This window comes from Phoenix dactylifera, chromosome 8, assembly GCF_051530095.1.
Source record: "Phoenix dactylifera cultivar Ajwa chromosome 8, Ajwa_hap1_PhDact_Kaust_v1.1, whole genome shotgun sequence".
NCBI classification, from domain to species: Eukaryota; Viridiplantae; Streptophyta; class Magnoliopsida; order Arecales; family Arecaceae; genus Phoenix; species Phoenix dactylifera.
The window spans coordinates 6,939,925-7,012,013 of NC_143197.1; the positions used below are offsets into that span (position 1 = coordinate 6,939,925).

A 72,089-nucleotide genomic window follows, 5' to 3' on the forward strand; every position below is an offset into this window, starting at 1 on the left:
AACTTGGTAGAAATATTAGATCTTGAAATTCTTTGTGTGCTTGTTCTCTGCGATGGTTTCAGGGTTTAAAGGTAAGAGATAGATTGACAGCTGTTAATTGGTTTTCTGAATTTTGAGAGACATATCAAATAATTGAACTCATCCCATGTCTAGTTGGTAGCATCTGCATGAGGGTAACATGATCGAACTGTGCTGCGTGTATAGCATGTAATCCATGCTGAATGATACAGATGGAAAGATAAAACAAATGCAATGAATACTGAATGGAAGAATTGACATATCCAGTTACCGAGAGTTGCTAGAAAAATATTGAAAACTGTAACCTAAAAAAAAAAAAAAATGTAAAATAAGAATATAAATGAGTGGCCTTTTAATCAGCAGCATCCTATCCAACATGCAATAAAGCATACCTTCCCAAGAGTTATACAATGACCCTTTAAAATAAATTAAGATTTTTACTAACAAATTCCATGTTCTCCACTCTTAAGGGCTGTTATAATGAGGAAGAAGAATGACGAAATCATTGCTTATTTAAATTACTAATCCAACATTACAGCTGCAGTCATGGCAATACAATTAAGTCATGTTTAGAGTTGCTCTTATAATTTCATCTGATTTTTCTTATCCAAACAAATAGGCCTGCGGGTTCCAAACATAAAGTAAAAACTTCATAAGCTTGTGCCATATTAAGCTGCTAGCTCTCAACTTCAAAAATTAAAGGTGCAGCAGTTTTCGTTTGTAAGCTATGAATTCTATATTGTTCTTTATCCCCCTATTTTTCCCAGCTGTAATGCAAAAGAGACCAGCAAATGTAGTTTCAATGGAGGATCCATGCAAGCTATGGTCCATTTGCCGTACTATCTTTATCAATCCCATCCGATGGTTTTCACAAATATGAACAGATCTCGAAAGCTAAGGAGTGATTGTTCACTTCAAATATAACCCTTTTGTGCCGTCTCTCCCTGATTGTTCCCTTCTTTTTATTTAAAACATGATCTCCATCATTAGCCTCCACTTTGACACACCTCATGCGCTATCGACCCTTTGGGGACATGGACCAAGCGTCACCTTTCTTTTGCTCGGCTTTCTACCTGCCTTAGTCAAATTTGGAAGGCTTTTTCTCCTATTGAATGTCGACACGCTTAATGGAAGGAAACAGATTAAAAAGTGACTTCAGTTCAAACATTACCTGTGTTCACCAAGTGTCAGACGTGTGTCGATCCATGTATGGTATAAGAAGAAAATCTTTCCTAGATCACCTGTAGCTGATCTTCTTTGGCAATGGTGCTAGACTGCTCGTGGAAGCAGTCCGAAGTTGAAGTGCTCCATTTTCCTTGCCATGGCTAAGCCACAGTAGGCGTCACAAATTCTTACTCTTCATCACATTCAGGGTCCATAAACAATAACTCGAAAGTACTTCAGAGTGACATTCAAACTGTGTTAAAGTCACCATGGCTCAATCTGTGAGAATGGACATGTAAGGTGTGGGAAAAAAATGTTGTTTAATCAATTATTTGATGCATGACTTTGATTTGATATTGACACTAGCAACTAACACAAGGAATTGACCTTGCAAATCGATAAACTGACTAGAAATTGAAACGCGAACCTGCGAAGAGTTGATCATGAGCCGGGCTTGGAACAGAAAGTGTCAAATTTTGAATTGGCTCAGCCTAAAGCCCAACTAGCTATGAATATAGTTGAGGCCCAGTCCATGATTAGCGCTAGTGGTATGTACTATGGCATGAGATGTCATGGACTTCCATCAGAGGCAGAAGCCACGCAACGCCAATTTTGCATTAAAATTATGGTTATCTAGATTTAAACCCTAGTCACTCCCGAGGACAAATATGCATAAAATTAGAAGATTCCAAGGGGAGGTCCTACTAGAAAAGTAAACCTAGATCATGACAGATGCCACTGCGTCTAGACAACCTAACAATTCAAATCTTTTAAGCTTCCCATCGTCATTTTTGCTCAGCATCTTTTTGAATTCTATCCAATACATCGCCATCTTTAGCTTTTCACCTCCACTAAGGTTACATTTTCTACTTGGATCATCATCTCAGTCATCCTCATCGTCGATGAATCATGCGAATATGAGCCATACGTTTTTGTTCACAAAAAAAATTGGAATACATATATAGAGTCGACCGACCGACCGACGGCCAAGAATGGTGATGATGGTGGCTGCGGAGAAGATATTCCAAAGAGATCATCCATGCATCTCTTGGACTTTGGCAATCTCAAAGACTGAAAATTAGCTAAAAGAACCAAAGCGGTATGAAAGATATTTGTTAGGTCATGACAAATCATCACACGGCAATGAACTACTTAGTTGGGAGTCACTCTCACAAAACGCCTTTCATGCACTTGGCCATTCGACCTTCCCTTCGTGACACATGGCGACTCCTCGACCGAACAATCGATACTACGTGAGGGGCCGGAAGAGAACCCTCACATCACTGTTGCAGCTCTTACTAGGACATATAATTGAGAGAAAGATCGACTGTTAGTGTGGATAAAAAGGACTGTAGTGGATAGTGATGAGGAGGAGGATTGCTCCTGCTTTCCGTCTCCATTGACGCAAGCTGAAGAGAGATGAAGGGAAGGAGAGGAACAATGGGGCCACCTTTTGTTTATGGTACAATTATAAACTAGTAAGCTTATGATAACCCTTGTCTAGTGGTGCAACAGCATGCTTCATTAAAGAACCCCTCCTTTTGTTAAAGCAGTGTGAAAGGAAAATAGAGAATTATAGACCAGAAGATTCATGTTTAGCTTTTGCATGGTAGCAAGCAAAGACAAGCAGCGCCAACACAAGAACACCTATGGGCGTCATCCACACGTTTTTAGTGTGGCAGCTTTGAAAGCTGAGGCTATGTACGGTTTCCTTTATTTCCTTCTCTTTTTTCTATTGTTCTCTCTTTCCATTTATAGTCATGATATACTTTGGACATATGAATGAGTTTATTATTTTCGAACGTATTTACATAGAGCCCTAATAATTGTGCGAAACCCGCTATTCTAAACATTTAGTGCGACCAATGACCATCTAGTTCCATTTAATGATCTCAACAAAATTTTCTTTCATATTTAGTTGTTACTTAATGGAACATCTCCAAAACTTAAGTTGCAGCAAACTAGTTGGAGTTCAGTATGGCAGGACTCTATCGACTGGATTTATTGAAATACAAATACCCAACTATCTTAGACGTAATTAGGCTTAGTCCAATTCCAATTACTTATGCACTAACTGAAGAAGCCCATCTAACTTGGAAACCTAACCCTTGCTGGTGCTATTGCTTCTTTCATGAAGATTAAACTGAATACCAGAAACAATCAAGATATATTCGGCATGCTGGTTTTCTTAAGATTTCACTTGAGCATATCTGCATTAATGTTTAGAGATTATTGATGAATACAAAGTTTATGGAAGGGCTACATGAAAAATAAAGAACTAAAAACCCTAACTTTGTTTCTTCTGAAAGTCAAATACATATATACATACACATACACACATATATGTATGTATGTACGTACGTATGTATGTATGCATATATGCATGCATATATATATATATATATATATATGTATGTATGTATGTATGTATGTATGTATGTATTCATTCCAGAGCTAGAAATCCCCTACGGCGTGTGATATTGGACCTCATTATGGAGGCTGCTTTGGCGGTTTTACAGGGAATACTTGTACCATCAATTATTGCTTCCTGTGTGCAACTTGCACACGGAAATTGCATTCACTTACTCTACGAGTTTGGCCATTTCAGCAGTGTAGCTTTTGGTGGTCGGCGTGGCAGAGAGATTTTGCACCGGTTCTTTATGGTCCATTAATTTGCAAGTTCCAGCCAGTCATAGAGATGTCTAAGCTAAATTGAGGTAACGAAATTGGCACCACGTAGTAGTCCTTTTCTGTAGCTGACATTTCAATTGGAACCACTATAGTTTGAGGCTATAAGGTTATTTAAAATGTGTATGACTTGATAGCTAAAACCTAGAGAAATGTCAATGGTACATCTTGTACCTGACATAACCAGTAACAAAAATAAGTAGTGGACATCATTTTCTAGTTGCCCATGACTTCTGCAAGTTTAAATTTTGTTTGGTTCGTAGCTGAATATTTATCAACCCTTGCTTGTAAAGGTTGGCCGCATGAATCAACCACGGGGAGAAGAATAGCGAAGGAAACCCACTTGCAGAGCATGTCTTCTTGTTCATTCCCTCCAATGGTGATCCATATCCACTTGTATGGATGATGCTAGGTGAGTAATTGAACATGAAAGTTGAGCAGTTATTTCAAGAACTAGAGGGAATTCAAGCCGTACTTTTGTTATATAATTGACAAACCTTGAAGGTGACGGATGGTATGAATCTATTTCCGTTGTTACAATTTCGATGGTACGACATCTACAAGTTTCCAACTTCTAAATACTATCCCATTAGAAATCCTAACTCTTCCATGATGGCCTAATAGAACCATATAAAATTACCCAAAACATAGGACATCTCGTGTGGAAACGTCGTACTAGAACAAGACTCTCTGTAGCATAAGTCAGCCTCAAACTAGAATTAGTTTAAAGTAAATTTTGGTTAAAATTATGGCATAACTTCTTAAAAGTCATATATTATGTCAAAGAGTATTAGCTAAATCCATTCTATTTGTTGATGTCATACCTTCATTAACTTCTCATAAAACTACCGTCACTAAAGGTTGTTGGTAAGAGGGTAAAATGAAAGGGATATCAGTATGGAAAGAATGGAGAGAATTTGTAGCTCCATAACTGCAATATTAGATCATTGCTTTTGGAACATCCCATGATCCCATCTAAAAAGATTAGCCTGAAGGTATTATTTAGATTTCTTAATCTGTATAAGTACCCAAGATCTATCCAACGAAGAACCGATGTGGGACTAAACACACGCCTGCACGAATCCTCACATATTCTCCTCGTTTAAGCCCTGACGTCCTCGTCGAGCTAAGGGTTCAAATTCATTTAAATCTAATCACAAATTCTACAATCGGTCTGTAGTCAGTCTTAATAGATCTATATTGCAATGTCCCCTAGTCCGCATAGATTGTAGGCTAGGTCTGCTTTGATACCATTATTTGTCACATCCCAAATTCGGAGCATGATATGACCGTGCTACGTATTGAGGGATATAGCCCATGATAGCATGAAGCCAACATTACATTTAGCTTTCAAGTCCATATTAAATATAATAGAATAAATGGAAATCCAATTTCATTATCCATTAAATGCAACCAATACACGGTTCAGAGCGTCTAAATTCAAACAAAAATATCAAACCCATAATTCTCATTATTCAGAAAATTATTGACTACAAATTCATAGTCAATTTAAAATACTAAAATTCTTCTTCAAAGTCGTCAAGTTTGCTAACGCGAACTCCAAGTTTGGACCATTCTTTGTTTTTATTGACCTTATTCATCTAGAGAGAGAAAAATAAAAATAGAGATATATGAGCGACACAGATCAATAAGTAAATTTTACTTTACCTTACCGGATTAAGCATAAGTTTTTTCATGTCAATGCATCATTTAAGAAAAATAACGGATATTTTAAAATAAGCATTTTATAGTACAATATATCAAGTTATAAAGCAAATTATGCATGAACAAATCATCTATCTTTCATAAATATAGTTTTGTTTATATTGCAAATAAATTTGTAATTCATTCTTCGCGTCATTTAATCTTATCATGGATCAAAACATTGCTCACAGATATTCATGCCATTGTCACTATAACTCGTGATCGGGCCATTTTCATAATTAACAAGATATCATAGTTCGTATTCGGTACCAACTTTAACCCATTGGCATAGGGCTATTTTCATTGGATGTTATCTCCACAGTGTCGATTGACCCTCATTTCTAGGGACGGTCATAGCTATCTAAAAGCCTTTAGAAAACTTATATTTTTTTCTTAAAATACACATAAATAGATGAAAAATACTAAATAGCATGATTAGATTTATATTTCGTAATAAAGCTATTTTCATCAAAATATTTATGAAACTATTTTTTATAATAAAATGTGATTTTTATAGCATGTATGTCTATCCATAATTTTTTTAAAAAATTATGATATTTTCATAAGCAAATGTTATGCACAAAAAATATGATCATTTAAAAAATAATGAGTGTAAGATCTACTTACCTCTTTTGTCTTGAATTGTCAGACTTTCCTAGGCGACTTCGCTAGACTTATTTAAAATATTAATAGCAAAATTAATTTCTAATTGATGACTTTAATAAAATAATATGAGAAAACTTGACCGGACGTACCGCGGTACCGTGGTTTCGGGTAGATCAGGTTTAGACGATTCGCTCAATAAATCAGACTCAATTAGGCCAAGATCAATCGATAAGTTTCATCAATGAAGGTTTTACGCACATTTAATAGGGTCAGAGTGATTGGTCTGGTAGGCGGCCCGGGCGCTAGGACAGTTTAGGGCCTCTTTTTAAGGATCAGCTGATTCAACTCGGGTTCATTGATCAGGTCAATAGGAATTTGTACTGAGATCCATAGGTCTCCTAGAGAGAGAATAAGAAAGAGAAAGAGAGGGATGGGCTCTTTCTCTCTCCTCTTCTTTCTTTCTCTTCTTTCTTGGTGAATAGGGGAGAAAGAGAGTGACCAGTGGTTGTTGTCATGTTGGGGGTCAATGTTGGAGTGTTGGCAATGCAATCAAAGGTTTGACTGTAGGTGGTGGCAGTTGGCGATGGCGACCAATGGCCGAAAAAGAGAGAGGATGATTAAAAATAGGGGCAGAATAGAGGTGGTCTTGGATCGGTAGATTTGTGTCCCTGCTTGTTCATCGATAGCTGGAGCTTCGGCATTGGTTAGAGGCTCACACAAGAGAGAGGCTGAGAGCTTTGGCAACAAGTATCGATGGTGGTGGTGGTCGAAAAAGGAAAAAGAAGGACCAATAAAATTAGAGAAAAAAAAGGGTCCCCTTTGTCGGTCGATTTTCGGCCATTTCTCAGTTGGTGGCTGTGATTCCGGGTCATGGAAAGAAGAAAGAGGAAAGGAGAGGAAGGACAGGGCATTACCTTAGCTCCGACGGCCCTAATTTTCGGTGAGTACAATAATGAGCAGCTGCGAACTCAACGAAAAAAAGGAGAAAGAAGGTAAGGAAAAGATTAGGATTGCTCAGGATGGAGAGCTATGGAGAGATAGAGCTCTCCCTTTATAGAGGAGCCTTGGGGTCCTGGCAACCCTAGGACTTCGATTTCTAGTTGGAGTTGTTGAAGGAAAAGAAGACTCCCTCTGGAAGTCTTCTGCGCTTGGCCACTCCATGGGGCAGGCCTCAGGTCGGACGGATCGAGTGGATCGGGCCCAGACCAGGGCTTCACACCTTTTGTAATAATTAACTAAGTTATCATTTACACACTCAATAATTTTGGATGTCATAAATTCTAAAGAGTATTAATAACCACTTCTAAGATGGAATATGCTGACTCGAGTCGAAGTTGCTGAAGGAGAAGAAGACTGCCTTCTGCACTTGGCCACTCCATGGGTCAGGCCTCAGGTCGGGCTGATCGAGTGGATTGGGCCCAGACCGAGCTTTCACAGCTTCTGTAATAATTAACTAAGTTATCATTTGCACATTCAACAATTTTGGATGTCACAATTAAGTTATATAGAGTGTTAATAACCACTTCTAAGATGGAATATGCTGACTCCAACATCTTCTGACTTTTTTTGGTGGGAACGTCCTTTGACTTAAAACGTCTTTTGATCCCAATGCCCTAGAGTCTTCCAAATTGGTTACTAAAACATATAGGGTTGAAATCCAACCCCTAATAAAACAAAAAAAAATCATATAGGTTTGAATTAGAGCGCATTATGGTCAAACTACTACCTCAAACTCGATTATTCTTGTTGATGTGGATCCTATAGTCCCCATCCATGCCAAGGTCCAAAGTGGGAAGCAATGCTAGTCTAACTAGTAGAATTTGCAAGAGATGTACAGGTAGCAATCCAATAAATCCATGTTACATTTCTATCAGCATTTGGAGGTCAAATGACAAAAGGAAGGGGAAGAAATAAACAACAATATCATGCAAATAGACATTGGGTCAAAGACGCTTCAGCAAAAGAATAGACACTCCATTTCACCCACCATCTACAAGAAAAAGCAGACCAATAGGCGGCCATCGCCCCCTGATAACATGGGTACCGTTTCTTTTGACAAAAATACCCACCCACACGTGCGGTTTGCTTTCACACTTCTACCTACTTTGCTCACGGTAATTTTTCCGAATAAAATTTAGAGCTTGCAACAGGTTGAGTATGAATTAAGTAGAAGAACATTATCTGTATCCATTCCATACTTATCTTGAAGCTGGTAAAGTTTTATGATGGAGCAAATCTAAGTTTTATGATGAAGTAGGGTAGGTGGAGTTAGATGAGATGAGTTAAAAACATGTTTTTTTTATCTTGAAGAAAAAATTTATGAAAAGTTATATCGAATCCAAAATGATTTTACTATTATTTTTATCCACTTCTGGTCCGTTATAAATTTGATAAATTTGTTTTATTAAGATTGGGTTCGAGCAGAATAAATTATATTCTGATGAATTTCAGACTGGCAGCAGACAAGAGTGCCTTATTTAAAGTTTTTTAAAAAAAAAGAAGAGTTAAAGCGCATCTCTTTACTTTTGGGACACACTGCAAATTCTAGGTTCTTTAGTACGGCCTTGTTTGTCTTTTAAACCGCTGGTTCCCTCTTGAAAGTACAAACAGTAGGGAGGGAGGGAGGGAGAGAGGTAGGGGATGCCCCTTCTAGAATGTTTAGGCTAAGGTGGGGGATGCCCTTTCTAGAATGTTTAACTTGGTATCGCATTCCACTCACTTTAGCACCCATTTCCACCATAGCCAACTAAACCTTTGTCCCATTAGAGAAGAATCAAAAGCAGGAAGAATCAAAGGAGGGATATTATCCCATTGATTTGTTGCGTTTCTATTAATTGTTGAGGTAAAAGTAGATTAAACCAAGGTTATCCTGATAGTTCATGGTGTGGCAAACCTTGAGGTCACTTGTTTATTTTGCAATGTGCACCACGATGGAGATGGATTCATCATCTATTATTGATACCTTTCGATGTATATAAATCGTAATAAAGAATCATTCAAAGAATTTTGTCTATCCTATAACATGATGTACTTTCTTTGTTTGCATCAAAAACCTCATTTGGTTGGTCTAGCATGTCCTGCTCTATGGAGTATAAGGAGTAAACTAGACAAACTATAATCTAATAGTTAAAAAACAATTATTTTAATAAAATAATAGAAAAAGATGTTAAGATATCTTGGTACATTGGGAAGCTAATTAGTTTTCCTAAAAATGTATTAAAAGTTAAGCTTCACGCAATTGTAAGCATATTTCACCCTAACATACAGGAATAAGATATTCTTGTTTTGGGCATTAAAATCAAAAAAAGAACAAAATATTCTAAGAGTAAAAATAATAAAATTTTAAATCACATGCACGAGAAAAGTGTTTCGATGTATTGCTACGGTTGGAATCTAGGGTAATTTCTACAAGATATATCAAAAGTTAGCTTGAGACAATAGCAAGGATATCTTTATCCTGCCCCACCAGAAAGTATATATATAGTTTTACCTGTACCTTCTTATAAAGAAAAAATATAACTAGCAAAAAATAAAAAGGAGACAATATCCATGTATATTATGTCATTCAGTATAAGAATATGAATGTAAAAGGACAATTTAATAGGCAAGCTTTGAGAAAGTCAAGGAGCAGTGCTATGGTATTGCTAATTCAAGTATACCATTGAAAAATAATTAATCAGAGAGATACGGCAGTTTCCTATTGCTCTTTCACTCATCATCACTACACAAGCTATCACGAGCAAAGAATGTGAAATTATCACAGTTAGGTGAAGTTCTTGAATAACACCCTCTCGGCCCCTCCCATCCTTTGCCTCTCTTTTTTCCATCAAATCTGATATTATAATTTGAATCTCTTCTCGTGCTGTGTGGCCACTCATGGCCCTGGACATCCTCTATTGAGATCTAGCAAATTTTAAGGAGCTAGCTCGAAGAAGAAACCTCTTCTCCATGACCCACCATCCTGGCATTGGACGGAAGAACACTTCTCATTTCACATCAGCCATCAGCACGGAGTTGTGCCTCACGAGACATAAACAATGGAGTGACATTAACTTAAACACTTCGTGCCTCCTCAAAAGTTGTCCCCAGAACAGCCGCTACGTATTCGCATGCCTCGATATTTGCTTCTTCTAGAGTAAAGGTGTTCTTCACTTTTGGTGAGGGAAGGTGTTCCTTGCTACACCATCCAAAGTAAGAATATTGTAATGAAGTGATAGATATATAACAGCAAGAGAATCAGCTAAAGCAATGCCATGACATGCTGCGAAGTGTGCTTGCTTTGGTGTTTAAGAAGCAAGTACGAGTACACACTGCAAAAAGAAAAAGGAAGCTTTGCTTTGAGATTTATCCCTTCTGGTACATCATGGAATGACATAACATGGATACCCACCCTTTTGGTGCATGGAAAATTAAAGGGAAAGGGATGGAATGTGCTTTTGTTGATGCCATATTCCCCAGTGACAAAATATTCGGTTTTTAATCCATGGCCACAACATGGGAGGCTTCAAACACTTTCAACAGTTAAGTGTGGAACAAATTAAACACATTATAGCTACTAATCTGCCCATACTTGGAGTGAGCATCATGTAGCTTATGGTCCAGCTAGTTAGCCTTATTCCAGTGTGGGATAACCAAGGGAAAAAAGAAAGAGAAGGCCTTCCACATTACATATCGATAATCATAATGCGAATATTCTCTCTCTAATAATTATGTAGTTCTTAGAAGTCTATTGAATATTTGCCAATTGCCTATAAGTGAGAGGCAAGTTATTGCGTCATCATTCTTTACTATATTACGTCATTTCTTTTAATATGAAGATCCAGAGATCATGCCTTGCTAGAAGTTTAGTAATTATACATGTTGATTTTTTTTTTTTGTTTCATTAGCTGCAGCTAGATAAATTTTTTATGCATTTTTATTTATACAATGCTAGGTAATATGTTCAAAGTGTAAGGAATTCCTTTCTTTTTGTTTGTAGTGTGATATGAACCTTTTCCCTTTGTCTACAGGTAAGTGAAGCCACTTTGAGAATTGGATTTTAGATGATGTGAACCAAGTTAATTAGAAGGTCCCAGTTTTCACATGAATCGATAAACATGCTTTAGTTGCCTGAAGACTTCCTCAAGTCAACTCGAGCAGGCCACCAAACTTTTTTTATTTTTTTGATGATATGTCCTCAACAATTGGCTACATCTATACATAAGAATTAATTTAATAGGATGAAGCTTCTTTTTTCAAGAATAATAATGAGAGTGCCATCAATCATGTCGATAGAATGATACGGAAATTACCCACGTCAATCTGAGCATCTACCTGATTTTATATCTACTAAATTATTTTTTGACAATTTACTCAAAAGGTTCTTGTGGATGCCACTATCCAGACCACCTTTGAATCTCCCAAAAAAAAAAAGGCCCCTACAAAGCTTATTTCTACATGCTTCAACCCTTGCATCCTCCTTTTATTTCCTTTAATCTCATGTTCCCCATTTTCCCTTAAACTAATGGCGAAGGATTGGATGCCATCAAGCTCCAAGCAAAAGCCAAGAGAACACTCTCGCACTCATGGGCACATCAATCCCTTATTTTACTCATGGCCGACTTGGTGTTAACCCTGTTCTTATTGACTTCCCTTTAAGCTCCTTTTGGAAGTACATGGGTTTTGAAGCGTGGGGTTGGGCCCTCTTTGTTTGACCCGAAGGCACGGGTCCTTCAGCTTGCTTGTTTGGAGAATTCTCCTTTCCGCAACTCTAACTTCATCTTTTCCATCCTCATGATTCAAAACGAGTTTCAAGAGACACGCAGGGAAGACTTCAGGACAAGCTTCATCATATTCCTCAACTATTAAAAAATTTGAAAAAAAAAATATATGGGCCGTACAAAAATGTCACAACATCAATTGTGAAAAATCATTTCATAAAACTAGATACGAGACATTTGTACATGCGAACATAATAATATTATAATATGACGAGTATGTGTTAAGTTTACAAATTTTAAATGGTCAAATGCACATCAATTTTAGAACATTGATTTCGGATACCGATCATATATTGGCTTAATTTGATTATTGTAGGAATACTAGTTTGAGCCTAAATTGATTTACTCTATTATATATATCCCTGGTAACCCTAAAGAGAGAGTGTAATTCAGTATCCTAGAGATCGGATGTATTGAAAGTTAGAATTTGTGAGATATTTTTTTACTTTATTATTATTTTTTAATAGTGAAGCTTTGCATTGTCTCTACCCTTAGATGGAACTTAATAAACCATATTTCATCAATATTATGTGCTTTTATTCTTCTCTTTTTTTCTTCTTGCTTCATTATTCTCACCGCCGCCGCAACATAATACTATCCATTTTGGTGAATGCATCTTAGAGAATATTGCCTCTAATTTAATCAGTGCATCTCAAAGAGCAGTGCCATGCCTTTGCTGATCATGTTCCTTGGCAATGATCTAGATTCTATGTCACCATAAATGAAATTAACATGGCCAGTGCAGAAGGTGCCCTAATAAACGCCTTTTAAAAGATGCGATCGAATAAATTCATTAGCAAGATTAATATAGTCATCCAGTTTTGATACTTGATAGGAATGAGAAATGATTTAGTGGAAACATTGATACAACGTATTGTTTTACTTCTTTTCTCGTAGTTCAGCTAAATGGCCAATACAAACATTTTACAGCTTATCTCATAGGTGCAACTTGCATCAATGCAGTATATATATAAAAAAAAAGTCTGACTCCATGTATTAGTATACCTAGAATGATTTAATTAATTAACAAAGAAACAAGTAGACTAAGGTTGTCTCGTATGGAAGAGCATCCCCTCCTTAAAATGCCAGAAGAATCCAAGCCAATCACAAAACATCCTAATGCACTGTACCCAATTTTTTCAACTCAAAACTGTGGAAGCCGACCATCCCAAACTCTAGCGCCTCCGGCGGGTGCTACGGCCACCAAATGGATGCAATGAAAAATAAATAAAAAAAAGAAGTCCAAATCGGGTCTACTCTTCTCACTCATAAACAATCCTCCCTGATAGCAAGAGGAGTCCTAGTAAGAGAAGAAAGCCTCCGCCCAGAGGAGAGCAGAGAGAGGACAGGGGAAAGACACAGAATTTGAGGTGGAAGAGTCAAACTTCAAAGCCCTTGTTACGCTGTTTGAAATAATTTATATTTAAAATCCCACCACTTTTGGCTTTAGAAATCTTAATATAAACCATATTCCCATTGCGGCGTGCTCCATCACATGTCTATTTTCCTCGAGCCCTCTATAAAAGCTGACCCCCTCTCTCCCCTACCCTTTTCATCAAGTCCAATCCCATCCCAATCCATCTCCCCAAGTCCCACCCAACTCTGTTTCTCTCTACCATTCTCCTCATCCAACTTTCTCTATAGTTGTCTCTCCTGATTCAACTAGAAGACAGAGAAGAAACTATGGAGATGGGAAGAGAAGTAGGATGGGAGGTCCATGGAAGGACTTACAGCTCTGCCACCCCACCAAGTGAAGAGGACATGGATTTGAGAAGAGGGCCTTGGACTGCAGAGGAAGACCTCATACTGATGAATTATATCGCTGCCCATGGTGAGGGCCGATGGAATTCTCTTGCTCGTTGCGCAGGTATTGGATCTAACTCATTCCCTATGGATTGCTTCAAGTTTCTCCACAGGATTCTTTTATAACATGTAAAGGAGAGAGAAAATATATTGAATGATCCTCTACTTCCTTATCTCTTAAAAGCTTAAACTAGGAGGAGAGCGAGCCATGATTAATATGTCATACAAGATTATGGAATTTCTAATGTTTCTTTTTCCTAATACCTGCTAATCTTATTACCCTTCTTATCCTGCTACACAGGACTAAAGAGAACAGGCAAGAGCTGCCGGCTCCGATGGCTCAACTATCTCCGCCCGGATGTCCGGCGCGGTAACATCACCCCGGAAGAGCAGCTCCTCATCCTCGAGCTCCACTCTCGATGGGGAAACCGGTAACTAATCCTACTGGAAACCCCTTGACATTGAATCATCCTTACATTCTAGTCCTTACCAAATTGATTTGGATGATGAAACAAATAGGTGGTCGAAGATTGCGCAGCACTTGCCAGGGAGGACCGACAATGAAATAAAGAACTACTGGAGGACCAGAGTGCAAAAACATGCAAAGCAGCTCCGATGCGACGTCAATAGCAAGCAGTTCAAAGACGTCATGCGATACCTATGGATGCCTCGCCTGATCGAGAGAATCTGGGCAGCCTCGGGCCGCTCCCCGGCAACCGTGTATCAGAACGTTAGCGTGCCGATGGCCGGTGACCAGCCCGCGGAGCAGGGCAGCGAGTCTGGGCAGGTGAAGCCAAGCCCAGAGACCTCCAGTGCTGCAGGGTCGTCGTCGGACTCGGTCGGCATGCAGTTCTCGTCACCTCCTCCGGTCCCTGACTGCTTCGCTGACTGCTCCGCCGGCATGCAGGAAGGTGAGAACAAGGACGGCGACGGGATCCATGACGTGCAGATGGGCGGGTGGTGGCCGGAGTCGCTGCCCAGCCCCGGCGGTTACGGCAACCTGGGGTTCCCGGACTTCGACCAGAACGCATGGGATGAGAACTTGTGGAGCGTGGAGGACATTTGGCTACAGCAGCAGTTCTAAAACTGGGAAAACGAAGGAAAGAAAGATGGCTTGTAAAGACTGAATCAAGACACATAACCATAGATTGGATTGGTGAAAACAAAACAGAAAGGATCGAGGAAGAAAAAGAAAGAAGAGGGGGAATAGTTGGGAATTTTGAAGTTCTCCGATCTCTCTTTTGTGAAGAATAGTTGGAAATTTTTAAGTTTTCCAATCTCTTTCTCTTCTTGATTTCTTTTTTTTCCCCTTAATAGCATGATTTTAAGTTCTACTCTCATTCTTTTCATGATCAAGATGTCACTGTAAACTCTTGTTTCTAGATTTGTAATAAAGCCACTGTGCATTAATTGTACCATTACAAGTCTACAACTGTAACTTGATTTGATTAACAAGAACAAAGATTAATAATATAGGAGTGGGGCCTTCGTCTATGATCTTTCCACCCCTCCCTGATGAATGGAATCGTCATCATGCGTCCTTTTTTTTTTTTATCTTAGATCATAGTTTTATTAACCTGCTAATAATAAAAATGCAGCAACAAATATATATAACGTATATGTGCATGATTGGAGATAAGGAATTCCACAAACATAGTGGCAAGCTTTTATTGCCCGTGTTGTTTAAAACCGGTGCACGGATTTTGAAGCAAAATTATACTAGTTTTGTCACTCAGATTAACAGCAACATGAGATTATATTATAATAGCAAATTACTAAATTTAAGAAATGGAAGCTAATTGTGGGAGGTGTTGGTTTTCACACGTGGAGACCTTCCATTAGTCAGTGGAGGTCTCCATCGAGTTCAGTTATATATTACCACAGTTGGGCGCGTGGGTGCTTTCCAATATATTTATATTGCCACTTGAATGGAAGGATGTGAGACTCCATTTCTTAAAGCAACCATCAAGTTTTTCTAATATCTTCTTTAATTGGATAACTATTGTTAAACAACAGATTTATTTAAGTGAGAAAAACAATTTTTGAAAACTATATTTTTTCAAATTTTCTAACTGTACAGGATGCATCGAAAGAATGTTTTCTATTTCTTTTTTAGTACATGATGGTTGCTTAACATGACGTACATTTGGACTTGAGATCTCTTAATTCAAAAGGAAGGTGCCCATCAGTTGAATAATGTTGCCTAGTTACACTGATTTTGTCGTTAAGGTTTCAATATAGCCGATTCTTATATTGGTCAAAATGATCTTAGTCAATAAATCATATCGATTGTGAAACTTTGATGTTCGCATAAATGTTAATTATTAAAAATAATCTTAAAATTTGACAAATCAGGTTTGCCTCATGATAAGACTACTCTGTGTAAATGGGACAAAGCTAACATAACATTCCTTAATTTCGTTTCATACATCAAAACCAACTACTTAATCATTATTTTTCCCTTTTTATGCGTGTTTTCCGCGCCATGGTTGAAATGTCAATTGTCTCATTACAAAAACATGCAATCAGAATTCAGTGGTGTTAGGCGCTATTTTTTTTTTGGTGAAAATTAGGCGCTATTCATTGGCCCATACATCTCGACCTACGCAAGCAATGACCCACTCCCCCAATAACGCTGTACAACCTAATGATTTGATTGGCCCTGCTTCAAAGCCATCAAAACATGGGTAAATGTAAATAATGTAAAGAACAATATAAAAGTTAAAAGGCTAGTGTTATCTACATGTAGCTGGATCGACTATGATGACCAAAGAGATTAAAAGAGACGAGCGGTAAGCTTACCAACACGGTGTTTATATCCGACAATGGAAACAGCCTGTCTGGACTCTGGAGAGAAGTTATTGATTGAATCAGATTATGAGTCCAACCATCAAAGGACACCTATAGGACGGAAAATGAAGCGACACACCTATCGTGTTGTGCGTGTCATGTGCATATCTATTTATAGTTCGATTAGTTAATCTAGAATCTCACTCAAAATGACTAGTTAGAAAGTATTATTTAGGTTTCTTAATTCTGGATCCTCACATGCTTTTTCCGTTTAAGCTCCGACGTTCTTGTTAGGCTAACAGTTTAAATTTATTCATATCTAATCACAAATATCGCGATTGACTCGTAGTCAGCTCCAATGAATCTATAGTGCAATGTTCCCTAGTCCATATAGATTATGGAGCAGATCCGCTTTGAAATCATTTGTAATAATTCAGAATTTTATTCAAAATAACTAGTCGAAAGATATTATTTGATTTTTTTGGTTATATATAACTAAGATCTACAAATAGTTGATATTTAGCTAAATATATATCCGCACTGTTCTCACGTTGGATCCGATCCATCGAATAATATCATCTATGGCGGATGAAGGCCTACGGTAACGCCAAGTGTAGGTTCCCAGCCGCCGGTGCGACGTCAGCGATTACCGTAGAATGAGCTCGCGAGCACGATCTGACCGGTCCAGAGATCTCGGCTTTGGAGACAAGGGGAGCGGGCCCCAGGACCGGAAGCCCCGTGACCGGACGAAGTAAACCTGGTCTTGGTCTTCTGGTCAACGCGGACCGGATAGCCCCTCGTGCGAGTTTGGTAGCAGCCACCACCTTCACGTCGACTTTAAGATTCCACAAGCATTCCACGATCCGAGTCGTCCAATCAGTAGAACTTTCTTTTGACTCTCCTCTTGCTTCTTGTTTTTATGAAACAATGGGTGGAGGCAAACAAAACCAGGGGTGGATTTGATGTTATGTCATGCGATCACTGCAGCCATCTCAATATTAGATCTCGTTTGTGTGCGTTCGGTTGATGGATGTAGGCGAATGTAGCATTTTGATTATATTACAACATGCTCCATGTCTTTGACCTTCCTAGTTTCTGGCAACGTACACCTTCGTTTGTGTTACTTATATCTAAGGATTTGATCGATGCCTTTCAATGCCATCCTTGTCTAAAGTGATGAGCAATATTTCAATCACTTTCCAGCCTGGGCATCTACAACCATTGTAGAGAGTTGCTGTCGGAGGTTTTGGACTCTTACGTACTTTTATTTAGTAGGGCGCCGAGCACTTCAATATGCGATGCGGAGCATTGTTAGGCTAAATTTTGACTTTGACCATAGTAGTTTTCTCCATGTATGTTCATGTATGGCCAGCTGCATGTCTATAACTATTACAGATAACGCAAAAGCCACAAATGTAGTTCTGAGCGGCACGAGATGCTGCCTATATATGGTAAAAAAAAAATGTTACAGAAAAAAAACTATATATATTTAGACTTTAGTTAGAATAAAAATTTTAAGTTAACCTATTGGAAAACAAGATAATGATTGAAAATTATTAATGGACTATCCAAATTTGAGATCCAAACCAGTTAAATATAATCTGCATTATGAAAAATATCTAGAAATTAAAAATCATGTGTTTTAATATCCTCTAACATAAATATCAAGTAGGCGCCAAAAAAGAATAGTTTCAATATCATGATACCCTATTTTATAATGTTCTAATCATTAAAGCCTAATGAATTTACATTTATTTTTATTTTAAGATCTCACAGTTTGAACCCAACATCTGGGTCAGCTACGTGACACGGCCACATACTCCTTAAAGTAAAACCCTAAAGAATATAACGGGTCTAAAAATATATTGCAACCTCAATATCATTGAATAGTAATGATCTCAATTCATAACAATTAACAAAACTGGTACAATTATAAAATTTAATATTCAACCAGTATCAATGATGGTCTATCTACTCATTGTTTCACCTATGATCTCAACTATAGCCAAGTACCAAGCAATCTGTAACCCTGAAAAAAAATAGAAAGAGGTGGTGTGAGCTTTACAGCCTAATAAGAATTTTCACACATTCCCACCAACACAATAATATAAGTTTGAAAACAATATATCATAAAATCACATACCGACTATCAAATATTCTCAAATAAACAATATACATATGTACGTCAAATATCAATAGAAAACCAACCACTTAAAAATGATATATCATACGATATCTCGTAAATTTTTAATAATGCTTTCAATGCTTTTCATTGCATTACTTTTTAACTTGATCCAGATTCAAGATCAATTATCTTTTTGACTTTGGGCCAAATCTCAGTCACGTTTTCTGTCCGTGATGGGGCAATCGATAGTATCACATTTTCAGTCTGTGACGGAGCATTTCATAGTATCACATTTCCAGCTTGTGATGGGGCATTTGACAGTTTCACATTTCCGGCCTATGACGGGGCATTCGTTAGTATCATATTTTCGGCATTTGATGATAACAAAATTAGCCCAAAGTCTTTATTCATTCAATCAAGTTCATATCCACATATCCATTATTTTTTATTTTTAGCTTTAGACTGACCACGGTCACATTTTCCATCCTTGACAGCGTAATCAATAAGTATTACATTTCCAGCTGTGACTGAGCAATCAATATAATGGTTAGTCTAGAGCACCACATCCATTAGTCCGATTATGCAAGTATAAATTATACTTACATATGCATCCATCATACTATCAATCACAAGCATACATGATCAAAAGATGATTTAATACAGAAAGCATTATAAAAGAATTCTTGCATCTTATTTATCTTGATCATTAGCATATCATACATATGTGTACAAAATATCTATAATCATGAAGACGAGTGTATAATGATTCTTACCTCTTTGTTGACAATTCAGACAGACTAATCACCTGCCTACACCGCGATCTATGAACCGGGGTGCGCAGAACCCTACTCGATGTTCTCTTTTTCTGAACATTGTTCTCCTACAGAATCAAATCAACATTAAAAATCATACAAGGTATTTGACAACCAAGAATTCTCTACTAGTCCACTAAAGAGTCTACCATCATATAGTAATCCTTGACTACCCATCAGTCCTTCTAACCAAGAATTTCTCTAGATCAACTAGAGAAAGAAAGCACCACGATAGAGAGAAGTCAATCAGAAAACTCGAGACCCCTCGTACGGTCGCATAACGCTGACCTGGAACCGTTCCTACGAATGCATAATGCCGACCCGAGACCAATACCGGCTTGAAGCTCCAAGTCACACAACACTTGCCAGGACCCCTCTAAGGGTCAGCCCAACTTCATAAAGTACCTAGACCCGCCATTGGTCCACTAAAATATGCAGAGAGAGAACGCGTAGAGAGAGAAGGAGTGATAAAGAAGACGAAGGAAAGAGAGAGAGAAAAAAATAAGGGAAGAAGAAGAGAGTTGTGAGATCCTCTCTCTCCTTCCCTCTCTCTCCTTCCCGAAATAGAGAAAAACCCTTGACGACGCTCGTGGTCGACGACCCCCAGCAACCGTCGATTCATGGGGGTGTCAGCTGTGTGCCCCGCCCGACGATGACCGTCCAAATGGAAGACAAGAAATATCAAAACAGGGAGACTTTGTCCATGATCAATCCACCGATTCGCCGACCGAATTCAAGCAAGATAACGGTGGCTGCAGTGGTGCCTGGGGTCAAGGGACCCACGATCAGCTAATAGCCTCCGGTGGCCGATGGCGATTGGCAGCCAACGACATTAGTTTCACTTAAAACAAAGATTTCTGACCCTTTTAAAATTGAGGAACAATGCATCCCGACGGCCGGAACCTTGGCCATGGCCTATTGCAACTGTGAGGAATGGGAGGAAGGCCCCTGTGATGAATGTTGGCAACAGATAAAGATCGGAGAAAGAGAAGAAGGCTCGGGCTTCCGAAAATAGAGAAAAATAGGGTTTTCCTTCTTGGCCAAAATCCGACGACCACCGGCCGGTCCTCAGGCTCCAAAGAATCCGGAGAAAAGGAGAGAGGGTAGCTCGAGGGAGGCTGGGTCCTTATGTGGTTTTCCGACAAGAATTGGCCGCAACAATGATGAGAAGATGATCGGCATTCGGAGAGAAAAATGAAAAAAATCCCTAGCAGTAAGCTCCGATCATGGTTGCAACTCCGCTGGGGGTTAGAGAGAGGACTTAGGAAGCCTCTAAATAGACTCGATCGCGACCGGAATCCGAACTAGAGTTGAATTCCATCCGGTGAGATCGAGAGAAAGAAGACTCCCGTTGGAAGTCCCTTTCCTCTCCAGGCATGTGCGCAGCACGTGCCAGTTTCTTTTGTGTGTGTGTGTGTGTGGCTAAATTCAATTCGGCTGATCAAATAGACTAGGCCCAATTCGCTCGAAGGGTTAGATTTTACATAAGATGCGTATATCATGATTTATAAAGTAGATTTTCTACTTATATGCTCTTTTATATATTTTACTATATTAGTGCAATTGATATTGCGCCAGCTTAATATACGGATTAGAGATCATCAAAATATATAAATTTTGGTTTCTAAATATTTTTTTAATGTAAATCACGTTCAAACATTTAGATCTTTAGCCCGGATGGTCTATTATTGATTCTGAATCATTAACTATTTTTATAAGAAATTAACGTGAAGTGTATAATCCCGACTCTTTGCACGTTCTTTTACTTTTTTTTTCCCGTCTATATATCCATTTCCTTCTTGTTATAAATATATTCAGTTTAATTAAATTCTTAATATGAGATAAAGAAGAAAAAAGGAGCACCTTTGGAAAAACAAAAGTATATTAATCCTATATGAATAATAAATAAATCGTAACAAGGTCGGCACTCGGCAGCTATTTTTACTTCTTCAGACAGGCGTTCAATATGCACCACGCTAGGTTCCGTGTAACCAGAATTCCACTACCATTGATCCCGTGTGTTGTTATATGATATGAAGCACATTTAGTGGCACTGGAATCAACAAAAAAAAAAAGCAAGAAAACGTGACAAGGTATGCAGTTATTTTTACTCCTTGCAATGCGCGTTAAACATGTCCCCCCACTAGTTTCTGTATAACTAGAATGCCTCTTTTTTTTGGTAAACAAAAAGAGAGAAGGGGTTGAGGTGAACTTCACCCGCGTAGTAACCTCCACTGGGCCCCCCATCCCCCACTGGAGAATGTTCGATGCAGATAGACTCAGTTTTACTCATACTTTTCCCACCCGTGGGTTGCCCTACGTGTGAGTAGAGCTGATCAAAACTCGGGCCGGGCTGGGCTCGGGCCGAGCTCTACAGCAGAAATTAGGCCCGATGGCTATGCCCGGGCCCGGCCCAGCCTAACTGTCGGGCTTAAATTTTTGTCCAGGCCCGACCCGACTTTATAAATATGGTTCTAGGCCCGTCTAGCCCGGCCCGACCCGATAGGCCCGACCCGACAAGCTCGATTTTTTCTTTGTTTGGAATCTGGAAATGGGCCAGAATGGCCCGACCAGGCCCGGCCCTATTTTTTTGGTCGGGCCGCTTTTCTTACCCAGGCCCGACCCATGGGCCTTTTTTTAATGCCCAAGCCCGAAAAAATTCGGGCCGGGCTGGACGGGCCAGAAGGCCCGTGATCAGCTCTACGTGTGAGTATGTCACATCAGCACAATCTAAGTAACAGCAAACCAGATAGCGATTCTACCGGACAAAACAAAAAGGGAGCATCCAGTCTCCACATTTAATCGACGTCTGCGCATTTCGAACATGGGCCATTTCGATGAAATCAAAGTTCCGTTCCCATCGTGCCACCACCTCAGTGGTACTAGAATAGCTCTAGCATTGTTCCAGTGCCTTCTCATACGATGTGAAGCACATGCATCTAAAAAATACAAATATATAAAAAGAATAACAAAAGTTTCCCTTCCCAAATTATCTTTCCCATATTCTCAAAAATCTGAACTACATTTGATCTTTATATGCCACAATTAAAGCTTGCAAAAAAGAAATTTCTATATGGGTGTCAGATTTCTCATCCATATCATCTATCACATGTGTCATGTTAATTTGCACTGGAACTTTGGCTCATGCATGACCACCTAGCTACATGAGCCGGTGGAACGCATGTCTAGATATTTACATGAACTTCTCTTACTGGTGCCATATGCCTACTTAAGAATGTAGGTGATTTGCATGGCCTAAATATTGATGCCAAAACTACCTCCCATTCGCTGGAACTTTAACATCCACACCAAGTTTCAAAGTTTCTTAAATTCCTAGTTTCTGGTGGTTGTACACACTTATTTTCTAATATGTACACAATTACAAGTAATTGTGTCAACATAGAAACAAGCATATGTGCAAGAACAATATAACTAGTTTCTAGCTTCCCGCTGCTAAGATTTTTCGAATACAAACTGCATAAAGAATGCTCATTGTATAAGCTACTTGGGTGCCCAAATAGGCCCTCCGTGATCCATAAAGCAGCAAGAGTTGCCTAATGCACATCCAATGGAAAAGTAATACCATATCAAGCCAACCAATAAGATTAACTATAGCTAAGCAGACGAGATCTGAGATTAATTGTAACAACTCAGGACTTCATCCAAGATGGCTAGTTAGAAGGTATTATTTGGGTTTCTTGAACCTGTATAAGTACCTAAGATCTATCCAGTAAATAATCGATGTTGAACTAAACACACGCCCGCAATTTACACTAATCCTAATAATCCATACACTAACCCTAACCATGCAACCAATTTAATCCAAATAATTAATGATCTTTCACCTTTCATTTCAGAGCTGTAACCTCTATACCAACACAACAATTTTTTTCAGGTAGTGACTGCGAATTCAGCATTGACTGCACCATTAATTTGTGACCGGCCACTGCAAGCAAGTTCCATACCCCAATGGATCAAATGTGAGTCATGCTTGACACTAGCTATAACTTTTTTTTAATTTTATTCTCGACTTTTGTTTCCTTAACGTGAAAGGTTGGTATGTCCAAGAGAGATACACAAGTCACTTTGGCCACAGCTTCAGGGATGCCTCAAATGGTTAGTACATTGATGGTGTCCCCTATCCTCCAAAGTATTGCTATATGTGTTAAGAAAGCATTGCCAACGGGCAACAATTTTAGGAAATGCGATGGCCAGGATACTTCTATTAGCATGGACATTTGGCGCCTCCATTTTTTTCTCCACCAATGATTAGGATTCCAAAGAATCCACCAATAGATCACTCTTTTTCCCCAACCGCTGGGAGCCACAAGTTAGTTTGCGGCCCAGGATGGCTTATCCCATTGAGGGAGAGTAGCTCAAGAAACGATATCAAGGGGGGGATTTATGTGAGTTCATGATATCAAGGAAGGTATTGATTAGACTGTTTGAGGTCAGCTCAAGAAACGAATGCTTCCGTATGGTTGCAGTACTTTCTTCGTTATGCATCCAATTTTGGCAATGAGAGCAAAGATGGACGTTAGGAGTAAGATTTATGAGATTCATTGCAACGTGACAGCTCATTTGCTCCTTGAAATAGATAACGAGCTATGTGTGACTGTCTGATGTTACATTTGGAGCTTGGCATACAACTCTTTGGAGTATCGAGAGCAGAGTTTGGTAACTTTCGATATCATATCCAGTGGGCAGGGATGCAAGAGACACCCGAAGACCCGATAACATGACCTGGTCATTCTATAATAATCAGGTTTGGATTTAAATTGCCTTTCCTACGATCTTATCGGATTGAATTGAGTTTCCATATATAGGATTTGTTTTCTTAGCGGATCGAACTTGGATTGAACTACCTTCGAATCTGAAAACATGATAAGTCAAATATCCAAAATCAAACTATATATGTACGTAGTATATATAAATATAGGAAAAAAAAAACTAGCTATATGATTTCTGTTAGCTCTTTTTTTATATATATATTTAGATTTACATATTTTTCTTATGCATGCTCGCCTGGACTCTTCCTGCTATTTTAGTTCCAAAATCCCAACTGATGTTTAGATTATGATAATGGAAATAGAAATTGTGAAAGTCCTTTTAGTTTTTTAAATTGTTGACATTTAGTTAGTTGGCTTACTAAAGTAATGTGCTAAATTAAATCTCAGAAAAACTTAAATTTCAACTCCAATCCAATTATCCATCAAGCTTGGATACAAGTTCGGACTCTACTCATTTTGATGGATCCGAGCTGAAATTAAGATCGATTTTCTTCTCCAGTTCGGATGCAGATGCAGCATGTATCTAAATCCGACCTGTTTACAGCCTAGCTAGCCTTGAATATAGGTGCACTTCCACTTTGCATCTGTATTCTCTCTAGACCTGTGTGGATGATGAAGGAGAAGCGCTACAGCGATATTGCATATGTAGTCTTGCTTGTAGGTTAGATTATGATAGCATAGTCCAACAATGGCTCCGGCTACTAAAGCATATACATGTTAAATGATGGCCATGCCATTCCTAGAATATCTCTAATGGTGCTTGAGCTGCATCTATTTGCAATGAAACACTCCCATCCAATTAAATAGAACCATTATAGTTCATGTCCTTAGGCTTTAACATCGCATAACCATGCTCTTTATTACTCCAATGAGCAAACCTGGACAAAATTGCTTTCTCATCTATACATGCTAACACCGTACTAGTCGATGACATGTATCACGCTCTGATCCAAAGATCAGATTCATGGACGGTCATGGTCCATTAACAACATGGCACAGCTGCAACACGAGTTTTTTAGGGTGGTGGGCTGTAGGATGATGATAGACTGGTGTATAAAGTTTGCTTGTCTATAAAACTTAAGAACCTGATTGGTATTGCTTTTATTTTTGTTTTTCTATTTTAAACACAGAAACTGAAATGAAAAACTAGGTTTGATGTTATAGTTTTTATTTTTATTTTATAAAAATTATTTTCATTATTTTAGAAAAACAAAAGTAAAAAAATTACTTTTAATATTTTAAAATGATAAAATCATGTTTTTACCAACCCCCTCCAAGGCTTTATCCTATTGCCTCCTCTACTATCATCGCTATTGTTATCATTACCTCTACTGTATTCGAGTGCTCTCAGAACTGCCATCACTACTGTCACCAACCCTGCTATGCCTTCACCATTTCTACCGCTATTCCACTGCTTCATTCATCAAGTCACATATATTTTTTTAAAAATTAATTATATGAAATATATTTATATTTTAAAAATATAAAAAGGAACAAAGTTTTGAAAAAACTAAGTTTGCATTCCACTTGGTTATTCTCATTTTGGCCCGGCCCAAGAAATGAACTTTTCTAATTTGTTAATGGGGCCACAATAGCTTGAACCTCAGTCCATCAAACATTTTTTTTTTAATTTTAATTTTAATTTTCCTTTTTTGCGGGATGGGGGAAGAAGACAGAATGCATCTTCATTGTATAATAGCAGCAAAGTCGGTTAGAATCACATAATGCATCCATCCAATGATTTTTTTTTTTTCCTTCTTTGGAGGGGAGAGGTTAAGAAAGGCTACATTATCTATACAATCATGGAGCCGTGGAAGTGCATCTATGAATTAAGTGACAATCCATGCAAAACTTGTGAGTTTTCTTTAAAAAAAATATATGACTACTTGCTACAAGTTATGAGTTCAGGTTGCATCTTTCGTGTAAAAGAATAAGTGATCTTCGTTCGCAATGTCATTCATCGCAGCTCTCAAAATATTCCAAACTCTCTTGTTCATCGACCTGCTCAGATTCAAGGTGAAGTTTGTATGATCAGTCGGTGGATTCATGCAAAGGAAGGTGAATCATGCTTCATACAAAGAATACAACCCCTACCCCAAATTACTAGCTAATTTTCTAATCTCCAAAACCCAAACTACATTAAGAAAATGAAATGAGTTATGGGAATGGAATCATATCTTTGAAGCAAAGCCTGCCGCAGGAGAGGAATAGATGGTTACAACGGACCCAGCCCAAACACACAAACAAAGACCTGACTACACTTTTCTAAAGCCCACCCCATTCGAAAACATTTGCACAACCTCTGCAAAGCCCACGGCAGCCCAAAACACACAAAACAACTCCATCCCCCCATCATCAACAATAATCACCTGCCTAATAAACTAATATTTTATCCACATATACACTAAAAAATTGATATATATATATATATATATATATATATATATATATATATATATATGATTGGATGATATCATATGTAGCCAAACACACGAGAACTACTTTGTAGACCATTATGATAGAGATTCTTTCTGATTTTTTTGGATATTTTATTTTCTGACTCTCATAGAATAATAGTATAATAATCTAAATTTACCAAAAAATATGGATTGATATATGTGCAAAGAAAATGCATTATTTCTATCATCTGTTTTACTATATAGTCCAAACTCTGAATAAGTGTGTTTCGTGAAGCTCTGCACCTCCATTTCTCTCCATGGTCATATACTCCACCGTGTCCATTGTGTCACAAATTCTATTCACAGAATTAAAACGCCGGACTTAGGATGACTCTCGCATTGAGCCTGAAGATCTTTTCGGATAATTTTTTGTTGGTTGGGACATCACCGATGGTTGATAAATAATAGTTTCCCCTTGCCGTAAGCCCTAGTACCAATTTGATGTCAATTAACGAGAACTGGCACACTCAGAAATTTACATATCTCCAACAAATTTCCCAAAAGGAAATTAAATTATGGAATGAATCCTACTGGATGAAAGATAAGAGGAAAATATAAGATTCTTGACTTACCTTTTGCTTTGTCGTCCCGGGTATCTACCTCCTCAGACCTCATTTCAGTGTTTAAAATATCTACAACTTCAAATCGGGCCCAACTAGAGCATATCAAGCTCAATCCTTAATTTGTCATGAGGTGGATTAAAATGACTAGGGGAATACATGGCTTTAATGAACTAGGTTTGATAAAGGTTGGGTGCTAGGCCTTGCAAAGGACTCCAACCTTCACAGTTGAGTTTGGTCATAACCTAGTTAGACCCAGAGGTGGCCACTCCATGATTTCTAACGCTAAACGAGCGTCCGCTCCATATACATGAAAAATTTCTTTTATCATGTGGCATGAGAGGATTAATGTGACTCTCATGAGTAAGGGGATGACAATTGACACGGTAATGAACTATTCAATCAATAAGAGGTAGATCTACAAACCCTTTCGTGCGCCCTAGAAAACACTCCAATGTATTTTTTTCTTCGATTTTGACCGTTGCCAAGAAACATTCCCGTCATCCATTCAAATAACGGGAAGCAGCAGTAGCAACAACAACAATAACAAAAAAAAAGAAAAAAAAAAAAACCCTGCACACTTGCCCTACAACAAGCGCAATTGATGTGGCTGCAACTTATGGCTTGCCTTATCAGCAATGCCATGTGATCAGGTCATAACTATTATCCTTGCGCTTCTTCTATTCGATAATGCTTCCATAAGGATCATAAGACAAAAATTAGTTTCGACAATTTATCTCTCCTTAGCATTTCTAGATGAAAGTGAAGATGTTTAGCCTCCTTGTTTTTGAAGATAAGATATTCCAATAAAATATAAATTTATCTTGCAGCTAAAAGGTTTGGATGGGAATTTTTGTGATTGGAAAAATCTCTCCCCCCGACTCGATGCTACCTGACCTAAAAATATAGTAATAGCACGAATTAAACTAACACTTGAGATGCAAATATTCGGCTTTCAGAATCCCCAAATCCTGAAAATCATAATGGACTAATGGCCCTAATCATAATTTTGTATTTTCCAAATCACCATGTGCCTACATGTACCGCATTCTAAGGAGCTTTAGCATGATAAGACATCATCCCAACTATTTGAATCCAATTTTTTGGCCCAATGGCCAATGGGTCATTCATTGGCATTTTATTAATTTTAACATTATGAGTACATTTTGTTATTGTTGAGAGTAGAAGGGCTTTTTATTAATTTTTGATATTGTAATCCACGACACGCGGGCCGTTGGATTTTGTCCCCTTCCGACATGGCGAACATTATCTTAATTCCCCCGTCAGTGGCGAACATTATCTTAACCGTAATTCCCCCGTCAGCGGCGAACATTATCTTAACCGTAATTCCTCCGTCCCTGCTCGAGGAAAGCGAAAAACCTCGGTGGTAGCTCAATAAAATTGGGCTTTACTTCCACCCGGGCGGTCCGAGTCGAAACGTACGGACATCGATTAAATATGAAGATCGGATGGTTTCTGCTCGGATATGTAGGGTGGGAGGGCTCATTGGTCCTCTAATAACTTCGATGGTGCCAGATATGATGTAATCATATGGAGGGCTCAGCCGAAGTCTAGAGGGATAACTAAGTTGGATCCATGAATGAGGAGGATACGAGTAAAATCGGTCGGACACTCTCCTGGCGGGTAGGGGCCTAGTGGGGCTGCTATGCTGGGATGGGGTTGTCCCTTCCCCTGAGCGAAGAAAGGGAAAAATCTCTTCCGGGATCTCAGTTCCCCGCATCTCTTTCCGGGATTTGGACTTCTTTCGCATTATGCCCCCGCAACTCCACCAGCCTCCCTCAATAAAAGTCCAATCTTTGATCTCTGCTTCCTAAAACCTTCCATCTTCTTCTCCTCCTCCGTAGCAATCTTCACCCTCAAACCCTGCCGCCGACTCCTGATCGACTGCTCAAGAACCGCCGAATTCTTCCCCAAATGCCCCCACCGCCACCGCCGGCCCTCTGCCGCTGACCCCTACTCCCTCCCCGCCGACGGCATCCGGCCAACCGACCCCGACCCCACCCGACCTGGCCCCTGGGCAACCTCGGCCCGCTCGGGCATTCCGGGAATCTCCGCTGCCTCTCCACCTCCGTCGATTGGGTCTGGGCGGCGGCGACAAGGCCTTTGATAGGATCTACATCCAGGGCTTGGCCGTGAAGCCTTTCATGGTTGCGAGCGTCGAGGCGGAAGCCCTAAAGGAGGCGCTGAAAGAGGAAGTGGAACAAGAACAGGTGGCGATGGTGACGAGGGACGAAAAGGAGGGGGTTTCGGTGGTGGAGTTGGGAATTTGGAGGCATCCGGGGGGAATTTGGAGGTGGGATAGGAGACAGAAGTATCAGAGATGAAGAAGGAGGCGTGGAGGCCTTTGAATGAGGCGGTGGTGAGCGACCGTGGGAGCCTGGTGGGGACTGTGGCCGCCAATGACCCGACCACGTCGAACCAGCTCAACTACGACCAGGTGTTCATCAGGGACTTCGTTCCCTCTGCGATAGCGTTTCTTCTCAAGAAGGAGAGCGAGATCGTCCGCAACTTTCTTCTCTACACCTTGCAGCTTCTGGTAAAAATCGAGCCTTTTATCATTCTGCGTTTGTCTCAGTTCTTTCTTGCTCTAGTGATGTGAAATTATTATTACATCTTGTTTCACTCCTATTGCTTGTAGTTCGGTTTAGCTTTCTGCTTAGAAATTATTTTCAAACTTGGCTCTTTGCACACATCCGTCTTGAATTTATTTCTATCATCGCTAAGTTAGAAATTAATGTTTTGATATGGTGTCTTGTTCGCTAGCTGGGATCTGCAATGATTTGCAAACTTTTAACCCTGGTTTCAGTGATAATGTTGCAACAATCATAATCTTAAATAAAAATAAAAAGCATAAATCCATCATCCATTAAATAATTAAATAAATATTGGTTCAGAGCGACTAAATTTAAATTTAAATACCCAAACCATAACTTCAAAATTCAGAAAGTCATCAAGTACAAATCTATAGTCGATTAAAAAACTAAAATTTTGCTACAAAATCATCAAACTTGCTAGCGTGAACTGGAGCTTGAATTATTCTTTATTCTTAGTGACCCTATTCCTTTAAAAAGAAAAAATAAAAAAAGATATGAGCTATACAGCTCAGTAAGTAAACCTTATGCTACCTTATCGGATCAAGCATAAGTTTTACATGAATTAATACATCATTTAGGAAGAATAACTATCATTGCAAAATAAAATATTTTATAATACATCGTGATATAACAAGTCATAGAAACCAATCATACATGCATAAATCATGATGATTTCAAGTATATAGCATAAATAAAAGCCATAAATTATAATCCATTTAGCCAGTTCATAATGTGAAACATTGCTTACAGACATTCAGTGATATGGTCACTTTATACCCATGATAGGGCTATCATTGTAATCGACAAAGTATCATAGTTTGTGTTTGTTACTAACTTTATACTCGTTGGTAGAGGACTGTTTTCGTTGAATGCTAGCTCCAAGGTATCAATTGACCCCACTTCAATGAAGCTATCCTAGCTATCTGAGAGCCTTTAACCATACTTCTTAAAACAAATTTTCTTAAGTCATATTTTCTTATAAAATATTTTTTTAAATCATACATAAAATCACTAAATGTCTTTATCGAATTTGTAGTCCATAAACAAGTCTTTAACAGTAAAGCAATCATGAAATCAATCTTTTCATAAAAAATATAAATTCCATAAATATGGAGTTTGTATTTCATAAATCAGTCATTAATACTAAAATATTCATGAAATTGTTATTTTGCGATAAGTTTTAGAGTATTGTATGCTTAATACTTAATTTTAAGAAAAATATAGAATTATTCCTTTCATGATAAAAACAACTGGTAGTTTAAAACCTAGTAAGGAATGTCCGGAGTACTTCTTTCGTTCGGAACCCTCAAATTCAACTAAGCGAATTAGTTGAACCTATTCAAAGAAATTAAAATCCATAATCAACGACTTCGAAACCCAAGAAAATTAAAAAAGAGTTAAAATTGGGCAAAATGATCCAATTTAGCTACTGCAAATTGTGTGGCTTCATACCCGAATCAGGGTGGAGAAAGCACAGGCCAACTAGGCGGCGGTGCTCGACTGCTTGGGGCGGTCCAAATAGGGTGAACTCAATTGGTCAAGATTAGCTATGGTCTAGGTGACTTAATAAGGGTCAATAGTAACAAGGCAAGGGCCGAGGTGGGGTTTGGCATGCTGCCCGGTGGCTAGGGGCCAAGATCTCTTACGACTGTCAACCTATGCTGTAGCGGTCATATTAGTGAGGCCCACAAATCATGAAGATGAGAGAGAGAGAGGCAGAGATGAAATTTTTTTCTTTTCTTTTCTTTCTTTTGTTTTTTTTGACAACATAGAGGAGGAAGATGGCCTCCTCTTGTTGTTCCGAAGGAAGAGAAAAAGGAGAAAGAAAGGGGTGGCAGTGGTCCGGTGATGCGGCAGCACAGTTGGAGGTTTGGCTGCAGGGGGCGAGGCATGGCCGGCGACAATGGGCATCCGACCAGCAAGAAAACAAAGGGAAAAGGCCGAAAATAGGGAAAATAGGGAATTCATCTTGTTTTGAGCACTGGACGTTTACCGACAACTATGGCTCTGCCAACTAGTCATTGGGAGACCCACTAGGACTCAACCGAGGGTCCATTAGCAGGCAGTGGCCGTGTCGATGGCTGGAAAAAAGAGAATACAAAGTAAATAGGTTGGTAAATAATGGAATAGGGGAGAGGGCTTCACAGCGATTTCCTAATGAAATCCGGCCGACAATCACCCCATAGAGAAGGGGAAAGCTAGAAAAAGAAAACAGAGAGGGATTGAGGACTTCATACCTTGTCTCCGGCGAGATTCATGGTCGTGATTCCGGCAAGCACAATGATCATAGGTGGACAACTCTCAAGAAGAAGAAAGAAGGGATAAGGGGCAAAGGTGGTTGGCAATGAGTGGCTAGAAGGGGGGGTTGGGGTCCTTTATATAGAGCGGAGGCTAGGGTTCCCTAGCCTCTGGTGGAGTCTGAGGAGGAGATGGAGAAGTACTCCTTCGTGTCAAAGTCGGGCTCTGCCTTGGTTAGAAAGACGGAGCAGGCTTTCGGGCCTTGCTCTTGCTACAAGGCTGGGCCAAAGGGTCGGGCCTAACACTTATTTTTGATTTTGGCAGGATTGTGGTGGATTAGTTTGCTGAGAGCTTATGGAAAGATCACGACATTATGCATTACAAGAGAGGCTGGATGTACAAATAGGCATTAAGTTGATTCTGAATTTATGTTTGTCAGATGGCTTTGGCATGTTCCCGCCTAGTCAATGATGGCTCATGTATGATAGACCATTGGATGGGCATTCATGGGCACCCTCTTGAGATCCAGATAAGTCAAGCATTGATGGATTCTCTCTTAAGAAAGCATTAATTTTCACCTTTTCTCACTGAACCAACATTTTGTAACTCATATTCTGCCATAACTATTCTTTATGTATTATAAATTATTCTTGATACTTGATTATCTAGACCTAGCATGCTATCGCTAATTGCTGGTGTATAGTGACATGAGACACTGAAAGATGTGCATGGTTCCAGCACATAGCATCATTAGATCAGGTTATGGGTCATTTTTATGCATCTATCTATTTGATTGCATGCCATGTAATGTGCCTGATACTTTGCCCTAAAGAATATTCCAGGCCCTATGTATGGTATCCTGGATTACCATATTTGCTTGTCTGGTATTCTCTTCTTTTTTCTGATATGAACTGTGTATCCGTTATCTACAAATTATCCTGCCAAGATTTTCTTAAAACACATCTGTATCTCACTTACGAGATTTGTGATGACATGGTTTTAGCCATGCCAATGTGTATAAAAAATGCCACCTCATTCTATGCAAAATATCTCTTATCATTGTGCATATATTGAGTTTGTGACATCATCTTAGTTCTGATTTAGAAATGGACAAAACAAAACAAAAGTTACCTAGTTTAGATGTGCTAGTGCAGGGGGGTTATAATCTTCATAGGTCGTTTTGTAAAACTGAAATTATGCCTGATACCTAAACTTCCATCACTAGAAAGAAAACTAGTTCTGCATGCTATGCAGTTGCATGTGTATGCTCTCTTCTGCATCTCTTTCGTTTTTTTGGCACACACACACACCCACATGGTATGCGCGCGCGCGCGCACACACATATATATAGAGAGTTTTGTTTATAGGTGACAATGCCTAGTGGCCTTCCCCTCCCCCTTTTCCCCCTTTATTTTTGAGCAATACGTTGGTAATGTGCCACCAGGCTCACAATCAGGTACGAACTTTGGACTCCCTGAGGGGCATGCCCTTAAGAAAGGGTGCTAACCAGGTGAGTTAACAACTGTTGGTGACAACAACTAGTGATATGGATCCTCCTTAACAAAGCAAAAAAGATAAAATACAAAGATGTCCCTTTTTTCTTCATTTCTTTCAATGTGGGATTGGAAGTGCCACCCTTTGGACAAACCCATATGATTGTACGAGCATGCTGTACGCTTGTTATATTTGAAGATTAGCACACTTTTTTCCGCCAGATACCTGCATAGGCTTTGACACTCTTAAACTACTGTCATTTTATTTACGTACATTTTCTTTTTGGTTGCTCATGGCTCTGCTATTTTCTTTAACTTCCTAACACCGATAGACCATTTAAAATAAATGCTTTCTATGAATCTGTACGAGATCTGGTAGGCTTCAAAATAAAAGAAGCTGTCTTTGAAAAAGGGTTGGGTTTTTTAAAGGTTAAGTGATGATAAAGGGCAGTCGTAGGTTGGCAGAAATGCTGAAGAATCTGTAAGAGATATATTCATATATCACTGTCATGTATGGTTTGTGGTTATTGAAAAATGAAGGGTGTGAACGTGCATAAGTCAACTGGCATAGATGAATATGTTAAATTTGATGCGGTTAGAAGCAGTGATACATTGAGACACCAAATTTAGGGGGTTTCTCACATCTGAACATTGCTGTGGAATGAAAATTCAGGTGACATGGTGCAACATGCATGACGTGTGCAACTACCATGCAACAATGTGTCTTGTATTGTCTAGATGTTGACACAATGATTGAAGCTGTCTAAGTAAATATGATGAGAAAAAGGGCTATTAGCGTTAGTCTTGGCACAGTCAAACAGCTTCTCATGCCATGATAGGAGATTTAATTTTAAAAGTTTGATGCAGAGTTGCCTTATTTCACACTCTGGTGATTGGACTTCTTTTGAAGAATGTCTCTATAAAGCAAATTTTTACCATAAGAATTTATGGGTATGTGAGGCATCTTTGACTATGAGCTTATTATGCATATGGGCCCACTTAATGAGAGACTAGTTTTATGAAGTGCAGAACCCAACCTTATTAATTTATTCCTAGTTATGTTTGACTATACTTGAATGTAGAAGAAGAGATAAATATAGATAAGCATACTTGTATACAATATTAGCCGAATTGGTACCAGGACGCTTGCCAGTTGGCTACCGGTTTGATATAGGGTGAACCGGGCGGTTCACCACCGGCTCAACAAACCAATTTCAAGCTTTAAAGAGGTGGTGGTGGGGGGGGGGGGGGGGAGCTGAACCCGTTTGAATCAGTTCAAATTGGTGCGAACCGAGCGGTTTTTACCAGTTTCTCTTTGAACTGCCCGTTTCGGATTGGTTCACGATATTTTCCGACAAACAAGGTCGGACCAACCCAGTTTTGCACGAGTTTGGTTCGGTACGGGGTAGGGGTGGCAATCGGGTCGGACATAAACGGGTCGGGTCAGATGTAAGTCGGGTCAAAAAATCATAAACCTGAACCCGACCTGTTTATTAAACAGGTCAGAAAATTCCAACCTGAACCTGATCTGTTTATTAAATGGGTAACCCGATCCGACCCGTTTAACCGGTTTAATAAACAGGTAACCCGTTTAACCCAACCCGACTCGTTTAACCCAACCCGACCCGTTTAACTATTGGACTTAAATTAGATAGTTAGCGTATAAGCCATGAACAGTGCCAACATAATTTACGATAAATCCACCAATATTAACACAGTCAAGCAATTTTTTTTTAAAAAAAAATTTAACCAGAAATTAAAAAAAAGAAAACACGGAGAGGAACAAGGGGAGGAGAGAAATTAACTGATTACAATTTTCTTATTGGAAAAAATAAAAGAAAATGGAAACGGGAGCCCTCAAAATCTCTGATCTAGGATTCTAGGCGCCATCCCTAAATTTTTTTTCTCTCCGAAAATCATCGACGACTTCGATTCGAATGGGGGGGAAAAATCTGGAAGTCCTAGCTTTCGCCATGAATCAAACCATAAGAAGTAAAAACCAAACTATTTCCCTCCACCGGCATACCTGCTGCTGGACTCCGCAGTAGTCGCCGCTTTGAGGAAAAGATAGAGCACGCTCATGTCCTCCGCCGCTTTGAGATCCAAGATCCTCAAGACCAAGAAACAGAGACAGAAAGAGATGGCGGAAGGAAATCAGAGATAGCATGACTATACTACTAGCGGAGAAGGGGAGAGAACGCACGGATAAAGCGGGAGGTGGAGGCCGTCGTCGTGGAGAAGACAAAGCAGTCACCGTCCGCCGGCAAGTCGCGAGACGACGAAAAGCCCCAAGAAGGCGGAAGCGACGTCCCAGGAACCCGTCGAGCCGCCGCGGTCGCCGTCGACGGGGAGGCGGAAGGAGTCGGCAAGGGGGAGGAGAGGGCGGAGGCGGAGGTCCGGAGGAGAGGAGACTAGGAGAGGGGAGAGGGACCGAGGGAATAGAGCTGGGGCGGTGCTCACAAAGACAAACCCTAAACGGCTAAACCTAAGGAGAAGCAACGCCTTACGGCCTTAGCGACGCCTTTACGATCCAATCAACCTCGCGGTGAAAGGCTGAAAGCAGACGGTGGACCTCGCGGTGAATGCAGGCCGAAGCGGGGAGTTGGGCCGAGGCGGTGAAAGCGGGCCGAGGCAGGGAGTTGGGCTGGCCCTTATTTATTAGCCCAACAATTAAACAGGTTATACGGGTTAAACGGGTCAGGAATTTAAAATCTGTATCCGACCTAATTAATAAACAGATTAAACGGGTCAACCTGTTTACGACCTGAACCTGTTTAAGCCAAACCCAAACCTGTTTATGGCGGGTCGAACACGGGTCGGGTTGGCGGGTCGGGTCATATTTTGCCACCCCTAGTACGGGGTGAACTGGTCAGTTTGGCATACCTTGCTTGCATATGTATGACAATTGTGTAAAGGCAAATGTGATCATTGTTTTAAAAGGCAGTTGTTTTAACATCCCAAAATCTCATCCAAAATGGCTGGCCGGAAGGTGTTATTTGGGTTCCTTATTCCTGTATAAGTACCCAAGATTTACCCAGCGAATAACCGATGTGAGACTAAACACATGCCCGCATGGGTCCTCGCGTACTCCCCCGTTCAAGCCCTGACGTCCTCGTCAGGCTAAGGGTTCAAATCTAATCACAAACACCACGATCGGCCCATGGTCAGCCCTAGTGGATCCGTACTGCAGTGTCTTCTAGTCTACATAGGTTATGAGTCGGGTCCTTTCTGATACCATTTTTAACAACCCAGGACCTCACCCAAAATGGCTAGCCGGAAGGTATTATTTGGGTTTCTTGATCCTGTATAAGTACCCAAGATCTACCCAGCGAATAACCGATGTGGGATTAAACACACGCCTGCACGAGTTCTCACATAAAAATTTCTAATTGGATATTATTAAAAGAGAAAAGGGAGAAAAAAAAGAGAAAACAATCTAGTTGTTTGAATTTATTGTTTGGATTGGGCTATTAGATCTTTCTTATAATTATTGGGGATTATTGGATGTGTTAGCAGATAGTCGCATAGGAAATGCGAGTAGAGTCGGCTATAGAGTTTGATATGGGAACACGTCCAATAGCACATGACATTTAGTGATAAGTAGACCACCTTTTTGGTCCATATGCAATATGTATACATATAATAACCACATACAAGCAAATGCAGTACGGTCAAAGGACCGCATATAGGCAAATATGGTGCGATCATAGGACTGCATGCACACATGCAACCACATGCACCATATTTAAAACCCCGAATGTGATCTTTTGAGCTAAGACCATGACTGAGAGAAAAATTGTGGAATTCAATATGTGAGGCCTTACTACTTATACAAGCATTACTTCTTGCTGACTTCCATTTTTGCTTCAAGAGAATATCTGGACTTTAGACACTAAGATAAAATTTAACGAAGCTTGCTACTGCTTTAGTCAATTATTGCCGTTTTGGAAAATTTTAGATTTATGGAGATAGTTCTACAAGCACTTTGCTCGAGTCATCCGTACCTACATTCTTTTTGCCCTCCCAACAAAAATACGCATACCCCCTTTTTTTTTCTAGGAGATAGTACCTGGGAATTTCACTTTCCTACAGCTCCAATATGGGTGACCTGAAATGCATCCTTTAAGTTAGTATTCTCTGAAAATGTGTCTTTCATTATTAGAAATAAGCTCTATCATCATCTGCTTAAAATATTCCCTTCCACAGGCTTTATTCTACTCTGCTCTGCGGCGCTCTCGTGAAATGATCGCTATCAATGATACTTCTAAGAACCTGGTGTATGCTATTGATAACAGGCTTGGTGCTCTCTCTTTCTACATAAGAGAGTAATATTGGGCGGATATGAAGAAGATCAATGAGATCTATGGGTACAAGACTGAAGAATATTTCCATGAGCCATGATGCTGTTAACAAGTTTAATATATATCAGGAGCAAATTCCTTCTTGTCTAGTGGACTGGATTCCTGAGACAGGAGGCTACCTTATTGGGAATCTACAACCAGCTCACATGGACTTTAGGTTCTTGCAATTTTTGGGCCGTAGTTTCTTCTCTAACAACTCCAAGACAAGACAAGGGCATTCTCAATGTTATTGAAGATAAATGGGATGATCTTGTGGCAGATATGCCTTTAAAATATGCTGGTGTATAGTCACTGGCAGTGATCCAAAAAACACGAGTGTTTCTTTTACCTGCTTTTTAACTTTTTGATTCCTATATGTGATGGATGCTTCATAATTGGCACCTTTCAGAGAGCTTTTGAGATGATTTCCTTAGGCATCGTTCTTCTTCTTAATTTTTCATGTTATTAAACTTGAGGCATCTTAAGCAGGCATTCAGTGGTCATAAAACCACTAGCAGGACTTTTCCCTGCTAGCAATGCAGGATTTCTAGAAAAATAGGCACGACTCTTTCCTAACAAGTAGAGTCATCACAATGGCAGATCTTGGCCTACACTGATATGGCAGGTAAAGTTAGTTTTTGTGATCTCTTCTTTTGGTACTCTCTTTAGCATTTAGCTTTGCTAACCATAAACCTTAATTGTTTGTTCTTGTTTTATATTTCGGTTCACGTTAGTTTGCATTAAGATGGGCAGGCCAGAGTTAGCCCAGAGGGCTGTTGCAGTGGCTGAGAAGCGTCTTTCACATGGCAAGTGGCCAATATATTATGATACGCGAGATGGAAGATTTATTGGAAAGCGGTCATGCCTATATCAGACATGGACCATTGCTGGTTCCTTGTCTCTAAAATGCTTTTGGAAGATCCAGAGATAGATCAATATTGGCATGCAAGGAAGATCTTGAGCTTCTTGAAGGCTGTATTTGTGGTCTAAGCAAGAGTTCTTGGACCAAGTGCTCCCGTCTTGCAGCCAGATTGCAAATTCTCGTTTAACCATGCCAATCTACTGACCTTGTGGGATGTATTTGTACTGTATAGAAGAAAACATCAACACAGGGGAACTAGTTTGAAACTGCAGACATGACATGCAGCCTCTAGGTCAAGGTCATATTATGCAGCCTCTAGTTTTGTTGAGCTTCCATCAAGGACTAATCAAATCCTGTGGGTGGTGATGGTGCTGCAGCAGGCAATTTCTGTATGTTGTAACGAGATCTACTTATTCATGTTACTGCTAACATTTTAGTTCGATTTAAGAATATGTAAAATAGATGTGGACACTACTAATTGTTTCCAATACAATGGTTCTAGAGGTGTACAGGTTGTTCGGTTATGAATATGTCTCCTGGTTCCATTGGTTCTATGGTGCTTAAAACATCGTATGAAACTAATAGATGTCCAGTTGGGCTTGAGCTGGGCTGAGTTCACTTTCACCAACAGATATTGCTTTGATGGATTAATCTCCTCTCCTTCGAATTATACGTTTGCTGGTTCGTGCATGCGAGGCTAAATGAGGCATTCAGCTATCGCCCATCTCTGATCATCTCTGTTGCCATCGCTGTTGCTGCTGTTAACGTAGCAGCTTTCTTTTGTAGCCATTTTTGTGCTCCAGTTCTGCCTCTTGGTTGCATTTTGCTCTGCAGAATGTTGATCGAGCTTGCCGAGCCCCTCCAATGCTGCAGGGGCACCATCATTTTCTCTCTTCATCAGAGCTCTCAAGAACAAGAGGATAGAAGCCATTTGCATCAGAAGCCCTACAGTTGCATACCCTTTCCACTATAAATATATTCCAGGAGTGCTTCACAAGTTTATTATTGGTAGGGTATCAGGTAGGTGGGTGATTCTTCCAAGACATTTTTTGGTAACTCATGTGGAAATGCTTTCGGTTGCATGCAAGAATCCTGTTTCATTATTGCCGAAGTGTTTGTTGAAAACATGGTTGGTCATCTAACAAAGTAGGATTTCCTCTTAACAGGTCAATGGTTGTTGATCCACTAATTTAGGCATGTTTGTTTTGGTTGCCATATGCTTTCCTGATTGCCTGAATATAATTCCATTTATATAGCACTCTTGCTCGAGGATGTTTTATTATTTTCTTTGTGTTATTTCAGCTTATAAATTCCGAGATTGATCAGGCTTTTATCCTGCATGCATATTCAGGATGTTTCATTTGTCAGCATATTCAGTACATGTTGCCTACTACATTTTCATTATTTTTCTTTTTCATATTTCATTACATTACATCAATGCAACTCCTCAATGGTTGCTTCATTTTGACTCCTTTACCAGACATATACCTTGTCCATCTTGGACATCCAGACATTCTTCTGTTCAACAATTATGACCGCACGCCACACTATATTTCTGGTTATACTACTTCCTTATCATATTTTCCTTTAAAATATTGGAAGAGTTGATTGTATAGAAAAGGGAAAGGATGCAATCTTGGGACCAGGCGCCTGTTCCTCCTTGCTTCTGAAATTTTACTCTTTATCATGATAATTCATGATGCATCTGTATATGTATTTAAAGTGTGTGTATAAAAGAAGTTAACCTATTTTTTTTTTAAGCTATAGTCAGACAACCTTTTTTTTTGAACTTACGGTTAAACATGGATAACTAATGCCCACTGAAATGCATTAGGAAAACCAAAATTTTCTGATTGTTGCAAAATATGGAGAAAAAAGGTTTTACCCAACCTTGAAAGCATACAACACTGTAAATCTCCTTGGATATTCTTCTCAAAACATGATCTTCCCTTTTTGACGTGACCCTGGTAATCTAATTATACTACATTGATAGCCTATTGAAGTCACCCCTCTGCTTCTAATCAACAAACATTAACAAAATTTGGGGGATTATTTCAAAAAAATAAACCCCCTCTTGATAGACATTGGTTTGTACAAAATGTTATCCTAAGAAATCTCTACTATCATTTTACTAACCAGGGATATTCTTCCATTGTATCTTGGCGGAATTGATCAAGGCGATTGTGTCCAAGCCTGAGTGAATACATGGCTCTCTTATACTCGGCCCAAGTAAACGATCTGTAGCAACGAGGCATTTGGGGTGTGATCATCTCTGGGAGAGGGGAGATCCATTCATGGAGGGGAGGTGCACCAAAGTAAACCATGGAGAGCCTTGAGCTGTAGGAGTTAACCATGGCCCTATGTCTCACACTAACTAGTCTCCCATTCGTCATAGCCTTGGATAAGATAATATATAAAAGATAAAGCTTAATCAATAAAACATTGTTACTCTAGACTATAACTATCATGTTTAAAGAATGTGTCAAGTAAATCAGAAGATGGTCAAAGTCGAACTTAAAAACAAGAAAGTCTTCCGAATAACTTTGAAAATTGATGTGTTCTTATGTAAGTTATAAAGTTGGCGGACCAATTTGAGTTAAATAAGGGCAGGCAGATTTTTGATTTGACTCGATGAGAGAATTAAATTCTAACATGGCTTTTGGCTTTCCACGAAGGGATGAATCGACTCAAGCTAGAATCAAGGTGGTGGAGTTGTTGGCCAAGAAACAGGGGTTAAGTAATATGTTAGAAATTAATTAATCTGGCATCTGTATTTATTTATTAACAATATTTGCATCCTTCTTCCCATCTACAGAAGTAGGGTGGGGCAGCAGTGTTCCTAGGGGTGATGGATCCAAGGCCTGCACACGAGCCCTTTGCACGTGTTCAGGTTTCAGAAAGACAGCACTGTCACCTGCCAAATTCCTTGAAGAAAGCATCAGGGGTGCGAAACTTTTTCAGTGACAGCAGTCTCATTTTTCAGAGACAAAGCAACCCTGCGAGAGGCTAAACCGTGAAGAAACAAACCTGAAGCAGATCGCCGACCATGATATAGAATGTGGTAGGGTCAGGTGGCACTGGGACCCAAGCTGCACCGTCCGAGGATGAGGGAGACAGTATCTGGAGCCCTCCCACACCATTCGATCGAAGGAGGGTGATGATCTGAGGGTCCGAGTGCTCGCCAAATCCAATCCTCCCGCTCCTAACAGTATCCTTATCGTTGCTGCTATCCCTGCTGATATCCTCCTTGTTATTATAGCATGGAGGGTAGTGATTCAGCCTGAGCAGTGAGTCGCTCTCGCTGTCTCTTATCAGCCTGCTAAGTACCCCACTGTCTGCCAGCCCCAGCCCTTCTCCCAGCAGCTCCAGTATCTCACCTGCCAGCTCTTGCATAGACTCCACGTACTCATTCACCACACAGCTGCAGATACAAGGACAGAAGTTAGAAAGGGAGAGACTTGGATTGGTCACTTAACTGGTAGTCATGGAAGGAAGACTGTTCCACATCTGCCAACTTCAAAGACCTTTTCCTGGCGCTGGGTGTTAACAGAGCTTGTGACTGCCAATACTTTGCTTTTTTATAGATAGCATGGCGGGATGTGGCATCATTCATTCAGGTGTATGTACCATGCCCTTCTTAGTGGGGCTCGCGGGGATTCTCTCACCTTGTTTTCCTGACATTGATTTGAGGTGATAAGACTTACCAGCCATTCTTATGGGGTGTCGTAGGATGTCTGGGGGCAATCAACTTGGTTGGATTTAGAGGATGACAAAACCATTCGTGCTAAAAAAACTATTCCAGGATGGAGCTTGAGCCGTAGTTGGCGATCCATGGCTAACAATGATTTAGGGAGTCCTCCATTTTTTTTCCCTTAAAAAATGTTAGTGCTGATTGGTGCTTATGCAGATATCGAATGCCACAACAGATATAACAAATCCTACAGGCGATCTACTTAACTATGGAAGATTGAGATTGATCAGCTGGTTCCGATTAAAGTAGTCATTTCATAGTTTTAGTTGATGTGATTGCTCCACCAAAGAAGCATCGTCTTTGGGAATGGCTGAGAGACATGAAAGCGTGTATGAAATAAATCATTGTATTGAAGTATGTCTACATGATTAAGTGGATGACTAAGTATTTTTTTTTTTCCAGAAAGAAAGGTATGTAGTAAGTTGAGGAGACTATTTTTTGCTTATATACACACGTAATTGAGGAGTGAGCAACATCTGATGATTAGGACCGATTTCATTTTCCAAATTCGTTGCTATGTTTGGGGGCATCACCCAAAATGATATAATATATTGAGTTAGTATTTACCTTGCGACTCCTTTCAGATTGATTGGATTGATCACATGTAATATATAGTCCTTGCGTCTACACTATCTGTCTCTAGTCGTTTAACTTTTTTCCCCCCTTAATTTCTGTTGTTCCTGGTATGGATCTACCAAAATAGTGATTGATTGATGGTCTCCAAAACCATCCCTGCCGATATTACTTATCACCACATCTTCATCGTAACCCTCCACCATAAGATCTCTGGCAGCAAGTCAATAACTACAACTAAAACATGTTGTTTATAATCCCCTAATATCAAAGAATGCAGTACTCCTCCTTTTCTTCCTTCTTCTTTTTTTTTTTCTTTTGATTGGAAGTTGAATGCAATACTTTGAACAACTATACTCAGGAGGATTAAAAAAATGTTAATTGTCTTTTCATCTTACAAGGACTTTTTTTGGAAACGTCAACTACTGATGTATAATATCTAAACAAAAGCCATCTTATATGGAAGTGATTAAACTATTCTAGGAGTAGAAAGTTCATGGCATGCGATAACAACCCCTGTGAATTAATGGAGATAATCACAAAGCTACACACATAAAAACACTGTTTTTGAACTCGATAAAATAAAATGACATGCATGCATAACAAACATGAATATTCAAAACGAACGACTTCAGATTTCCTCCTAAGCTCTGAGGATATTATAGCAGAGTAAAAGCTATACCTCTCATCAAAACCATAGGAAAACACTCTTTGCATACTAGTAGTAATTTCTTATTCTACCATCACAAATACCATCATCTAAGAGATTAGTTCATGTGATACCTGAATTTGGTTGGATTCATTCTTGATATTGTACTGCCTCTCTGGGAGATCGAGGGGTTGGCGTGGAGGAGGAGGTACTCCACCTCTCCGGAGTCTCCACTCTGCCCAATGGCCTTGTTCCCATATCCAAGTGGATTTGGAGGCCCCGCTCGTTGCTTCTCGGCAGCCGGCAGCGAGAAGAAATCTAATGCAATGGTCTCCATCTGTGAGATGACGGCGGCAGGCACTCCATGGTTGATCACTTTAAAGAAACCAAACTCCTCGCAGGCCTTCACAATGAGCTCGGAGATGAGGCCCCTACGGCAGGAGAGGTCGACGATCGGGAGGGCGAGTGACTTGATGTCGTCACCATGCACGGGGCTCAGAGAAGCCGCTACCATGGCTGAGGGCTCCTTCTCTCTATGTTTTGTGTATCTATAGATGTTAGAGTCCGAGAGAGTCGCTTGGTTGGAAGAGAGAGGACTTTATAGTAAGCTAAAAAGAGGAGAGTAGTAGGAGAGCAACGGTATGCAGAGGTGTAAGAGAGGAGGGCGGTGTGGATATTTAATGGGTGTGTAAGTGTGGGAAATCATGGACTGAAGGCGGTTGCGTAATACAATCAGAAGAGTCCTGCATTGCACACGAGGCACTTTGACTATATTTGCTTGTTTTGACTAGATTCTCAGTGAAGCCATGCTATTTATATTTTTTAAAGAAGAAAGGGAGGCAGAGTCTCCAAATTTCGTTCAGATCATGAAATATGGGAAGGGTAGACTCTGAATCCAGGTGTCTTGTACCAATACCAAGATATTTCACCAAATGGGCAACCTAGCATCTTCTATTAATATGCTCCATATCATGTCTCTTTTATTAATTTCATTTTTCCTGTTCCTTAACTCACGAAGCCTCTTAATAAATGCTCCTTATAATGTTTGAATTTTACGTACAAGAGTCCTGAATTGTCTACCACGGTATGAACTAGTCGCAGCATCATTAAAAATTAATCAACTTTAGGAGGATTCTCCTTTGTGGGGTTGCATCTTTCACACTAAAGAAGGGTTCTCGCACAAATCAATTATTAGATCACTTACCACACAAATCTCAAAGTACTTCGACTTCTATCGTTCATCCACTTGCACATATCTCAAAATGACCAATGGATCATCCAATGATAGATTTGCATAAAGAAAGATAAATCCTTCTTTTTCGTGAAAGATATAATTCTGACTCGGAGTGTGAAGCTATTAGCTTTGCCTACTTGGTTTTGTTTATTCTTTAGACAAAAAAAGCTCTCAAAAACAGTAAAATATATTGACTTCAGGTATTCCTTTGTTTCTCTATTACTGAATTAAATGTAGCTTCAAAGCAACATCATGTGATGGTAACTTGTTTAGCCTTTTGCCTGTTGGAGCCAGTACTTTGCAACCTTGCTGCAAGAACCCTGTTACAAGAATAAGGGAATTATTATGAATTTACATATGCATTCAAAAACGAAGGATTGTGTACTTTTATTTATATATTTTTTGTGGATTGACGCTACAACGTATAAACCTATAGGCGTTGAGCTGTCGAGAACTTTGTGAATCCGTTTGTGTTTGTGGTCCTCATCGCGAGCCAAGCGTCATGGTCCGCTGTTACCGTGGACCTCTCGAAATCTGGACGACTTTGTCGGCTCGTGGGTCCCACTGGTCGTGCAAATTTTCCACTAAGATCGGCGGTGCTCCCACGTGAACTTGACCTGTCCGGGCCGAAACATAATTCCGGTTCCACCGCCAACGGCCGCCTTCTTGCTAACCGGACCGGAGCAATCAGACCGGCGTGGAATTGAAACATGATTCTAACACAAGAGGGTTAAACAGAGTTTGTCAAATACACCTAGCCTCCAAAACAAGCAACCAATCTACGTTTCACCACAGCTTATCTACAATACCTTATGTGACTTCCAACCGATGTTCTTTAGATGGTACTCGGTCTATCTTAGATGATGCTGCATGATAACTTGATCGGCCTTGTACCATTTAATTTCTTCATTTATCCTTTAACCATACCCCATGGCCTTATCTAAGCTAATATCTATACCTTTGATTAGGATATGGTGTAAGCAGACATGTTATCCAATCTTTATCGGGGATGAACCCTCTCTTATTATTACTTGGCTTCTGGTGCTATTTAGATCTTTAGGTTTCCACTATGGGCAAATATGTGGTGTAAACGATATTTTTTTTTTTTGATGATAAATATGGTGTAAATAGTATAATATTTGGTTTTAGAATTTTGTTGGTATTTTTATTGCCTAGTTAAAAACTTACCATGTAACTAATGTTCAAGAGTTCAACAGAGTACTTCTTTCAATAAAAGAATTCAATGCAGAACGAAAAGGGCGGCTAGAACATAATTAGGGTATGTTGGTGAGTTGAAAATAAGCCCCCAATTATGGTGGACTCCAAATCACCGCGATATTGATGTTCTACTATCTCGAGTCCACGTGGGATGATGCTTGGCCAAATGAGTGAGCTATCTCCGAACATGGAAAAGGTCCCAAGGTATGGCTCCAGGACTATGGTGGGCTCTGGTACGCATGCTTTGCTTGTTAATATCTATCATTATCGGTCTGATTGATTATAGGTTTAGCATAACTATTTTATCACAAGCTTGCTCTTGGCACGCATTTATACCGTCGTGGATTGATTGTTTTATGTTCTTCGTGAATTTCTTAAAACTGTTAAATTTCTTCTTGTAATATAGTTTAATCAATTACCTAAAAAAATATATATAGTTCTAATCAATATCTTTCGATATCTATTTGGATCTTTCTATGGGATTGGACTGAAAATTATGTAGGATTGGTGGATTGACTAGTATACCCAGTAAGATTCTAAGTTACAGGCTGAGCTAGGGCTGCATTCATAAAATACTCAAACATAGCTTTGAAGTGTGCCGACCCAAATCCTGTAGAGAGAAAAAAAGATTTGGGCTTGTAGCCTCTGATATTTTATCTAATCTAATTTGTAATATGTGATTTTGCTTGATGTACTAGTCTAATTCTATGGAAAATCCAAACATGCCCTCGGTTTTTTAATATATTTCTGGAGAACTTTTTTTGGGGGGGTCTGACACAGTAAAAACTAGCTTCTTTTACTAATATATGTTCCTAGTTTCGCAAAAGCATTTGGTGCAATGCTTGCATTTTTGTTATTTGGGAGGTGTTGGGAGTGCAATCACAACATGTTACATTCTTCTAAGATGATCAAAGTCTAAACTTGTGGCAGAAGAAGGTAGAATACTATTTTCGCCCTCTTCAAATCAAATTAAGAACCAAGGTGAAGTTTGTTTTGTGGAACTTAGTCAAACTTCTTTGTTAAGATCTAATCAATTGATGGATCTAGACAAAGGGAAGGCTCCAAGAGCTGCGTAGAGAAGGGGTAACTGCCTTTCATTAAGTCTGGGGTTTGCTTTCCCCTGCAAGACCGCCATCTATGACATTGAGGGCAGTCTCTATCAACAAGGAAAAGAAGAGAATTTGGTGGCGAAAGGCACATCTAAACCCTCAACTCAAGGCTGTGCAGTCTCCTTTCCCATTAGCTCCCACCTACCATCCATTTGGAGCATTTATTATGAAAACTCCTGCACCAACTCCTATTAACATTGGAATTGAAATTGCAGGGAGTTACCTTCAAAACACAATCAGCCACGATATTTGTAACTAAATGAAAGCAAAAGAAATTGTTCAGTGTTCGCATATTTCTATTCGCCATCGTCACCACCACCATCTTCAGTACAAGAATTTTAATTATATGGCGAACATTTCTAATGTTGAACGTCGCTATTATTTCCGTCGTTATGCCTCCAATTAAAAACTTGCCATGCTTGGAGGTTATGGCGAGCTGCCCATCTCTTTCAGTATCTTAATCAATGATATATTCCTATTCCGCCAATTAGGCATCAACTTGCACTGATTGATGCATTCTGAAAAACTAGCATATGATGTACCAAAAAAAAAAAAAAAAATAAGCATATCCTTGACAACATGACCTTTAAACAAAATGAGTTTAAATAAATAAATGTTGGTAGTGGTTGGCGAATCAGGGGCCCATCTAAATTGATTTTTAAAGACCAGGTTGACAGCCACTCCCTGTTTATTGAGACTTTGAATAAATCACCATTAGTATGATCAGCACAAGTGCGATTTAATAATGATAATTGTAAAAGTCTATATTCCTACAGACAACTTATAAAAGTCTACACGCTCATCCAATCGGTAAGAGTGGGATTGCAAGGTACAATGAGGATTACATACCTTTTCCTTAGAATATATATATGTCCTATGTGTCACAAAATTATCAGATTATAAGAAGGGGAGTAGCATTTCCAGCCCAGATCGTCAAATCTGACAAGAAATAAAGAAGTACTGAAGCGGTTTCTTGGCACCTGCAAGTCAATATTAGAGATTGAGAAGGATCTCTGTCTCCTATAATTACAGCACGTTGCCAGAATTAAGGGGGCATTGAGATTAGATAGTTCAGCCTCCATAAAATGTAGATTAAAAAAAAATAAATTTAAAAAAAAAATCTGATTCGTTCTTAGGAGTATTGCATATACTGACAGTCAAGTATGAACTTTCTCAAATAATGGCCGCCAAAATCATTTTCCATGCACTTTGCCAAAAAAAAGAGAGTCATTTCTCAGGCTAGCATTTCCCTTTACTACTTAAAATCGTTCTAGTCCACTTAGATGAATAGTCTATGCAACATAAATTTCTTTGCAGCATACAAAGCATCTAGTAGAAAAAAAAATTAAATACTTCGAACAAAAAAAATATAATATATTGATTTTTTATTAAAATGTTAACATGCAATTTTCTAACAAAAATTCTAGTGAAATATACCATATTCACTGTCAGTTATCCTTCTAAATTGCTCCTCATAATTTTCTAAAATCTGTCCATCTTATTGGCAATCCAATAGTTCATTATACTTGTTCCTTATTTTCTTCACTGTATTACGAGTTAAGATTTATTTTATTGAGATATGAGTAGTAAATTTTGAGCCATTAAATTTAGAAATGAAATTGTTGTTAACTTATTTTGGAATAAAAATTGCTGCAGGAAACTTAAATTACCTAATTCAATATTATAGTAAGTTACCCTCCTATTAAAAGTGAAGACAATCATTTAAAACAATAAGGTCACTGTCCTTAATGAATGCCCAATAGCCATTGTCCTTAATGAATGCCCTATGGCTCATTTGCCAATGAAACCATGGCCGCCGCTGCCGCCGCGGCGGTGCGATCGGCGGATAGCGAGCATCCTGTCAGGGAGCTACAATATTGGCTTGCATTCTTTCATACGGAACTCTTCGATAGCTCTGCTCCCACAACCAACGTAATTAATGATGCTACATCCATGTATGGACTTCGACATGAGACAAGGAGACAATGGCCCTCCACAAAACCATAGGTGAAATGAGAGCTTTGTATACATTGGATTCCTTTTTACCTTGGATTGATTCGGAGATCAAGCAATTTCCCTCTCTCTCTCTCTCTTCAGATGTATGGACCTTTTGCTTTGATGTAAATGGGTCGTGCAGGTGTCAGTTCAACGATTGATATTTTGTATTACTAGATGGTATCCAATAAAGAGACACATGCATGGCCCATGAAAGGCTTCCGATAGTAGCATAGATAAAATTGTACGATATTGTGGCCAAAAAAAAACCTTTCCGTGAAAAATTCATTTTATTTTAAGTTTTTTTTTGCGCAAATATTTTACCCATTATTTGTGCATTGATATATATATATATATATATATATATATATATATATATATATATTATTTATGTATGTATTATTGTAAATAAGAATACAACGACTAAGCTCGGGCTAAATACGTGCGTCTAGTTAAGAGAGAGCATAATGGTCTAGTAAAATCCAAAACAGATAATCTTTACAAAAACAGCTAAAGTAGAACCAGAAGCAACAACACTATAAAAAACAATTCATTTTTAAGAAAGGAATATCTTCTTGCAACATAAATTTTAAAATTACATGATATTTTTTGAGAGTTTGCCAATTCAAACATATGTTGGCCACATATATATATCAATATACTGAATTAATAATTTTACAAAATTATCATCTTGTTAGAGAAAAGTATGAACATACAATTTTTAGAGGTTTTTTTGTTTTTTTGCTGACTTTTCAGCTGTAAAATAAATTGTTGTAAAGATTCCGTATAGCTTTGATTTGAGAAATGTTTGTGTAAAATCCAACAAAATTCAAAGTTTGCAGTGGATCTATTTTATGTTTTATTGGATGAGCATATTGAATGGAGTTCCTTGCCATAACTGGTGTGATCCATAAGGTTGCCATCCTTTCTAGATTAAATTTTTGATTTTATGGAATTTTTTGGTGTAAATCTTCTATTCTCGCTATCATGTCGGATGGTATACACTCCTGGTGTGATCTGTGTCAGGTCACATAACAATTTTTTCCTTTTTTTCTTGGGGATCAAATTGAATCTTAGATATTGTTCATCTTACTTGGAAAAGTCAATATTTTGTGTGCTCTTCCCTGTTGGCCAAAATAATTAGCAACTGGCAAATCTGTGCATCCGTGCATTGGATTAATTCCCGAGTTATTTCTCCATCCAAATAGGACTATGCAAACCCGAGCTCAATCCCTCTGATCCATTTAAATATATGGCAGTGAGATTCTTCCTAAGAAGCTAACAATCATATCAATTGGATACTATAATTACAAAGCAAAAATTATAGAATTTTGCAATATCTGTGATTGTACCGAACAATACGAAAAGGATAAGCTGAGGAATATTTGAACGACGGAATCATTTTGTCCCTTCATTTTTTACAACTCTTTGTGAACCGGAAAGAATCGTGGATGAAAGCATACTACAATGGACAAGAAGGAAGAAAGGCGACATTGGGAATTAAATCATTGACAGCCACCTCAGGTCTGGGTAGTGAGTCCAAAGGTTCAAGAGTCATGAATATATCCAAGGTAAAAGGTTAACAATTTCTATGATATTGATTCATTATATTTACAGCCTAACATTAATTGGCGTAAATCTGTCCTAAAAGGAGGAATATTGCATTGGGGGGGCCAAAAAAGCTAGAAGAAAGAAAGAGAGGAGGAAATAGAGTAATGTAGAGGCTAAAAGCACAAGAAAATGACTTGATTTGGTTGGATTTGTGTTCGAAACATAGCACGGGCCAAGGTAAGTCATAAACCTAGTCAGTGCTGCATGTAGTCAATTGGACCTACATGAAGGTCATGCCTACTTAGTTGTTAAAGAGGCATGCAATTGGACCTGCGGTGTCTAATTAACTTGCATCTAGCTTAATTGAGAAGTGAAGCTCTCCCTCCAAACATGCCCTCCCTCGCTGCCGGCAGCTACCGAAGAGCCACCAACACCAACGTCTGTCCAAGATCCTACACCGACCGGTCCAAAATCATCCCGCGACCGCAATCTTGTGCATGCTTCTCTCATCCTCATCCTCCTCCACCACTCCCTCTCCTTTCTATCCAAAGATAGGAGATGGGGCTATTATAGCTCAAGTGCTAGCAACTCAAATTGCATTAATTACAAATTAAATTACGGTAAAGCTCCATCTATAGCGCTCCAAACAGCCTCAAAGTTGGGCTGCACATAGGGTTGATGTCATGTATTGAGGAAAATTGGCGGGTCGGACTTGATAAGGCATGATTCATGAGCTTTTGGGTTAGGCCAGCTGAGTCACAATTTTAACCAGAAATTTGTTGCCTACATGTGGATTGGTTAAACATTACATTAATTTCATCTTAACCATAACATATTTTAGTCTCCATTGAGCGGAGGCTCTTCTATGGGGCTCTACAACCAATTAGATTTTGATGCTGCTACAAGGTTTCATAGTAAGTTAAGTTTTTAAGTGCAAGGTACAAACTACAAAGTGTAGCTAACTGGGGTTTTCATTATAATAACTCGCTCTTGCAAAATAAGCCTCATAGCAACCGTGCTTAGCGACACTCAGCCTCTTGTGACTGGTGGATATGCAACAGAGTGGGAACAAAATCCCTCTACACTGTAGAGAACTTAGGATATCTCCAGTGCTGGGAGATATCTTTTTGGAACGAGAAAATCTTGTCAGCAGGATATTACAAAGCAAAGAATGACATGCAGTGGAAAATGAATGGTTCCATCAACCTATCTGCTTAGCCCAGGAGGTGGATCATATGAATTTCGCACGAGGGAACAAAAATTTCCTTCAAGAAAAAAGGAAAGATAAGATGAAGAAATTTAATGGATGACGTTGATGGCTAAGGCAATGTGGTTGTGGATAGTACACGTAAATGGAGGCTTCTGCAACTCTCACGGCAATGTAGGCACCTCGAGAGACAAGTGGGATCGATGCATGAGATGGATCATTTTTGAATGAAATAATCTGCTTTGGCTAATGTAGATACATCAACCCAAAAACTGTTGGGATAATTAATTAGGTGGCATCTCATCTATATAGTTTCTGCTTATGAAGCAAGAAAGATATAAGAAAAGATGGCTTCTGAACTCCTCATTCTAACTTGGAATAGGATACGATAGGTCCTTTTGCCCGTAGTAGACAAGTTTTAGTGGCTTCCAAAAGCAAAAGGAGACCGAAGTATGAACGCCAATCATAAGTATCGCCTTTAAGCTCTAGAGCACCATGTGGACAGCATCAAGACATGCATTAACTAGTAGCATTAGCGGAAGACACGAGCATTCCTTTCTTATATTTTGTTCCTCAAGTTAATGGATGACCCGGCCCTACTCATGACTCACTGCAGGGTTAGAGTAGCTTTACTATATATATAGGTGCTTTTCAAGGATCGTCACTAATGGATCTATGTAGGTGTAGGACTGGGACACTGTTGAGGACGCTATGTCCAGCCCAATGGGATTGAACGGTATAGCTTAGGAAGCCTTAATTTGTTACTATCATATATTCTTGGTGGAAGTTGCAATGAACAGTAAAAGAGGTCAAGCAACGGGAAGAGGCGGTGCTATCATCCAATGCACTGCTTCTTAGTGGGATCTTATCCATCCTTTAGTTGATTGATTTGAATGTTCATTATGGTACTGGAGTTAAATCATGGTGTTGTTTAGACTATCAGCTTACCATTTGGCCTCCATAAAATGACGGGTGTTGTTGTCTCCTGTGGATTTGTTCAACCAGATGCAAAGAATAATGCTTTGTATCTGGCCACAATTTACTGTAACCGAAAGAATTTTTCTCAAAGGGAGTGCTATACTCTAATTTGTGTTATTTCCAAGCCGACATGGCATTTTGTCTTTGCCAGGCGGCACCTTGATATATAATTCGTTATTTGATGTTTGCTGTGGTTTTCATTTGAAGTATATCTGGACTTAAATCACATATCTGAAGTGTAAGCATCGCTTTTTCTTTCTTGTAACTTGATCATTTATTTTGTCATTTTGCTTTAGGCGATGGCCTTTCTGTTTTGCCAAAGCCAACAAAAGAAAACTCCATTGAACTTGAGAGACCACTTCTTACATTAATTGTATATGAACGATGGAAAAATTATCAAGTAAACATGCAAGAAGTCAAATATGGCACTAAATCCATACATATTATTGTCACCACGTTAGAGAGTTGATGACTAGGTAATCTATGGCAAACACATATGATAAACAAAACGTATGTGTCGATCCGAGTACGTAGGAATATCTATCCTAAAACTAGTTGCTGTAGGGAGACAAAATAATAATGTTCTTGCCTCATCCAACAATTACTAATGTAGCGGTCGACTTATCATGCACTAACTTTTAGGTTTAGGATGCATGATTCGGAAATCTTCTCATCAGCTTCCCTAATCTCAAAAGTTTCCTCCAACATTGCTACTTGTCTATTTTCTAAGTTTTTTTGTTATTTTTCGACAGAGAGTTTTTTCTTAGCAAATAGGTAAAAAAAAAGGAAAATAAACTAGAACTTACGGGTGCCAACCCACAGTTCCAAGTCTTGTAGAAGATCCAAGTCTAAGATCTAAAGCAAATGGGTAATAAAACTCTTTGTGTCGAAGGTTGTGTGATGCTTTGTGTTTTATCCAAAGGTAAACAGTCCAAAGGTAAAAAGTTATTTGCTCGTGTAAGAACAAGGGGAAGGATGAGGTCCATGCAAACTTATCGCCTGCAATCAACCTTTCTGGCCTTTTAACAGGCTCATTTGTGATAGGCTCCAAGACCATGAGGAGACGCATCAAAAGAACTTTAGTAGAAGCATATTCCAGGGGAAATCAGAGATGAACTACGATACAAAAAGGCCCAAATAGTCCAAAACATTCTATACGTTGGAACAGCTTCGTTTGGTTGCAAGAAGAATATCTCACCAATAAATATGCAAAACAGAAAGAAAGGATGGATGCCTGCAAGCAGGCATATTTGCTCTATGCACATTTAAAAAAGAAAATAATGACAAAAATAACAAATTTAAGCTTAAAAAATGAAATATAAACATCCAAGAGATAGCTCTTCATAGGGTGGAGCGCTTGAGATCCTTAGGAGCATGCTACTATGCATATACATATTAAATTAAGGGAATAAGCATGAAAGAACTTCCATGTAAATAGCTCATATTTGAAAATCATGACTAATCAAAATAAATGCTAAATTTGAAATCCAAGCCCTCCAATTTTATAAATAGTTGTGGGATCACATACCATAGATATCTACACAACCTTGTAGGATCACATACCATATACATACCATCTGTGATGGAATCTTGGGAGATCACATACCATTTATGGCCCATAAATCTTTCGGGGTGGCATAACATATAAATTCTTATCAATCATGGGATCACATTGCGATGGCATACCATTTAAATATTCTTATCAATAATGGAGAATTGATTTCATTACCTCCACCAACTCTTAAAATTTTGAGGAGAATGTATTCTCATGGTTGCTTATCTTATAAATAGGTTACCTAGAAAACTATTAAATGACAAAACCCTATATAAATTGCTATGTCGGCAAACTACATCCCACAGTCTTGTTCACATTGTCGGGTGCTTGTGTTATGGTCATAACACCAACATCTAATATAAATTTGATCATTGTGCCAAACTAGCTAGGGACTTTCATTGTTAATCTCCAAAAAACATATATGAGTAGGGATGTTATTTTCTATCGAACTTCTTTTCTCTTTTGTGGAAATACCAAATCTACCACCTCCATATATATTGAAAAAATCATGAATAATTAGATTAGATGCTATGAATGTTCGTTGAAATTAAAGTACTCAAGTCTAACAATACATGGTCTCTTATTCCATTGCCAGCTAGAAGGAAGCTCATCACTTGTAAGCGAGTTTTCAAAATCAAAAGACATTCTGATGGATCTGTCGAACACTATAAGGCTTGTCTAGTAGCTAAAAAGCCATATTCAAATTGAAGGCATCGACTACCATGAAATATTTGCTTGAATGGCAAAGCTTGTGATTGTTCACATGCTGCTTGCTATTGTAGCCGCTAAATGTTGGTCATTATGCCAACTCGGTGTACATAATGGCTTCTTGTATGGTGACTTGAATGAAAAAGTCTGTCTAGCCCTTCTACATGGATATAGCAATAAAAGGGAGAATGTTATTTGCCGTATTAAATCTTTCTATGGCCTTAAGCAAGCATCATGCAACTAGTTCTCTAAATTCTAGTGCTCTTCGAGATACTAGTTTCACATAATCAAAGATTGATTATTCTTTGCATATTTATCTTAGCGTATACGGTTGACGTTGTCATTACTAGCAATTATCTATCTTCTGTCTTCACTTTTGAGTTCTTTCTCCATCATCAATTTCACATAAAGGATCATGTGCAACTTGAATATTTTCTTGGCATGAGCTTGCCAAATATAAACAAGTGATATATCTTAACCAACTGAAATATACCCTTGATAACCTTCAAGATGCTGATCTTACCAGGGCTCAAACATTCGAAACTACTATAGAACATCACATTCTCATCTGATACCCTTCATGTTATCAACACTTGGTTGGCTGTTTGATTTACTTTACTATTACTCCACCCGATATAGTTCATACAGTCAATACATTGAGAAGATTCAAGAAACAACGTCGAAATGCATTTATGAATTTCTACAATTTGTCTCTTATATACAATATTTAATAGGTTCTCCCAGCCAAGGTATTTTGCTACCAACTAAGAATCTCTTACATTGTTTGTGTATTGTGACTCTAATTGGGCTATTTAATTATATTGTGACATGGCACTCCCAGACTGGCTATTGTGTTTCCTTGGCTCTAGCCCTATCTCCTAGAAGATAGACAAGCAATCCTCTATGTCAAGACCTTCTGTCGAAGCTGAATATAGAGTTAACTTGGCTCAACTACTCAGCTTCATGATCTTGATATACACCACTCAATACCTATGCCACTATTTTGTGATAATCGAGTTGCCTTGCACATTGCTGCAAACTCAATGTTTCATAGATCGACTATCTTGTCATTCGAGACTAATAACAAAGTGGATTATTATATCCTATACATTTTCCACTTCTCTGTTGACATCTTCACGGAATCTTGAGGTACAAATCAATTTCAGTTTTTCAAAAAGGCAACCTAGGCGTCCTCGATATCTACGCTCCAACATGAAGGGGAGTATTGGAAAATCATGACTAATTAGAATGGATGCTAGCTATATATATAGCCTAATCCTATCGATTGTCTCAACATTTATGGAATCACATGCCGTTAATCATGGAATATTGAGAGATCACATACCATGTAGTGGCATAAGATAATGCATGCTCATCAATCATGGGATCATGAATCTTGAGGTACAAATCAATTTCAGTTTTTCAAAAGGCAACCTAGGCGTCCTCGATATCTACGCTCCAACATGAAGGGGAGTATTCGAAAATCATGACTAATTAGAATGGATGCTAGCTATATATATAGCCTAATCCTATCAATTGTCTCAACATTTATGGGATCCATGCCGTCAATCATGGAATATTGAGAGATCACATACCATGTAGTGGCATAAGATAATGCATGCTCATCAATCATGGGATCATGTTGGGATGGCATATCATATACATTCTGATAAACCATGGGATTATATTTCTTTAAACTGTACATATATTACATACTGTGATGTGAATACCATGTTGCATGCCCATATTTTTATTCCTAACAGCTCAGAAGGGATAGACAGGAAAGGAGAGCAAGAGGTGGCCGAGAAGGGAGGAATATAGAGATCCAGGCTTCGTCAATGAGGGCAAGGAGGAGGCTCGTGGTAGGGAAGGAGACGAGAATAACCAACCGAGAGTAGGGCCTTACAAGGTCAAGAAAAGGTCTTACAAGGTCAAGAAGACCCAAAACTTGCAAGGCTGCGAGAGGAGAAGAGGTGTTAAGTGTGTGAAGAAGGATAGGGGTAGATGTGGAGGTTGAGGGAAAAGCACAGGTAGGATAGCACCGTCAAGGCATTAAAAACAAGGAACCTCGGATGGTTCAAATGAAAACCTTCTGCTCCAAAAGATGAAGTCACCGAGGAAGTCGAGCATCCCACTACCATCTATCCCAATTCTCGCAAAATTTGTCATGGCAACCTTGGTATCATGGTTGACCTTCTTCACTGAAGTGAGCCCGGGGCAGAACACTTGCTGCAATGAAAATATGTATGATTCAACGCAACGTTTTTTTTTTTTTTTGAGACAGAGAGAGAGAGAGACAGAGATAAAGATAGAGAGAGAGATTTCAAAGTTTAATTATTTACGGGAAGGCTGAAGAAAGGATGTTTTTCTTTGCATTTGTTCCTTACCAAGTGAGGAATAGAGCTTAGAAAGAGGAGTTGATGGGATTTTACGTGCTCCATCCAACAAATGTGAAGGACCTGCAAGAGCGAAAAAGAGAAAAGAGGAAGCGCCCTGTTAAAGTGTTAAGATGATGGAAGCCAGACAACACACACATAGATCTCATTCTCATGCATGACTCCTAGCTGATCATATGGGAAACAATAGAGAAGCAGCAAGGTTCGTTGTATATCCAGCCTTCAAGACATGGATATTTAGATGGAAAACAAAAGTACTTATCCACGAGCTTTCTTCTCACCTTGTTTTCCTTTTTTTTGATAGCTTTCTCACCTTGTTGAAAGAGAGGTGGTATGAAAAGAGACGGAAAGAGCTAGAGAACGGAGTGGTAACAACTAGAAGATATGTAGTCAGAATATCAGAGAGAGAGAGACTTGCCCTTTTCGGGGGGAGGGAGGATAAGGCTATCCAGGGAGGCCTTGCAAGCTGGGGCTTTTGAAGGCTACAAGAATGGTTGGGGTGTGCTAAGGCTTAGGGTTGGGGACCTTGGGGTTGGGTTTCGGGCAGTGACTGGACTGCCCGGGGATGGACCCGGAATGCCACAGGTCAAGGTTAGGAGGGCAGGGAATATAACTGCTAATGCCTAGTAAATGACACTTTTTTTTTTTTAATATAAAGGGAGGCAGAAGGAGCCATCCGGCTTTCATCAGAAATTAATCATATTTACAATAAAGATGATAAACAAAAACGAGTTATAGAAAAAAAAACTAAATAGTTGCTTTGGCTTCCCTCGGCACGTGTGAGGGAGCTAAGGATGGCTGACACATGTCTTACAGCCACCGATGTGTGTGTGCGGTTTTCCATGCGGGACGGCAAAAGATTTTGCATGTTCCTCAGTGAAAACTCCAGGGAGGCCCAATCTTTAAAAGGTTCACCGGTTTTTAACTAAAGTCTGAAATGACCACCGCAGCCTATGTTTCAGATGCTATGTATTTTTGTTGGAGCGTTGCCTTCTTTTTTGTAACTTGATTTAAACTGATTTCTGAATTGTTTAATTCCCTTAACTAGATTAATTAAATTTAATACTGAGAACTAACATTAGATGCCAGTGTTATATGTGAAGCAATAAAGTTGTTGACCACGGCAATAGAGATGTATCAGATAACGCATGGCATATCCAGTGAAGAATTGCTTTCTATCACAGCAATGAAGAGGTGCGAATCTTGCTGGTCAAAGAATTTTCATCATTTTATAGTCTGATAATAATGTGATTTAATATCATCTCCGATCTTTGATGATCAAAATTGTGCATGGGCTATAGTAGTTGGAAACCTTGATAGCTGTCAGGGAAAGCAGACAGAGATCAAATAATGATTTGATTGAGATCAAAGCTCTACAAAAGCATGCTTCCAAGTAATATATATACGGTTTAGAGCCTAAAGCGATTTGTTATTATAAACAAAATTTTGCATCTCAGGACAACGGAAGAGTCAGCCTCATACTTAGTTACTGGCATATACCTAGCCAATAGACAGACCTTCAGATATTCCTTGTCTAGATTGTGTCGATCGAGCTATGGTATGACAAGATGCAGGCCTAAGCTAGGTTTTTATCGAAGACTATGTCTTATCCAACATTTTAACATGTCATTGAAATGTTAAAACATTTTAGTGCATGCAAAGCATACATCATGCTTTGTCCCTCCCCCCACTCTTTAGAATGGTGAGGAATTCTAACCCTGTATCTTATCCTCAACCCGCACCCCCTCCATCTGCACCAAAACTTGGATAGGTTTGGGTTGCATCTTTCACATGAAGGAATGTTTGATCTTCTCTCGCCATGTCAACTATTGGATCGCACCTTGCACAGATATGAAAGCACTCCGATTTACTTATTTATCAATCTATACAAATCTCGAAGCAATTATTGCTTGATCCAATGAAGGATTCGTGAGAATGAAAATGAATCCTCCTTTCGTACGAAAGCTACAACCCCTACCCAACCTAGATCCTCAGGAAAAAAAAAAAGTTAGGGCCAAAGAAAAAGCCATGGCTACTCAAAATTCACCTCTTGTTTAAGGGCAAAGGCAATACAATCCAAACTATAAGATTTAGTACTATGTTATGTAACAGCTCAGGACATCGTCCAAAAAAGCTAGTCAAAAGGTCCAATAAATAACTGATGACCTTACCCAAAAAAGTTAGCTGAAAGATATTTTTTAAGTTTCTTAATCATGTATAAGTTTCTTGGGACTAAATATACGCCCTAATATTCTTATCAGACTAACAATTCAAATCCAGTCACAAGCCCGTGGTCAGTCCCAATTCAAATCCAATCACAAGCACCACGAATTGTTTGTGGTCAGCCCCAATAGATCCGTACTATAGTATCTCTGAGTCCATATAGGTAATAGCTAGTTTAAAAATATTTTTTGGGTTCCTTAGTTCCGTATAAGTACTTAATTTTTTTTTGAACGAATAATCAATATGGAACTAAACATACATCCTTAATTACGGGTCATCATATATCAAAGGCTTTCAGCCCAGCCTCGTTGTTTTTAGAAACATGGTTCTAAGCAAGGATCATGAGCGCCGTGCCACACATATTTTGAACAACTGAAAGGAAGACGTAGAGACATACACGTGTGGGCTAATGGGTTTATACTCTCTCCATGGGGGATGGAAGCGTGTGGGCACGCGTGGAGCATGCGCGGAGAACGCGGTCTTCCAGGACGAGACCAGTCAAAGAGAAAACGGGCCCACCTTCGTCCCCTTTACGCAACCCCTTCGGCGAGAGCCGACGAGGTAACGGCGGCGCGGTGGACCTTCTCGGCCGTCGCCGGGGGCCCTCACCTTGCTCAAATCACGTAAGATCTCTGGAGAGGACTCTGTGGTACGTTTAGTAACCATCATTAAGCGAAGAGGAGACCTGGCTGTCGTGAGAATGAGATCGGAGCGTTCATGTCACCCTTCCCAATATTTATATATCACTCTGGAAAAGTTGGGAAAGAAGAGAAAGGTGAGATTTTTCTCACCAAACAAGTCATGATATGAACTCGGTAAGTGAACATCAAACAGTTGGTGCACATCATTGATAGGTGTGAATCTTGAACATTTTTCAGAGATGAATAATTTTTATCTGTTGGTTTGTGCTCGCTTGAACACTGGGCTATCTCCAAAGATTCTTGCTAATGTTTGGCTTATTGTTGGCACTAATCATCTCCTCGCTGTGTGTTTGATATTTTTACTAGTAACTAGAAAATTTTAAAAGCATTACTTCACGATGAAATGTGTATGTTATGGATTCTGCTAGCTATGTTAATAAACCTAGATGCATATCCGTCGTAGGCCAAGGCATATAGTGTAATAGTGACAAGTGCAGTAGGCACCATGTTCTAACTCGTTCTATGCAAATAACTAAAAAATTTTAAACAACAAAGAAAATGGAGCACTCCATGTTGAAAGAGATTTTGGATCAAAATTAGAGAAAAATATCATCATGGATCAGAAAAGAAAATTCAACATTCAAGACTTAGACCAGAGCATCTTCATATTTCTCAAATATATAATATGAATAATTATTTTTTAAAAAATAAAAAATAAAAATAAATGATTTGTTCAAGGATAACTATTTCTGAGAATATGATTTTTTTTTTAAATGACTAAGAACTTAAAAATTAGTCATTTGAAGACACACATAACATAGGGGGGAAAGACAAAAAACTACTGGAAAGCTGCGATAAGAGACAAAATAAAATGATTTCCCCATCGCTTGGCTCCACTATAATCTTTAATAGTCGGTATATGTCTAAGCTTCCCATTCCTTTCCTGCGCTTTACTTCTCGAGTCTCCCGCCAATTCCGCAACACAAGGAAATTGCACATCCACTCGATTTCTTTCAAACAAATTTATTAAGAACTAGTGAGTCGTTTGAAAATATTTTTGCTGTTGATTATGTTATAAACAAATTTCATTCATAAAGTCTGTGAATCCTCTGTATCCCAAACTGCAGGAATTTCCTTGTGTTCAGTTACATGGCAAGTTTTTTTTTTTTTTTTGATGATAAGGAAGGCCGAAAAGCTCTCAGTTTTTGTTAAGGGGCAAACAATATTAATTTGAGCTCATGTAACCTGATTCTAACAGCATATACACTTATGTAACAGTTCATTAGTTGCATGCAATCAAATAATTCAAACCCTTGCTATGCCAAGAAACAAAAACCATAAAATGACTAATAATTAGCATTCACACCTCAAGTAGAACAAGAATGGTACTTCATGGCTGCCCTCTATTTTAAGATAAAGAGCCTTCGTTGATCTCAAACAACCTAGTGCTTTCCTTTTCTCTCGCAAAATTTGACTCAATTCACCCCCCCACCCTCCTCTGTCTCTCTCGTGGTTTAATTCTCTCTTCCCGAGGATTCTGTCATCTTTCTAGCAAATTTGCTTGTCGTTGTTCCCATCTCTCACGTATGCACATCCTGGGCTAAGCAGAGAGGTTGACGGGGACCTTTCATCAGAGTTTGGACCAATTCCTTTAATGTACCCTTGGTCCCTTCCCTCATTGCCAACTTGCTCTCGGTCATAGGACTTTCAAGGCCAAGGTCCCCATGGACAGCACGAACCATGGGATGGTCCCTCGTTTACACTCTATATATATATATATATATATACTTACTGCGATCTTGGTGACGGGTTCTGCAGCTAGACTTATCACGAGCCACCCCGTGTACCCTTGGTCCCTTTCCTCATTGCCAAATTGCTCTCGGTCATAAGACTTTCAAGGCCAAGGTCCCCAGGATGGTCTCTCGTTTACACTATATATATATATATATATATATATATATATATATATATATATATATATATATATATATATATATATATATATATATATATATATATATATATATATACTGACTGCGATCTTGTTGACAGGTTCTGCAGCTAGACTTATCACGAGCCACTCCATGTTTGTTTTTGTTGTTGGATAGATCTGCTATCATCACGCTTGTCGAGTAATCACGGGGGACTTGACCCAGAAAACAGTGGTACCATCCAAAAGAGTGGTACCACGAGAGTACCATGATGACACGCCATCAGATTTCATTGATCCATTCTCTCATGAGTCTTTTGAGTCTGTAAAACAGCATTAAGATCGCAAAGGATACCTATGATCACCGCTATTTTCAACTGCAACCCATAGCATCTTAAACTGCACATCCATGAGTCTCGTAACTCAACTGTACCTTAATTGACAAACAGCAATTTTAAAAATAAAAGTGGACAAACCAATCTTTATTATATAGAATATTCATTGATTGCATCCCATGTATTAATTGCAGCTCTCTAGCATGCAAAATGGTCTTATGCATATATGTCTTATGACATAGTTCACGGAGTTTAACCTTAATTATGCCAGCACAAGACGGCATAATTTGATCGCGCATTGATGCACCTTGGGTGGTAGCAAATCCTACGAAGAGCTCAAAATTTCATGGTGGACTCCAAGGTTTTCCAATTTGCATGACACCAATATGGATGGCCATAGCCTGTGATGTCAGAAGATTACGTTGAAGTTGGCGTAGCGACGTGGACGTGTCGAAACGATGTCAATTATGCGGACGCGCACTAAAATGAGGTCGGCCTTCCAGTTCTCTCTTTTTCTCCGCCCCGCTCTTTCATGCCTTTCTGGCCTTTCCTGCCATCCCTTCTGCTCTTCTTCTGACGTCAAACTCAGCTTTTTCATTACTTTTGTACAGTCTCGCTGCACGCATTAATCAAGACTCAGTCGCTCGTTAAAAATAATCTGACTCCACCTGCACCACGTAATGGTTAGAAGAATTTTAAAGGAGGTATTAGGCCCATTATCCACATTTTTAAAATGGCTCCACGGTGCAGCATTCCTCATTGAAATACTAACTGCATTTTAGATGCCACAAATCAAGGTTGTAATGGTAACTAAGAATAATGGAGGGGGGTTTGCAATTAATTAATTTGACGTCGCAAGTGCTGCCGAAATCTTGCGGCTCATCACTCCCCGAAGATTTTATATGGAAGAACCATATTTCTATTTTATCTCTCTTGCACTATATTTTGCTCGCCGACTCTTTAGGCTGTACTGGCACATGTGTGTGAACCGCCGATTTACTAAAAAAAAAAATAACCCTTGTTTCTGACCCTCACTTTATGGTCATCATTATTTATTTATGTTGAATTGATTGAAAGTTCAACTTCAAGCCTTTGGCTTTGATGACCTTTTAATCTTTATTCCCTTGTTCATGTTTTAAGTACCTATAGAACAAGAAATAAATGCATGCAAGGAACTAAAAGTATATGTGAATTATTAGATGGGATGTCCAAACATGTATTAAGTTCCTCTATTTGTTATTAGTTTGGGTCTTCAAACAGGAAGTGACAGCTTGTATTGAGATATCCAAAGACAAGGGGAAGCCCATCCGAACATCGGGATATCCTTGTTTGCAAGTGATTTCCTTCCTTCAAAAAAAAGAAGGACAAAAATAGAATAAGGAACAAAAAAAGAGGAAAGGGTGATCGAGAGACTTAGGGATAACAGATAAAGTAGTGCAAGCAGCTTAATTCATGTCTAGGCTCAACATAATTTGTGTTTGATTTAAAATCACTTCTACTCAAAGATTTAGAGTCGAATTCAACCCAACATTTAGTGGAACTTGGATGGACATACAAGTCGAATCTAAGCTGCTTAAGGTTTTGAAGCTAGATCTAGCTTCTTTTAACTAATTTTGCGGGTTGAATGTCCAATTTAATTGGGCCACTTGTAAAAAATAAAATAAAAAAACTCTCGATCAAATTATATTTGGGCCTTAATTTGGTATCCAGGGGCCTTTGATCGGCTTTATCTTTGGTGGGTTGAGTTTGAGTCAGATGAAATGCATGTTGCTGACCTAGTTGTGCCATTGCTAATATCCTTGCTAAAGTGGATGCTAGAATGAGTCATTGAGTCCTCTTAGAACAACGTACCGATGAGCGAGCAGAACACTTGAATAAATAGGATAATTTGCTGATGGCATTGATGAATATGCACTTGGGGCAATACCATGAAGCTAGCATGAGGACAGCTAAGTCACACTTAATGCTATCGTTTAAGATGTTTTCATTCTCATTGCTGTCTTACACTTAACCAACAATAAAGATGAAAAATTTAGTAAACTTGGGGGAGTCACTCCCCTCTGATCTTTCTAAGAGATTCTGGATTAACATCCAGGTGGTGATTCATAAGCAAAATTATCACGGGTGGGGAGAAACTTCGTACCTTGAATTCACTGTTTACCTAGATTTATGATTACAAATCAGTTAATATATATATGTAGCAAGGTTCCAGTGCATTTGCCTAAAATTCAAGGTTCCAGTGCATTTGCCTAAAATTGAGCCTTAAGGAGCCTAGAGCCTGCCTAAAATTTCCAATCATCTACCTGTGCATTTGCCTTGCGACCAAAATCGGTACTGAAATCGGAATCGAAATTGAAATGGATTGGAATGTTAATCGGAGCCATATTTTACAATAAATTTAGTTTGTGACAAAATCAGAATCAAAATTAAAATAGAATTTAGATACCAGGAAACAATCAGAATAAGGTTTTGGAAGATTGGGGCATTTCTATTCCTCTTCGTAATCGGAATTGGAATGAGACTTCCCAATCAAATAGTTAGAATGGGAGTTATACATTCTCATTACCATTTCAGAGCCTAACTCCCTCTAGCCAAACATGCACTACATGTTTGGTAAAGGATCGAGTTATCTATGGAGCCATCAAGATAATCTTAGGTAACAGATAATGCTAAGTCAATAAATAAAATAAACAAGATAAACAAAATACCATTAAATCAGTAAACTAGCATGAATTAAACAAAATTTATACTTGCTATATAAATTGCCTCAAATGGAGAGAAGAATACTCTAAATTGCTCTAATTCTTAATAACCATTAATCCGTGAAACCACATTGGTCACTAGACTTTGGTTGTTCTCCGTGTCTGATCTCCTCAGGAAAATGGGCAAAATTTCTCACATGCGGATTCTCCACCTCTTTTGATCTCGAGCACAAGCCTAAATCCCCTAGCTGGGGCTTTGTACTCCTCCTTAGGGTAGCAATCAGGTTAGGTCGAATATAGGATTAGATCAAAAATTTTGTCAACTTGAACCTGTCTTGTTTACTAAATGAGTCAAAAATTCAAACTCGAATCTTCATTTTATTAAATAGATAATCTAACACAAACTATAATAAGTTGAAATAAGTTAAACGAGTTAAACGGTTAAGTATTGGCACCCTTAACGCCTCCCCATCTCTGTCCACATAACCAAATTCAAAATTCAAACAATCTTGGCCCCAACAAAGGAGCTGTCCTCAGCCTTCCTCGGAACCTCCACCCCTAACACTTTGCCCTCCATAAGCCAGGTATCTTGCCCTTGGTCATAGACGAGGGCAAGGGCAAGTGGGTGATCTTCTACCAAACCCTAAAGGAAGGGGGGCCCACTGTCCAAACCTGGGTCCTGGATCCAGTCGTGGAACCTCTCCGGCAGTGGCCCATTGGGCTAGTCCAATATCCTAAGCACTTACTCTCTCTGTGGGCTCTCCAACAATGGCCTGAGGAAGGCAACGATCGACTGCATCTCTTATGCAGTCATATGCCCTCACATTTTAGTGCAGGACATGATTTGAATGCCTAAGATGCTGACAATTGCTAGGCAAATGCATTAGAGTGACAGCTTGCATGAAAGTATTCCTCTGTAGGAATATAGTTTTCTTCCTTCGATGCCAATGAGAGTATTGAGTTGTCTAGCGTGATCTGCAGCCAATTTGAGCTAATTTCGTATCTAAAATTCGGATGTAGATCCATCCCTTAACTTGGTAGGCTTGGATCGGATACGATCTACGTTCTTGAGATTAAACTTTCACTTTTAAGCCACCTCTTATCATATTGAATCGGTTTTGCTTGGGTAAAATCAAGTCGAGTCCAATTCCTCTCACCCCATCAGTTACAGTCAATTGGAGGTCAACTTTTACGTGGAACTAATCTCTAGCCCATGGATAATATCTTTGAATAGGGACTGGGCCTATGACTTTATGCAAGTCCACCCAACTGACTTGCACCCCTAATTCTAACGTATTTTCATAAGTGGGTTGTAGGATAAGTTGTGTTATGCTAACCTAACCAAGCTCAATTAGGCATTAAAATTTGAAACTAATTTGTGTAAAATGTTCATGTGGTCAATGCATTTGCTATTATTAACATGAATCAGCAGATTCATTGGATTCAAGCTAGCCAGATTACACCCAAACCTACCACTTGAGTTATTTCTGACCCCGATGCCAGTTTGCACTGAACCAATTGAGAGAAAGATCAATAACAAGATTTTAGTAAATTTTGATTTTCTCAGAAGAAAAAAATGTTAAACCGACATTTTATTCTCTTAATGAAATGTCTGATATAGTATGCATATCTTTTTCCTAAAAAAAAAAAAAATTACTCCAAGTATTCAGATCTATGGTGGCAAATTGATAATCACTCACAGCAAGTTAAAGATGCTCGATCATGAAGATAATCGTGGCCAATTGCTGAGAACAGTTTCATCAAAATTTGATCACAAGATTAAGCTAATTGTTTCATTTTCTGTCAAATGGAATGCTCCAAACTTCTCGACCATGAAGATACAACTTGGTGAGAATAGTATATAAACATGCAAGCCCTTGCACGGTTGCATGGATTCTAGAAATGTGTCTACATTTAAAATAAATAATCAGGTTTCTAATACTCAAAGTTTCGTAATATAATATAATATAACATTTAACTTATTATTATATTATATTATATTATAATTATAGTATAATAATATATTATGATATGATATGATATAATATAAGATGTAACTGTGAGATTTCTTGGTCGGCATTTTGATTATCAAAATTTTTTTATTAAAACCAAAATAATTTTCTGACATTAGCCAGAAAATATTTTTAAGAAAAAGCTACAAAAAGACGTTTTCAGCTTTCTAAAAAATAGCTTTCTAATTTTTTACGAAATACCATTATATCATCTAAAGTACTTTTAAAGGGCCAGAAATTGCTTTTTAATTTACTAAAAGCTTTGCCAAATGGAATCTTAGTAGCCGATAAAACCGTGCCTATCATTGGACATGATCAACCACCCTTCTACTCAGGACCAGATTATCTTTGGCCCAGGCTGGCCCAGGCTAAAAATTTTTATGATGCTTACTAATAATTAAAAACACGTCCTGGATTTGTGACTAAGAAGCCCATTTGAGCATAGCCCATATCAAACCCAACCTTCACTAGCTCCAATGCTGAAGAAAAAAAGAAAAAAAAGCTTTCATAGATTTCTTTTCTCCTTTTTCTTCCCACGTCAATAGACCCACGAGCAGAATTTAGGCCAGAACTTTGACGGATTAGAAGATACTAAGCTAGGTAAGCCATAATTCCCAAACACCTGTTTCCATGCTGAGGATTTTATGGGTTAGAACCCTGTTATTAGAATTATGAAGAAGGTGGAACCGTTCAAAGAGGTGGGATTTCCGAAGAGGCAACTAATCCCTGGGGACGGGGTAAAATATCTTAAAAAGGGGATTAGTTATCGTCACATGCAGATTTTATCGGATCTATAACATGGCCCAACAGTATCCAAACAGTCCCTTCAACAAAAATAATAAAAAAAAAAACAAAAAAATCGCTTTGTGACTTAAAATTGGGATTACTTTATTGCTTCACGAACCGGAAGAAAGAAACGGCCGGCCCATCGATTGCATACTACCAAGTCTACCAGGATACTTCGGAAGTTCCCGGTCGTCACCATCAAGCTTAGGCCGGTGGCCTGGCCCCGCGTCTGTTACTTTTAAGGTGCTCGACAAAATTCCTCACATGCCTGTCGTGCACCTCCTTGCTCCCAAGAACTCGACTAAGCTCCTTAGCTCGATTCCTGCACCCCTCTCCTTCTCTGTCAACCATAACTAACCTGACTGTCCGAGCGATATCCTCCCCAACGAAGGAGCCATCCTCTTCGTTCCTCGGAACCTCCGCCCCGACCTTCTTCTCCACCATGAGCCGGGCATTGAGGCCTTGGTCGTAGGCCAGGGGAAGGAGGACGAGGGCGAGTCCAAACTGGAGAGCCTCCACGAGAGAGCTCCAGCCGCAGTGGGTTAAGAACCCCCCGACCGAAGGGTGGCCCAGGATCCCGACCTGAGGCGCCCAGCCCTTCCACACCAGCCCCCTGCCCCCGGTCTCGTGTAGGAGCGTCTCGCTCTCGCTCTCTGAGCTCCTCAGAACCCACAGGAATGGCAGACCGGAGAGCTCCAGGCCACGGGCAATCTCACGCGTTTGCTCTTGATTCAAACTGACCGAAGTCCCCAAGGCCACGCACACCACCGTTCCAGCTTCTTGCTTGCCCAGCCACTCAAAAATATAGTCGCATTCTGGATCCGTCTTCGCCGGAGCAGTTGGGGGGAAGTGGCCGAGAGGGAGCACCGGCTTCCGGTAGAGGGGTTCGAGCAGCGCGAGCCATTCGGCCTCGAGCTCCGGTGAGCTCCGGACGGCGACGACGTCGCAACCCCGGATCGCCAACCCGCCGCGGGATCCCCACGACGCTCCGAGCTGGTTGGGCTCGAACATGTCGCGCACGACTTGCCGAGCCTCGTAGGGGCGGTAGGCGAGCGACGTCGGGAACGGGAACCGACCGGTCGGCGCGGCGAGGTGCTCGGGCATCACCTGGCCGCCGTCGGCGGCAAGCGAGACCGCCGGCCAGGAGAGGGCGCTGGCGGCGGCACCGATGAGGCAGACGAAGGCGCACGGCACGCCGAGGCGGGCGGCGACGCGGGGGACCCAGTGTGGGATGAAATCGAAGATGATCCAGTCCGGGGGAGGGGAAGCACTCTCGAGGAAGGCGGCGAGGGCGGCTTCGAGAGCGTCGTCGTGCATATCGAAGTGGAGGGGGACGAGGTGGACGAGAGGAGGGAGATCGGAGTGGGACGCGGCCAGGCTTTGGACGAGGGATGGGATGGAGAGGAAGGAGATGCGGTGGCCGAGTTGGGCTATTAGCCGGGAGAGGTGGAGGAAGGAATGGAGGTGGCTGTAGTGTATCCATGGGAGCACAACAATGTGAAGACCAGCTTCTTTGTCCATGGTAGGGTACGTGGTGATGGGATGGGAATGGAATTCAGAGGGGGTGGCAAGGCGTTGCGCTTTTGTGGGTCGACATGCTGTGATTTTCCATGCAGAAACCGTGTCAGTTGCGCGATTGTATCAAAAACGAGCCACGTAATGGGTCGCGTGGAAGTGTTGAATTTGCTTTCAGCATTGAATAATTTATTTTTTATATCAATTTTTAGTATTAATTTTTATAATGACATTTTTAGATTCTTTACCCGAATCTAAAATATTATTCATTTTTCTTCTCTATTATTCCCGCTCGCATTAGATATGACGTGAGAATATTAATAATGGAACCAGTGGGAAGCTACATAGTGGTTGTGGAACTTTTTTTTGCAAGGAATTTTCGCATTTTTGTGCTTTTCATTTGAGTTTAATATAGCCAAATTTCTCATTTTCTGATGAACCGAGTAGTAGCGGGTTAAAAAGTACTTTTGGCAGGTCAAAAAGTACTTTTTGGCCTCCCAGAAGCTCTTCCAAATGGGGCCTCCATCTCTAGTTATCTAGGACAAAAGAAAAAAAGGCAATCAATTTATGCTCAATTATGTCAACCTGAATTTAGCATGCTAAAACCTTTCCTTCAATAATTCATTCGTAATAATTTACCCATTTGATCGCATTGTTTATCAAGCTATTATTGGTAGCTTTCTGCTGCCGAACAAAATTCTTCACATGCCGGCCATGCACCTTGATGCGGAATTTGCACCCCGTCACCAGCATAGCCCCCCACCGATCCGAGCAGCGAAAGAGACTGCGTTCCTCCCGAGGTATTGTCCGCTTTGGGCGCTCCGGCCCGCGCGTCCAGCACAGACGGGGGGAGACTGGTGCCCTCACGGTTTTGACCCACAAAAGGGCCCTCGGGAGGAAAGGCTTGAGCCTCCTCATTATAAGGCACAGACCTTTCCGCTACTCGGTCGATGTGGGACTAAAGTCCGGGACCCCCCCCACAACACAGCCCCCCCAGCGGGAAGGTCCTATGCCGGGTTAGGAGCCCCTTGCTGGATGGAGGCGAAGGGCCAGGCCCTCCTTCTAGCGCCATCTGATGCGGGATTTGCACCCCGTCACCAGCATAGCCCCCCACCGATCCGAGCAGCGAAAGAGACTGCGTTCCTCCCGAGGTATTGTCCGCTTTGGACGCTCTGGCTCGCACGTCCAGCGCAGACGGGGGGAGACTGGTGCCCTCACGATTTTGTCCTACAAAAGGGCCCTCGGGAGGAAAGGCTTGAGCCTCCTTATTATAAGGCACAGACCTTTCCGCTACTCGGTCGATATGGGACTAAAGTCCGGGACCCCCCCACAACACACCTCTTTGTTCCTAAGGGCGGCCTCGAGCTCCTTAGCTATCACCCTGTACACCTCCCCTTCTTTGTCCACCATTACCAACCTCAAGGCTTTGGCAATCTCCTCCCCGACGAAGGAGCTATCCTCTTCATTCCTCGGAACCTTGACCCCCACCTTCTTCTCTTTCAAAAGCCGAGCATTGAACCATTTGTCATGGAACCAGGGCAGGAGCACAAGAGCAAGGACAAACTGGAGAACCTCAAGCACTGAGTTCCAGCCACTATTGGGCGATCGAGGAACCCCCCAAGAGAAGGGTGCCCCAGCATCCTGACCATGGGGCGCCCATCCCTTGAACACAAGTCCATGGTTTGGGGTTCGATCCTCGAACCCCTCGAGGAGTAGCCTATCTGGCTCGCCTTGGGAGCTCCAAAGAGCCCACAAAAATGGTAGCTCCGAGAGGTCCAAGCCACGGGCAATCTCATGCGCTTGCTCTTTGCTCAGAATTGCCTCGCTCCCAAAGGCAACGTAGACCACCGAGCCAGCTTCCCTCTAGTACGTCAAGCCACTCAAAGATTTGATGCCGGTTCTTGGGACCAGCACCACTCGGATGGATCTCGATAGCTCGGGATATTTAGGGCTCTACCTCTGCTCGTAGAGCGTCCCGTATGGTGATTTTCACCTGGGAGCTCCCACCCTCGAGTTTCCTCAAGGTCAATTTTAAATTTTAATGGCTCTGTCCTGCAGGGTGGCATAAGGGAGGGTGTGGCCTTTGTTGTCAGGGGCCCGGACTCCAGGATTGTTGCTTCTAGGGGTTGCTGGTTGTTTGATACCTCCATGCCAGAGGCGGAGCTGAAGGCAGCCTGGTTTGGACTGAGTTATGT

The 72,089-nt window shown here is 39.7% G+C and overlaps 2 protein-coding genes, 1 long non-coding RNA gene and 2 pseudogenes across 4 annotated transcripts; 2 read left to right on the forward strand and 3 right to left on the reverse strand.

Moving 5' to 3' along the window:
- Positions 1-13,478: 13,478 nt before the first annotated feature.
- LOC103701022 (transcription factor JAMYB) lies at positions 13,479-15,160 on the forward strand. Its single transcript, XM_008782952.6, has 3 exons — positions 13,479-13,806; positions 14,044-14,173; positions 14,262-15,160. Exons 1-3 carry the CDS (start codon positions 13,623-13,625, stop codon positions 14,824-14,826), a joined length of 879 nt encoding a protein of 292 aa, XP_008781174.3. The 5' UTR covers positions 13,479-13,622; the 3' UTR covers positions 14,827-15,160.
- A 13,714-nt stretch (positions 15,161-28,874) lies between these two features.
- On the forward strand, positions 28,875-39,350 carry LOC103701021 (uncharacterized; annotated as a pseudogene). Its single transcript, XR_015967628.2, has 4 exons — positions 28,875-28,893; positions 28,976-29,835; positions 37,831-38,589; positions 38,699-39,350. The product of XR_015967628.2 is annotated as an uncharacterized LOC103701021 (transcript).
- Positions 39,351-40,661: 1,311 nt separating this feature from the next.
- LOC103701020 (gibberellin 2-beta-dioxygenase 2-like) lies at positions 40,662-44,527 on the reverse strand. Its single transcript, XM_008782950.5, has 3 exons — positions 43,934-44,527; positions 41,854-42,247; positions 40,662-41,222 (listed from the first exon to the last, which is right to left on the reverse strand). The coding sequence occupies exons 1-3, from the start codon at positions 44,311-44,313 to the stop codon at positions 40,950-40,952; spliced, it is 1,047 nt and encodes a 348-aa protein (XP_008781172.3). The 5' UTR covers positions 44,314-44,527; the 3' UTR covers positions 40,662-40,949.
- A 10,849-nt stretch (positions 44,528-55,376) lies between these two features.
- On the reverse strand, positions 55,377-58,253 carry LOC103717578 (uncharacterized). Its single transcript, XR_605688.6, has 3 exons — positions 58,032-58,253; positions 57,742-57,813; positions 55,377-57,583 (listed from the first exon to the last, which is right to left on the reverse strand). It is a non-coding gene; the product is annotated as an uncharacterized LOC103717578 (long non-coding RNA).
- A 9,978-nt stretch (positions 58,254-68,231) lies between these two features.
- LOC103717608 (putative UDP-rhamnose:rhamnosyltransferase 1 pseudogene) lies at positions 68,232-70,136 on the reverse strand (annotated as a pseudogene).
- Positions 70,137-72,089: the final 1,953 nt, after the last annotated feature.

Bases quoted from the DNA above. Each gene is read 5' to 3' on its own strand.
- LOC103701020 (XM_008782950.5), bottom strand. From the start codon at position 44,313: ATGGTAGCGGCTTCTCTGAGCCCCGTGCATGGTGACGACATCAAGTCA. The intron at 42,248-43,933 runs GTATCACATGAA...TTGTATCTGCAG, and splicing joins ATGAATCCAACCAAATTCAG to CTGTGTGGTGAATGAGTACG. The intron at 41,223-41,853 runs GTTTGTTTCTTC...ATCTTATCCAAG, and splicing joins TGGTCGGCGATCTGCTTCAG to GCTATGACGAATGGGAGACT.
- LOC103701022 (XM_008782952.6), top strand. From the start codon at position 13,623: ATGGAGATGGGAAGAGAAGTAGGATGGGAGGTCCATGGAAGGACTTAC. The intron at 13,807-14,043 runs GTATTGGATCTA...CCTGCTACACAG, and splicing joins TTCTCTTGCTCGTTGCGCAG to GACTAAAGAGAACAGGCAAG. The intron at 14,174-14,261 runs GTAACTAATCCT...TGAAACAAATAG, and splicing joins CACTCTCGATGGGGAAACCG to GTGGTCGAAGATTGCGCAGC.